Below are 72,089 nucleotides of genomic sequence, written 5' to 3' on the forward strand. Positions count from 1 at the left end.
AGGCTGTGGTCGGCGGAAAGGGAGCGTGGACTTCACTCCGTCACTGGACTCCAGATTGCATGCGGCCTCTGGATTTGTCAACAGAAGTACTCAGAGGGTGACGAGAACACTCTGTGGGCAAGACCCATCACTGTCCACACCTGCCGTCAACGTGGGGACACCAAGGTGCAGCTGGGGAGAGCTGCTGGTGGGAGAAGAACCTGGGTGGCGACTGCACATGAGCGACAGGGTCTAACAGAATCCAACCCCGGAAGGAGGGAGGCTGGGGGAGGGTGGCAGACAGAAGACAGGGCTGGAGGCAACGAAGAACCTGAGGCCTCTGAGGATAACAGGGGCTAAAGACAAGGACAGGGGCTAGAGATGAGGACGGAGGACAGGGGACTAGAGATGAGGACGGAGGACAGGGGGCTAGAGATGAGGACAGAGGACAGGGGGCTAGAGATGAGGACGGGGATGGCTGAAAGATCTCGCAGGGAGAGGCTGGGGCAGAGCAGTGGGCTGCCAGGTGCTGCTGCAGACACAGTGAGGGAAGCTGAGGGCTGGGTCAGGCTGTGGGAGTGGAGGGGAGACGGGAAGAGGCAGAAGCGGGTGGCCCCTGCACCTGAGGCAGCTGCCCTCAGGACTCATACCCTTGGGAGGTCCCTGAGGGTCCTCGACATGTGTGTGTGTTTGTATTAACAGCAGCACAAAACCAGCCTCTTCCATTATCATCACACAGTTTACAAAGACTACGAAATAAAAATAAAGATATGTCTCTGGGAGACGGGGTGAGATACTGCGGACGCTGAGAATGTGAGCATCGAGTCTGTCTCTGAGGTCAAAGCCACCGTTTGTGCTGCTGACTCAGGAATCGTGGGGTCCCTCATGATTGATACTAGAGGGAAAGATCCCTGAACTTCTCGGGTCACAGGAGAACTCTCACAACTTGCTGTCAACCAGACGGTCCTCCTTGTTGGAAGGAGTTAACACTCTGGTAATTTGGATCTTTAGAAAGTGAAATAATATCCCTAATAATGACGCCACCACCCAGCATCTATACGCACCTTTTTGCTTTGCAAGAACTTAAAGCACCTCTTGTGTACTTTTCTTCTATATCTAAAAGTGTGTATTAGGGAGTTTTGGGAAAATGCATTTTTGCTACTCCTACCCACAATACCCCCATTTCCATAGTAACAAACAGGAAAACGAGGAAATAGGGACCCCAAACCTTAAAGGAAGGTTTAGGTCACAGACCTAACCTTCCTGGCTCAGGTCACAGACACGTGGCGGGATGGGGTCCAACATGCTGCTGCCAGGGCTGGACATTAGTCGTAAAACACATGAGGTGTGGGAAGGTTGTGCTGTCTAGTAAAGTGGAAACATTGAGAACAGTAGGCAGGTGTCTGCGGGGCGGGAGAGGAAGGGGGCCATCGGGGAGGAGGCAGAAGGTGCAGATCCCGCCCGGCCCGCTGAGCACTCTGCCTGCCAGTAAGACGGGGCCTCCGTCCTCCCTGCCTGCCCCAGAGGACTGCGAGGTCAAACAAAACAATGAATATGAAAGCTCTATGTACTTTAAACAAACACGTGTCGTTAATCACCATATTGTAAACTATCACAAATATGGGACTATGCTGAAATCAATGCAGGAACAATGGCCTGCCTGGAAATGTCGTTTGTCCTCACTTTTTCCGAGATGTTCACATGGTCACGTACACACGCAGAGGAGAGCTGGCCATGCTGAACTCACTAAGCAGGGACTCACCAGTTATCACCTGGTCAAACGTAAACACAGCTAGAGACTCTTTCCAGTAAGATGGATCCAAATTGAATCGGAAGTTACGTTCTACATGAAACTTTTCCATTATTTCTGGTAGGATACTAAAGCAATGAATGTTTTGTAACTGCCATAGAAAGGTCAGTCAGTCAGATTTTCATGAAATAGATCTTCATGAATTGTCATCTAATGGAAATATTTCTGTTTTAGTATTTGGCCATAAGTAGAACAGAACAGAATAATTTGGGAAGTTATAAGGATGCAAGCGTTGGTTTGGTGTTCCACTCCTTCATTCTACAGTTCAGGCCTGAAGTCCAGAGAGCATAGCAGATGTTCACAGACCACGCCGTTATCTTATTCAATTTTACTTCATCAGAACATTCAGCTGCTCTGATGGAATGGGGCTGTGTGCGCCACACGACACAGTTTGCAGCAGCACAAGCGCCACGCTGTGAACCACAGCAACCGGGCTGCCTTTGCTCATCCTCAGCTCAGTGGACACCAGGCCACTCTTCTGTCTTTTGATCCATGCGGCAGTCCAGGCGCATGGTGGGTCGAGGGAGAAGTGCATTTAGAGTCATGTGTGGGGCACAGGCCTCGTCGACTTCTCTTCAGTGGGAAGTCTATTTGTGTGTCTTCTCCAGGAGAGGAAGGAGTCACCGTCAGGGCCCCTCTTAGCCCTTCCTCCCTCAATCTACTTAGTATGCCCAGAATATCCGGTTGGGTTTATATAGGTGCCCCCTCTTGTAAATCTTGTAACAGTGGAATTCTTCACTCTCTGATCAGGTTCAGGAGAAAATTTCCACCACCCAACACCCTGCTATTACAAATTCCCTCCAACCACGTCCCCGGGATGCTCCTGGACGCCCCTTCCTGCCCCTGAAGGGAGAGATTCTGGTCTTATCAGATGCAAAGCAGAGGATGAAGATTTTGTTAATTTTACTGTTACATAAAAACGACCATTATCCTTTTCTTAAAGTGCTCCTAAAATGGGAACACTCGTAAATAAAAGTTTATAAAATAAGGCATATTTTTATTAATGTTTCCACATCATCATGTTCTGTGATTCCATCTGACTCACCTCTTTCAGAATCCACTCAGTTAACGTTTATAGAGCACTCCTCAAACCCGAGGCCAGCAAGACAATTGGCCTGGGGGCTGCTGCATCTCCCCAGCACACGCATAGCAGCTGTGTTGACATCGGCAAATCACAAGGCATTGAAACGAAGCTCATCTTAGAAAGCCAAGCCCACACGTGGTACTTGTGGAGAGTGGGTTTTCCACACTTCCCACGGCCACGGAACATCGTTCTGAGCCTCACATCGGTGTCACAGGCCACCCCAGGACCTGCAGAGCCTCCCTGGGAGTGTCCTCTTCAGATCTACCGTCCCTGCCGACACGAGAGCCAACCCCGTTCCGAGGTGCGTCACAAGCAATGTCCTGTGGGTGACGAGGTGCTAACATTTGTGGGTGATTTATATTTGCATGAATTAAGCTGGATGTAATATTGTGCAAGAATGACGCTCACTCACTCTCACTCACACAGGTGCTTCCCAATCATCTTTCTAGACTGAGAGAGTCATGGTGTCTCAGCCAGATGTCTTGGGACAGGGTGTAGCCCATAACCTGCCCATCTGCACAGTAAATGTGCGAGCACCATCAGTCACCGTGCGGTGGCAGGGAAGCCATCTCCGCAGACAGTGAGGGAAGCTTCTGCCCAGCCACGGGGCACAGCTATCAACGTGGCCCAGAGACCAGCATCCCCGCTCGGTCCTTCCTCCTGAGGTCCATCAGTTTCCCCATCTTCATGTGGTAAATTCACATGCTGACGATGGGGTAACTATGTCATAATGGACACACAGATGATGCCCGTGGAAAAGATACGAATCCAAGCCATGCAACCATCCCTGTTAGTCTCACTTTGCTTCTGTGGGTCGGATGAGCTCAGCGTTGATTCACTCTAGCACAACAGCCCCTTCCAGTTGAAGAAAGACTATTTTGTTGCCAGAGAAATCTCCCAGCATAAGAAAACTAGAGATGTCTTCTCATTGTTAACAAATCCCAAAGTCATACCATGTTCGACGTGTATACAGGAATGAGTTACTGTTGTAGCCTTAGTTCCACGTGTATACAGGAAGCAGCGTAAGTTACTGTTGTAGCCTTAATGTGTCCGGCTTCCTGTGGGCTTTCAGGCTGCTCCTGGAGATACCTTTTCTCTCTTCTTCCCATGGGATTCCCAGAACCTGGCCACTCTCTTCAGTTGTCGCAGCTGCAGTCACACGGAGAGGAAAAGGCCAACCGTTGGTAGGTTCTGCAGCCACTTCTGCCTTGGTTTCCTCATCAGAAGAGAGACGGAAGTGAGATGCCTTGGACAGCCGACATTCTCCTCCGCTGTGCACCTGTGCCCGGCTGAGCCCCTGGCCCTCCTCCCTGACTTGTGGTCACTCACTCTGCAGAGCTGCTTGCACGCTCCCCCAGGCCGTCTGCGCGAGTGCAGCCCACCTGCCCTCTCGTGAGCCTCTCCAGGCTCCTGGGCTGGGTCACAATGCTTCTGTGAACCCTCAGCCCCGGCCACTCCGGCTCTGACGCTTTGTTCTTCTTCCACCTGGGAAACTCCTGTTTCTGCCTCAAGACCCTGCAAAGCCTGCCCTCTCTCAGGAGCTCTTTCTGCCAGCCCTGGATCCCCCGCAAGCCTGGACCGCCCTCCACCCCTGACACGCCGTGCAAGCCTCTGTGTCTGCGCTCATTGTCCTGTGTGGTCCCGGCAGCCGTCCTCACCTGGGCCTCATGGTCTTCGGAGAATCGGTCTTCATTTCCCGCTCTGTGCTTTGGGTACTCGCGCAGGGCCTGGAAGTCAGGAGTTCATAAACGCTTGTTGGATAAAGTACTGAGTAGAACGTCCTGGAGACTGACAAGAGTCACTGACCCACAGCTGTGACTCCCAACCAGCAAACCGCCAGGCTCTCGAGATCAGCAGCCCACAGTGTATGGAGGTGCTGGAGCATTGTTTTGATAAAACTGCCATACTCACGTGTATAAGACACAAAAGCCGAGACTTGGCTGCTCTGCGTCCTCCCCCGTCAGGGCTGCATGGGCCTCTGTGCAAATGCTGCAGCTCCATCCACAGCCGTGACACCCGCTGCTGCACAGGGGACCCTGGTGGTCCATCGACGGTGTCCTCAAACATCAGAGACATCAATAAAAGGATTAATTGCATTTTAATTATTTTTTAAAACCCTCATCATTTTCCCGAAGCTGGAAACGATGGCTCTGCCTGTCCCTTGGTTTACGGGCCTGCTGAGGAAGGCACCGACGTCCCTCCGAGAAGCGAGCTGTCTTTTATGCCTCGCAGCCTCGCAGAGGACAGGGAGCAGAACACCACCTCTAAGAACGTCCAGAGACCAGCCAGCCCCATCCACACCCGGACAAAGGTGGAAGCAGCCAGGTGGGCACACCGCCTTCCTCCCAGGCCCATCTGTTACACCGAAAGAACTGCCAGTCCGTCCAGAAGGCACCCGCGGGAGCCCGCGCAGGGAGGACAGAGCTTAAGGGCTGCGATGTCTTCAAAGTGCTGGGAACAAGCAGGCTGAGTGAGTGTACACACTGCCAAGGGAATCGGCTGCAGGCCGAAGTGCTGGGCACGTTGGTAAGGGGAGGTCTCTGTGAGAACACAGACACCGGAGGTCCTGAGTTGTGTCCTGACATCGCAGTTCACTGGACCTGCCTCTCGGATTCCAGTCTTTCCTCCTCTTCACAGCTCGGGGGTCCGTGCTGGGGGTCCCCCGGAGAGTGCATTTCTGGGGGCAATACCGAGGCCCTATGTGCAGTGGAGGCTGCAGCCGATGTCCCCAGGAATTTCCTCCAGGGTTTCTTCTAGGGTCCCCCTACCCCATCATCCCATCTCATAGACCCCTCTGGGCAATGTCCACGGGGGTTGCAGCCTCCACCAGCAGCTCGGGGCCACATAAACGTGACTGCACCTCCCGCTGGCACCAGACACCACCACTCACCACTGCTTGCTTGAAAATAACCCCAAAAGAACATAGATTCCAACACGGGTATTTCCATGAGAACAAAGGAAGCCTGAAAAATCCACGTAGAGTTACTTCGCGCCATGTGAAAACCAAACAATAAATGTGTGTCTCTGTGTGTGCAAGCACATGTGAGTGTGTGCCTGTGTGAGTGTGTGCAAGCACATGTGAGTATGTGCCTGTGTGAGTGTGTGCAAGCACATGTGAGTGTGTGCCTGTGTGAGTGTGTGCAAGCACATGTGAGTGTGTGCCTGTTTGTGAGTGCATACACGTGCATGTGAGTTGTAAGTCCACGTGTGTGCATGTGAGTGTGTATAAATGTGTGAGTGTATGTGTCTATAAGTGTGTGTAAGTGCATGCGTGCATGTATATGTGAGTGCATGAGTGTGTGTGAGTGCATGTGTATGTAACTCCGTGTGTGTGTGTACATGTGTGAGTGTGTCTATGAATGTGTGTAAGTGTATATGTGCATGTATGTGTGAGTGCATGAGCGTGTGTGAGTGCATGTGTGTGTAACTCCATGTGTGTATGTGTGTGTATGTGTGTGTACATGTGTGTGTCTATGAGTGTAAGTGTATATGTGCATGTATGTGTGAGTGCATGAGTGTGTGTGAGTGCATGTGTATGTAACTCCATGTGTCTGAGTGCATATGTGAGTGCATGAGTGTGTGTGTGTGCCTGTGAGTGCATGTGTGTGGGGGGAGTGTGTGAATGCATGTGTGTGCATATTACTGTGTAAGTGCGTGTGTGTGCATCTGTGTGTGTGTGTATGAGTGCGTGTGTGAGAGTCCATGTGTGGCAGTGCATGTGTGAGTGCATGAATGTGTGTGAGTGCATGTGTGACTGTGCTGCATATTTGTGGAGTGCATGTGTATGTGAGTGCGTGTGTGTGAATGTGTGTGAGTTCATGTGTGAATGTGCTCATGTGTGTGAAAGTGTGTGTGTCTGTGATTGTGGGAGTCATGTGTCTGTGTCTGCATGTGTCTGAGTGTGTAAGTTGAGTGCATGTGTTAGTATATGAATGCATGAGTGCATGAGAGTGAGTGTATGTGAGAGTGTGTGTGCATATGAGTGTGGTTGTAAGTGTATGTGTGAATGTGTGTGCAGGTGTGTGTGAGTGTGTGTGCGCCTCTGTGTAAGTGCTGGTGGTGGATGTGTGTGCATGGGTGTGTAGGGGTGCATGTGTGTCTGTGAGCACGTGTGTGTATGTGAGTGTGTGTGTGTATGAGCATGTGTGCTCATGAGTGTATGAGTGCATGTTTGGGAGTGTGTCTGCGCATGTGTGAGTGCATGTGCGAGTGTGATTTTTGTGAGAATGCATGTGTGTGCAAGTGTGTGAGTGTGTGTGTTTGCATGAGTGCATGGTTGTGTGTGCCTGTGTGTGAATGTGTGTGCTCGTGTTTGAGTGTGGGTCCATGTGTGTCCAAGAGTGCGAGTGTGTGTGTGCATATTATGTGAGTGTGAGTTGTGTTTTTTTCTTTTTTTTGAGACGGAGTCTTGCTCTGTTGCCCAGGCTGGAGTGCAGTGGGGCCATCTCAGCTCACTGCAAGCTCCGCCTCCGGGTTCAAACTATTCTCCTGCTTCAGCCTCCCGAGTAGCTGGGATTAGGGCACTCGCCACCACGCCCAGTTAAGTTTTTGTATTTTTAATAGAGACGGGGTTCACCAGGTTGGCCAGGCTAGTTGCGAACTCCTGACCTCAGGTGGTCCGCCCGCCTCAGCTTCCCAAAGTGCTGGGATTACAGGCGTAAAATGGTTGTTTTGTTTTTAAATCTCAGAACCCACAGTGTTTCCTCCCCATCGCAGGCCTGGCTACGTGGCGGCATTCCTGATTTCCTTCACGATTTCCCCTGCGGTGGGCAGGTGGGCCTGGTCTGCCCGGGGTTCTGCTCTGCTGGGAGCGGCCCCTCTGTCCCTGCGGCTTCGCCTCTGGGCCCCCGGCCGGGCTGGGCTCCGGGGGCCGCCGACTCCCAGGAGACCTTCCGAGGCTGCTTTGCCTTCTCTCCAGGCCCGGCTGCCTCACCAGGGACGGGACGAGCCCCGCAGAGCGGGACGCGGGGAACCCCGAAGGGAACCGGGAGGGCGGGAGAGACGCACGGCCCGAATCTCCCGCCGATCCCCGAGGGGCACGTTGGCCGCGGCCGGGACGGACGGAGCCTCCAGCCTGTCCCATGGCGCGGGCTTTGCGCAGATGCTCAGCGGGGGCCCCGGCCCGGCTCTCCTGAAACTCAGGAAGGGCCCCCAGCCCCGGGTTCGCGCCCCTGCGAGCCGTTCCCTCCCCGGCACCCCCAGTCCCGGCCCGAGCCCAGGCCGCCCGCACGCGGGGCACCTGCCTCCCGGTTCAGCTGGTTTCCCAGTGCCCGACCAGGGCGCCGCCCTCCCGAAACTGTTTGAAAGTCACCTTCGGGTCTTTCCAGACCCGCTGCGCCTGTTGCAGGTCAGAAGCGCACCCGTCCTGAAGCGCAGGCCTTAGGGAGGCTGCAGGGCGCCTGGGGCTGGGCAGGGGCTGGGCAGGGGCTGGGCAGGGGCTGGGAAGGACGTGGCGTGGCCTTGGCGGTGAGACCCACGAGTGGAATTTGCAAGGAGGGGGCTTGGGGTCCATGCTCTTGTCCACCCGGGAATTCTCGAACCCTGGCAGCACTTGGCCCGGGGCGGCCACGAGGACAGAGGGAAGCCAGGGAGCGTCTGCGGAGCCGGCTGGGTCCGAGGGAACCACACCCGGGTGTTTCAGGGCCTCAGTGGAGGAGGCTGCAGGGAGCCCCAAGTGAGGTTCAAGGTCGTGATTCCCAGGCACACGCTCCGCTGCACACCGGGACCCACGGACATTGCCCGTCCGCCCTCTTCCGCCTCTCATTGGAGTATGAGATCACAGCACACAGCACATAGCAATAATCAGCACCACACACCCACACACAGCACACACCCTCACACACCACACCACACAGCACACAGCACACACCACACAGCACAGCACACACAGCACACACCACAGCACACCACACACCACACAGCACACAGCACACACCACACACCACACACCCACACAGCACACACCACACAGCACATACCACACAGCACATACCAGCACACAGCACACACCACACACAGCACCACAGCACAGCACACAGCACACACCACACACCATTACACACCATACACACCACACACCACACACCACATACACCACACACCCACACACCACACAGTGATGCACACCACTACTGGACCACACACCACACACACCACACAGCACACCACACAGCACACCACACAGCACACACAGCACACCAGACAACACACACCACACAGCACACACCACACACCACTCCATACAGTCTACACACTAGCAAGCACCACTCCACACCATACACACCATCAGGCATGCACTACATATTGTGCACCCATACACCACACACCACACACCACAAACCACCCACACACCATACCACCCACACCACACACCACCCACACACCACCCACACACCCACACCACACACACCACACACCACCCACACACCACAGACCTCTCACACACCACTCATATGCCACCTACATACCACACAACACACCACACACCACAGACCATTCACACACCACACACCACACCACACCACACAGCACCCACATACCATATACCACACACCACACAACACACCACACACCACACACCACACACCACACATCACACACCACAACATACACCACACACCATGCCACACCATGCGACACACCATGCCACACATCACACAGCACATGCCACACACCACCCAATACACCACAATACTAATTACACCATGACACCACACCCACCATATGTATCACCCACACACCACACACCACACCACACATCACCCACACACCACATACCACACCACACATCACTCACACACCACACCATACACTACCCACACACACCACACCACACACACCACACACCACACCACACACCACACACCATGTCACACATCACACACACCACACAGCATTTTCTGGACTGGCAGTGACTCCAGCCTTTCCTGCAGGTTCCTCCCAGGAGCAGGCCCGGCCGAGGCTCTGAGCACGCGTGTCCTCACCACCGCCGAAACCAGACCCAGCACAAGCCGGTGCATGCGAGGGGATGTTGATTTCACGTTTCCTCTCTGAATCCATTAATATTTTATGAGGCCACACAGAGGGCTCTTGCACTAATGTTTCTCTCTCTTTCTAATCATGTGATGTGCTATAAAGCACGATCTATTGACCAGAGGGAAGGGAAACCAAAGTTTGTTTAGCTCGGAGGGGGAAGCCAAACACACATTTTGAAGATTATCAGACATCCCTGGTGCTGGTCCCCGAGGCGGAAGGGTCGCTCGGGTCATCTGACGTCTTGACAAACGGGTCTGCTCTCTTCAGGTTTCACAGCTGGAGGCAGGGGCACGTCCCAGCAAAGGGACACCATTCACAGAAATAGCACAACCATCCCAGCACGGGCACCCCCGCCTCCAGCCAGACCACAGGCCAGGTCCTTTTCCAGACCAGAGGCCAGCCCTGTTCTCAGAAGAGGGAAGGGTAAGCAGCCCCCAAAGCTGACCATGAATACTCGAAACACATCGTCCAGTCTCCTCTCTCTCCTCAGCCCCCAGGCTCCAGCCGCACCTCTGCAGTACCTGCTGGTCTCCCAGATTCCAAACTGTATGGTCCCCAAGGGCTGCTGTGACTCCCCCATCCGCCCTCACCACTCACCCACTCATGGGGGAGCCTGGGGACTGCCTGGGAGCTCCAGAGGCATTTGCACTGTGGGGGAGCCAGTTCCCACTTCAGAGTGACTACCACTGTTACGGGCACTGCCCCCTCTGTGTCAGGTGCATTACTGAAGAGTGAGGCCAGCCCCTAGTGTGGACAGTCCAGAGGGAGGGTAGAGTGAGCCCCGCCATGTGCACAGTCCAGATGGGGAGTAAGGCCAACTCCCCAGTGTAGAAAATCAAGATGATGAGTAAGTGGATTATCCAGTGTAGACAATCATGATAAGGAATAAGGTGTAGACAGTCGAGAAGAGTAGTAAGTAAACTAGGAAACTCCCAGTGTTGACTGATATGGGTAAGAAGATGAGTTCCCTGGTGTAGACAGATGAGATGGATATTAAGGTGAGCTCCCAGTGTAGACAGCTGGGATGGGGAGTAAGTGAGCTCCCAGTGTAGATGGTCTAGGAGGGCAATAAGGTGAGCTCCCAGTGTAGACAGTTGAAAGTATCTGCCTTTTTGAAAATCCTGATTCATCATTTTTATTTAAAATGAAGAAATGCAGTAGATTCCCTGCATTCATGAACAAGCATTTGTTGCTTCTGTGAGTCGCGAACAGTATCACACTTCTGAGGCGTGACATAACCATTTGCTGGTCCCATCTGAAGTGAGGCTGGTGTGTGAGAGAAAATATCCGAGCCACAGAATGGGTTGGCCAAGACCCCTGCAGCTCAGTTCTTCTTTCCTCCTTGTCGGACATACATTTTACAAGTGAATTTAGAAACTGCAGGGATGGTCACCGATAAGAGGACTTATTCCAAAATGTTAAGAATTAGAAAGCAAGGTTATATGGGAAACAAAACCCGTAATTGTAACAAGAGTGGCTCAGGTCTACGTAGGGTGAGAATGAATCTCAAATCTTTTCAAATGCCATGAGAAGCTGATCCTGATGTTCTTTTGAAGTTTTCAGCCGCAGCAAGCTGAGCTGAGGCTGGCACGCCTCTCCTGGGTCCTGCCGCGTGAAGAGGGGGAGTCCTCCAAGACTCCTGTGGACAGACAGCAGGGCTACCTTCCCAGCTAAAGCACGAACTCTGGCATTGGTCTCTTTGCATCCAACTTGAATAGACCACGTCAGCTTCTTCTCCCCCAGGTGACAGTTCCCCCAAGCAGAATACACATTACCAGAGTCCCTCCGCTAATTTGCACTCCTCTGTTGTGATAGGAAATGCTAGTTCCTTGGCCGACATTCCTATTCCCTGCTTTTTCCCTGATTTCCTTTAGAGTGACAATATGCCCAGCCTATCGCCTTTATTTCCAGCCTGTCTCTTACCTAGGAATTTTCAAAAATACGTAATTTGCAGTGATAGAGTGAAGTTTCCCAAAAATGAACTTGAATTTTGTGCCCCCTTTGCCTTTCTCTACATCTTTCTTCTTCTGACCTGAATGTGAAAACAATGGCTAGAAGTCAGCAACCATCCTGTGACCACAGGGCAACTTCAGAGAGAGAAAGCAAGGAGGCATTCAGGATGGTGGGACCAAGAGATAAAAGGAGCTTTGGATGTCGTGGACTTACCACATCAGCCTTGAACTGCTTGTCTCCAGACTTCTCATGAGAAAAAAAAAAAGTAATTTAAGTAGGCCATGATCATTTGGGGTCTCTACTACCCTATTACAGTCAAACACCATTTGTAAATGACACATTGTACTTTTTAATCTTAAGAAAACAATGGACATAAGCTTATATATTTTACCTTAATCATCATACAGCTGTAGCAACACCAGCCTGCAACACTCACTATCTAAGGGTGGCTTCGCTCTAATGAACTGATAGATACCAATGAGTGAATGTATCACTCCCGCTAATTAATCGTTGTGTTTTCAAATAGGGTCTTCTGGAGTGATTTTACCTACAGCAGTGAAATTCTGTCACTAGGCAGGCTAAGACAGATGCTGGGGTATACATGAGCATTTAGGTCTCATTAAGCCGTGGTGTATAGGCAGCACCTTAGCTTTCTGTGCGCTGGCCCAGCCTTTAACCAAAACAGCTTAAAGACTGGGCCCTTAGAGGCTGGGTAAAGGCCCAGTTCTACCAAAAACCGTATGCCCTGCCCTGATTGCACTAGACACGAAGATGCTACCTGAAGCAGGGTGACTCACAGAGAATACAGCCGAGCAAAGGCAGAAGTGCAGACGAGTAGGATACGACTGGAATTTGAGGAACTACGTTTCTCAAATTATCACTGTCTGTCCAAGAGTTTACCACCAATTAATAGAGTTCCCTTTTTTTAATTGTGATTAACAAACATCAGACCAGCTTAAACATCAGTTAGACAGTCTATGCACAACATGTACCTTTTCATCAGAAAGACGCTGCAGACACAGAAGGGCTGGAATCCATCAGGGTCAGCAATTGAGGAAGATGAATGGAAGAGCAGGGGAGTAATTTGCTGCCATCCATGAAAAATGCGCTGGCAGAGAGTCACGGGGACTTGCCAAGCCCACTTTTAGAGCGTTGTCCAACGCTAATTGTCACTCCAGATTTGATATTCACATTAACCACAACAAGTGTTTCCAGTTTGGAATCCCTAAGAACTCTTCAAATATCTGGCATCCATGTGTTAAACAAAAATTTTCTCCTAGCTGAATTTGTTTATAAGTTATGAGTGGGACGTTAACAAAGCTTTCTGTTGACCAGCACAGTGCTCATTAACCAGTAACAAAGGCTTAGCAGGCAGCGTATGATCTCAGGAGTCATTTAAAAATTAAAAGGGACAATAATGCTGATCTAAATGGTCAGTTTCCTTGCTCTCTGCAGAGACAGGTACTGTATCTGTTCTTAATTTGAAGAGTAGCCAGCTGGCTCCCCACTGAAATGTGATATTGTTATAAACAAACTAGCATCATAAAGCAATTGATCAAGGAAGGCCTCTGGAGTGAAGGGACTGCCTTTGAGTTATTCAGACAGATAAAGAGGGGCCAGGATTGCCCTTCGAAGCAAAGCAGGATGTAGAAAGCAGCTATGGTGGGGCTGTCAGGCAGCAACCGCCACGTCCAGCTGGTCACCTTGCACACAGCAGCAGGTGTATTTATTATATCAAGAATCCAGGTCCCCAGTGCACATTACAGGAACCACCTCTTTCCATTAAATGACAATATAATCAATTGTATGAATTGTGGCTGAAAAGAAACGTTACCTTGCAAAAGTGGATGGTCTGGCAGAAATCTTACCGCCATTCTAAGGAGATTTAGAAAAACCTGTGAAGTTAGAATAAGAGGAAGTAGAAATTCTATCAAGAAGCTTCTATTTTTCACCCCAGCCTGAAGGCAGGGATGATAACCACAGACGTATAGTTGCCCTTTAAGGGCTGACAAAACAAGTGTGATGTTTGACAGTAATAGCTGTTACATAATTCACTTCCTGCTTAAGTTTTTAATAGTACTTGGAAGATTAGAGTGAGCACAACGGTATGTGTGTGTGTGTGTACGTGTGCACGCACACACATGAATAATGGAGGAAAGAAAAAATTGGGTGAGCCTAATTTCTGATAGCAATCTCCACACAGCTGGATGTTTCTCAAATATTTTAAAGTGTTTTGATCAGTTAAAAAGATTTAAAGCATTATTTTCCTAGAAATTCTGACAAAATGATTCTACCAAATTAACTAGTTGTTCCAAATTACATATTATATCATTAATTGCCAATATAGGTAATATTTAAAAAGCAATCACATTAACAATCCTTTCATGTAAGAATCTTCCAATTCCAAAATTCTTTGGTAATATATCTTGCAAAATAATCTATATTCTCTCAACTTTCAAACTTCTGTCTATTGGGCTGTTCATCCAAATAAGTGTGAATTAATTAGATTCGTAATTCCATGTTAATTTTGCAATTAAAATGAAAAATATTACAATACCACCTTTTGTGTCATAATTTAAGCTTCAGGTGTGAGTTTATTGTTCCTCAAAATGGGCCAGGAGAGGAAAATAAAGGAGCTAGGACCAGGCACACAATTTTCCTGCCTTGGAGGGCACAGGTGCTGGAGAAAGTGGCCCAGGAGCAGTGGGAGATTGTTGAGGGCCACAGGTGAGCCGATGAGACGGGCACCTGAGGAAGCAGCCAGCAGTGTGTTGATTCCGCCCAGAGAGCACCAGGGAGATTCGGCTGGATAGAGCAGGGTCCACGGGGTGGTCTCCACAATTGGAATCCACACAGGTCCCAGTGCCTAGGCCTGGGAACCAGGACTCGGAGCTGTCGAGAGGTGAGCCTGAAGATGGCACGAAGAACACGGTCCACCCCTGAGTCCGTGAGGTCGGGACCCTGTGGAGGAGGCTGGGAAGGGTGGCAGGGGTTTCCCCAGGAACCAGTGCGGAAGCGCAAGTGTGGACATCCCCAGGACAGGACCCTCAGTGGTCAGGGGGCTGAGTCTCGTTCCCATCACGGCCCTCCCCAGCATGTGCAATGCCTAGGAGGGAGTGGCCGTGTCTTTGTGGGTGCTCAGCAGGTGCCTGGTGTGAAGATGACAGAGTGTGGAGTGGAGCAGAGTCAGAAAGGGACTCAAGGGAGGGGCGCGTGGCCTCGGCACATGGAGTCAGGCCCCAGGGCAGGAGACTGCATCAGCGCCCTCGGAGCCAAGGGCAGCCAGCACTCCTGGAGTGCCACTGGGTCTGTGATGAGATGCTAGGCGTCCACATAGTGCTAAGCCCCACGGAACTCAGGATCAGGCTAACAAGTACTGAGTCTTCCGAGGTACTTTTGTCCAATCACAAAATGGGTCGGGGTCTGAATCGAGTAGAACCAGACGGCAGAAGGTGCAGAAGTGCAGCTGAGAACATGGATGGAGGCTCATCCCACTGAGACCGGAAACGAGCTGGAGCCAGCAGGCTTTGTGGACTGCGGGTCTTCCTTTGAAATGCAATCCTATCCTCTTTCCTAAACCGTCCACATGGAGAGCATCAGATAAACAAGAGGTGTCTTCCCCGTAACAACTTGCCAATTAGATGTGAAACCCACAGCAACGTCAAGGATTTTCTGGCCCAATCCAGGAATCCTCCCTTTGGTTTCTAAAAACGAACTCCAAAATCATGTTCCCAGATCTGGGTAAGTCCGGGTAGAACCAGGGTGCCATGCCTCTAATGAGGGTCAAGCCCTTGCCTCCCCAGGACTGGCACCGAGGGGAGCACAGACTCCAGTTTCAGGAAGGCCCCTGTGTAAGTCCCGGGCCAGGCCTCGCCAGCCTCACTCCGCCCTGACCTCGGTCCTCAGCTCACAGGACACAAACCCCCTCACCCTGGCTGCCTGCTCCTCTGCCGGGTGGGACCCTCCTGTTTTTCTCCCTCTCATTATGGAAAGCTGACTCAGTTTACCCACAGAACACCTTTCCCACTTGTACAGGGAAAGTTTGATCACAAATAGGAATATTTTTAAAGTCGTATGATACATAAAGAGGGAAAAACTTCATCAAGAAGGAAACGTTGTAAGCAGAAGTCAACGTCGACCTCAGCTGAAACCACCGCTCCTTTCCGTGTCACAGCTGCGCAGTCGCCCGGCTTGTCGAATCCACGTTGGCGGCTTTGTTTTCACATCTGTCAGTTAAGGATCCAAACGAACGCGGTGGCACCGAACCTCCCGCTGGGTAGCTTTCCTGCTCTCCTTCCAGCACCTGATGTCTATGAATAATAACAGTGTGTTACGTAGAGTCCCAAATACCACATTTGCAACCGTAATTGATAGACCGTTGCATCTAATATTATCTGTGTAACATAAATGAAAAGTGTAGCCAATTTTTCAAATCGACAATCCAATATTTAGGGACCTGCAGGATGAATGAATTTAAATCCACATTCAAAATAAGGTAATCAGTCTCTCTAACTTGATGAATGATGCTATTGCCAAGTGATATCTTTCTGTCACGAGTTTTGGACCAATAGCCCAAAATGAAAATTATCCAATAACGTGAAAATTCAGCATTCTCTTGCACAAAGTTATTTGAGGTGTGACCATAAAATCTTTTGCTAAAAGATGCCAAGCCGAAGGCTCAACTTTGCTCCAGAGAACGAGCTCGTTCAGTGTTCGCCATGTCTTCTCGGCCAGCACTGCCCCCCGGCAAACAGCATCAGAGTCGAAACTGAGGAGGGATCAGCCCAGAAGATCAGGCACATTCCAGGTATCAGCTTCCGGTGGCTGATGAGCCAGGGCTCTTAAACCGCCAACCCTCCAAATGCCAGGGTTTCCGTCCTGCACCCCCAAGCCTCACCTGGTGGAGCGCCACAGGACCCCCTGTGTACCAGGCTGGGCAGCCTGGCTCCAAGCCCTCCTGCTGGTGTCCTCGAGGGCTCAGACCAAGGCCACGTGAGCACTCTTGGAAGCACCTGGGCTAAGCAGACCTTCCCACGGTCCTCATCACAGACCCGTGGTGGGAACGCAGGCCCAGACCTCAGCGCGTCAGGGGTGGGTGGCAAGACCACATGTCCACACTGCACCCAACGCTCAGCCTGCCAGGCTGGCCTGGGCACCATGTGGCTGATGGGCACCCACGGTGAGCATCATGATGTGCTCCACACTTGCTAGAAAGCTCTAGAAGCCTCTCCTCCTCAGTGTCACACCAAGCCTGCTCAGAGGTGCTGAGAAATCCAGGGAGTCCCTCCAGGGAGGACATGCCCCTCGCTGGTCAGAAATGAAAATTAACCAATTAAATGTGAAAATTCGGCATTTTGTCATACGTGTGTTTACCTATGTACATAAACACATGTGAAGATGGAGGGAAAGCAGGATTGCTATGGTAGCAAATGGATAAACAAAAATAAAACACACCACATTCTCCACATTTTCATAATATTTTTCAATTATGAGACTTTGCATTCACTTCTGAAACTTTTTAAGACAAAATTTAAAATGGAAAATGTCAATCCACTGTTAGTTCATTGTGTGGGTTTTTGGCTTCTCTGGCATGTCAGTGGCATAATATTAACATCACAGCAGCAGCTTGGGCTTGGAAGCCTCCTTCCTCTCACTTTTCTCCTGGGGCATGTGGGCTGGATCCCCTGTCAGGAGGCACTGAGGTCAGCAGGGCTGTGCAGCCGGGACGTCTGGGGCCACGGTGAGATCAAGGCTGCTCTGTGTCCTTCTGAGGGGCACGTGTCCAGCGTCCCTGTCCGTCTAAGCAAAGGGCACCTGTGCCATTGGTGGAATCCGTGACTGAAGGCCAAAGCACCTGCACCTGTGAAAACACCACAACGTGGACTTTTCCACGGCCCTGACCCTGGCACGAAACTAACTGTGTAGGGAGACAGTTGGAAACAACAAAGATGGTGCAGTTTGTACTCAAGGCGGGGGTCAGCAAACATCTCAGCTTGCAGAGCGGCACCGACTCAGAGCAGGGGCTCTGTGTTCCTTGGGGATATGAATGGACGGATGGACGGATGGACGCGTGGATGGACGGACAGACGGATGGATGGACAGATGAATGGAGAGACGCTCCACAGTTGAGGAAACGTGTAAGATGAGGTTCAGCATGGCCATGCGTTTCCCCACATTTTACCTCTACTCTGGGCTCTCCTGGACATCTTCCTTCACATAGAGGGTGTAAACTCATTAATGCCATCTCTGCTCCCTGTGTTTAGGACCTGGATGGTCTTTGCATGGCACCAAACCCTTTCCTGCTAAGCCAGGCCCACCCCAACACCCACCACCATCCAGCAGGACCCCCATCAGTCGCCAGCCCCAGACCCCAGCCCCACCTGCTCCTGCATCCCCTGTTTGCCCTCCTGGCCTTGGGAACTGGATCCAGCCCCAAATCCTTCATGCAACTCTTCAGGTCCTACGACGGACAACTACAAAGGCCTCACCCAGAAGGCATCACAGGGCAGCCTCGGGAGAGCTCAGCTGCGGACTCCGGCCCCTGCCCGCCACACTCTTTCCACATCTGCCTGCCTGTCCTGACACCTCCACTGGGGACTCCTTCTTAGGAGCTTTTCTCCATCCAAGCCAGTACCTTTCCACTTCCTCCCCCAGCTCCAGGTCTGCGAGGGGCAGGAACCCATTGTTCAGGCTTCTTGGCAGAGAAAGGACTTCGTCTGTGCCATGTCCCCAGACCCTCAGCCAGTGTGGGTCCATGAAGAAGAGGGGATTGAGCGCGATGACGATGTTTGATGGATTATAACATCGAATGGTTTTGACTGATTCTGATTCCCGATGAAGCGCGGCAAGTGCAAAAAAAGGAGAACGTGGAAGGATCGCAGATGATGGCTGAACCCTGACGAGAGGAGTTGGCATCGAAGTCTGCCTCCCTGCCCAGCATCACGAGCCAGGCTTGAGCCCCACAGGAGAGGTGTCAGAAGCCTGGGCATGGACTGAGAAACCACTAGGAATACATCACAATCAAAATGTGAACGGTACAATTAACAAATACATAGCCCACTCCTCCACAGACTGAGCCCTCCATGATTCCTCTGCTTAATCCCCTACAACCCCGGAGGTCATCAAGTTCTTTCAAACCCCGAGACAAGAAAAACACAGAGAGGGTGCATTAACTCGGCCTATGTCACAGAACTTCTGCAGCAGCACAGTCAGTATTTGAGTGCAGGATTCCAAACTTCACATCAGGAGCTCTCAGCCATCACATTGCTTCTACACCCTTTTATTTGTACCTGGGAAGCATGGATCTTGAGTCTTCTGATTCAGAATCGGGCATCATCTTTTTTACTGTGTCAGTTTAAATCCAGTGGCGGTGTCATTTGATTTATCACCAGACACCCCGCCTTCCAGGATTTCATCTCCTCCTGCCTACCCACTGCTCACACAGGGCAGACAGTGGCACACAGAGGGCACAGGCAGAAGGAGGCGAGCCAGCACAACCTCCCACCCACTCACATGAGAAGCATGGGCCCCACACTGTGCCAGGAGCACAGCTATAAATATCCACAGCCCAGAATACTCACACAACCATGATCACCACAGCCATGATCACCACAGCCATGAACACCACAGTCGTGATCACCACAGCCATGAACACCACAGCCATGAATACCACAGCCATGATCACCACAGCCATGAACACCACAGCCCAGATTACCACAGCCATGAACACCACAGCCATGAACACCACAGCCATGAACACCATGTTTTATGAACACCACAGCCCAGACACCACAGCCATGGAACACTACAGCCAGGACCACAGCCATGAGATCACCATACAGTCAGCGAACACCACAACCAAGGATCACCACCACAGCCATGAACACCACAGCCCAGAATACCACAGTCATGAACACCACAGCCCAGAATACCACAGCCGTGAACACCACAGCCGTGATCACCACAGCCACGAACACCACAATCCCAAAGACCACAGCCATGAACACCATAGCCCTGAAGCCTACAGCGGTGAAGACCCCCGTTCTGGAAATCCCAGTGGTGCCTGGAGGGGTGTGGAAGGAGCCCTGCTGCCCACAGAAAGAGGCCTGGCGCTGTGCTCCATGCTGATGTCCATGTGACTGCTCTTTGGCACCACGTCCCACTGTTCCTCATATCACCCGGGTGATAAAGAATATCCCGGAAGTTCTCCCTAGTAGATCAAAGCCAGGTCGGATGAGGTTTTTCTCTTGGGATTAGTACATTTTATCGGGTGGATGAAAACAGATTCCTAAATCGCCTGCGTTCAAGAAACGGCCTCGTCTCTGAAGCCCCAGCGGCTGAAGTGCTGCCTTTGTGGGTGACATGCCCCCTTAGTTACCACCTTTTGTCTCCTTCTGTATGATCCCGGGGTTTAGCCTGAAATTAGAGAAGGGGTGAGCCGATTGGTAAAAGGCAGAATGTGGGAAATTTGCATGAGCTTGTTCCAGAAATTCGCAGCCTGCACAAAAGAATCCCTCTCAGTCCGCGGCAAAGGTTCAAAGAAGCATTGAGAAGGAGGCGCAGTGCCCACGGAGGTGTGAGGGTCCAGTTTCCTCAGAGCCGGGAGAGGAAGCCGGGAAGGAGCTGCAGAGATGCAGACGGGAGATGGGGCTCTGACACCGCCCAGGGAAGCCGGCCAGCTGCACCCAACACGCATCTGCAGAGGCAGGGCCAGCCCTAAACCGGGCGATCTGGGCTGGGCCAGGGCTCAGAGGGCTTGGCGTGCATTGGGTCTGCGAGGGCAGCTGCCGCGTGTGCCCACACACACGTGGTCTTCTAGGAGCTGCCCTCGAGGGTGCTCTGTGAGACTCATCTCTCTATTCATGCCACTCCCCTCACACTGGTTGCTGCTGGAGCCTCACCTGCAACTGGGAGGGATGCAGTGGGCATCCATGACCTTTGCCAAGGCAGAGACGGCATTGGGAGCCCCTCACAGTCACGCTCCACACTGCAGGGCCGCAGAGGTCGGCACCCCAGGTCTGTGTGTTGCCAGAGTGCCCAGGAGGGATGGACACCCATTCTCAGCTCTGATGGCCTCCTCACACCCAGGCCCAGGAGCAGAGCCCAACTGCTTAATTTCTGTGCTTTTTATCTCACTGAAAATCACCATAGTGCATCCTCATATAATGAGTACAGTGGATAGTATTAATCAAATAACAATCATGGCTGATATTCGGTAACACAGGCTCATCATCTGTGAGAGCTTTCACAGCACCTCTCCGAAGTGAGTGTTTTTCTCTCACAGAGGAGAAACATGAAGACTAGAGAGTTAAGTCTGTTGCCCAAGGTCACACAGATAATTTGTATGAAAGACAAGATTCAAATCCAAGTTTTGCCTGAGTTCGAAGCCTGTGCTTTCGGGTTCCACGCTGGATTCCCCCTACCCACTTCTCCACCAAACGTGCCCAAAAGAAGCAGAACAGGCAAGATCTTTAGAGGTGCCCATGCATCGGGGAATACAGAGAGCGGTATCATTTTGCGTTTTCTGTATATGCCAATATACCTAACACCAGTCAGTATACTCTGAACAAGGGAGTTTCAAAGTGCACGTTAGGGGTGTGTGGTGGTGGTTATTGGAAACAGAATTTTCTTTCATAAGCATTTCTAGAAAAGTGACTTTTTTAGCCTTGAAAATCAGAAGTGTTGCAGCCGCATGACCTGACATGGTTGTTTTCTCATTTCCAGAGCCTGGGTCCACGTGATGCTAATGCTGTGGCTGGGGCTTAAGAACAGGAGTCTCACTGCGGTCTTGCCGGGCTCTTATTTAAAGGAAATATATGTGCACCAAAGAAGATGCTATGCTTTTGTTCTTTCATAAAAGTACCACCAAAATAGCCCAAAGCATGAGAATTTAGAACCCTATCTGCTTCACACGGCTGTTCATGAAAGTTTGAAAGTGGTACGTGTCTGTTTGGCAACCCCATTTCTTCATTTGAATGGGAAGGACTGGCTGTCACAATCACTAATTTCCTCTCCTTCCTTTTGTGACCCTCACAATAGACAGGAAGTCACTTTTACAGCTGATACTTAGGAGCTGGCCAGTTCACGGAGGACTTACAACTTCCTATTGTTTGTCGCTGAAGCACATTAGGAGACGTGGCATTGCTGGTGTTAAGATGAATTGTGGCTGTTTTCTCAAACACTCGGGGTCACCTGCCTTCTGCCAATGCCCTGGGCAGCCAAGCTAGACCCCGCTCCGGAAGCTGTTTGCTTGCCCGCAGGGAAAGACGGGTGTTTGCGGCCATGCCAAGTGAAATGGCCACTCTGTAGAAAAGAAGGCGTGTCCACTAGCTCAGTGAGGCTTTCACTCACCTCCCCGCAGGCCTGGAGAGGCTCTTCTCGGCCGGGTGGTCTGTTCTCCTCAGATCAGTGCCCACCACGATCGCTCCACACACTCCGGGACCCCGGCCCACAGTGAAGACAACCTCCCAGGAGACCTTTCATCCAAGCGCCACAGTCCCCATCATCATCAACCCAGGAAGGGGAGAAAGCAGGATTCCTGCGTCTGCCTGTTCTAACACTTTGGTTTTTCATTTTTCTCCTGCTTCTAAACATAGCTGATGGGTGCTCCTTTTTCACAGAGGGAGGCTTTCGTATGGCTGCCCTTCCTGAAGCTCATCACATTCCTGCCGATGGAGGTCCCAGAACATGCTCCCTCCCACTTACCCTTCAGAATGCACAGCCCTGAGGACGGGACTGCAGGGCCAGAGGGTGTGTGGGGGCACCTGTGTGCAGGTGTTTGCTGCCGGTGGGGAGCTGGGGCCACTGGAGGATGAGGGGATGGTGCTCGGAAGCTTCTTTTCAGTGCATTGGAAACAGGCAGTTGGAAGGTGACACCACCTTCCTGAGCTATGCAGATCTTTATTCATTTACTTGGTATTACGTATTCCAACTCACCCTGAAAAACCAATGAACAACAGGTAAAATGTCCACTTAGAATCCTACTGTCGAGTCCAGGGAACTTGTAGAAAGAGAATTCCTCAAGTTCTAATTCATAGGTGAGTAGGGAGTAACACAATACCGTGTTTTAGCTGCTTCTGCTAAAAATAAGTCTCTGAAAACCTCTTTCCTTAGAAATTCCCATCGAGGGAGGCTCTGAGAACACTTTCCACCCTCAAGACACTTAATTAACTCCACGGGCGTCCATGGGGACTGTTTGAACTGGAGGCATCTGAACCCAGGAAGGCAGCTCTGGGGCTGGGCACGGTCCTCCGGGAGCTCTGCCTTCCTCCTGGGACACACCATGATGGAGGCTTGAACATCAGGAGAAATTCTGCAAGAACAGCAGATCCCGGACTGTGCGCCCTTCATATTAGAGGATGACCAGTTGTTTCTGAGCAGCCCCTGCCTGGTTTGGGTTGGCCTGAATGCACCCTGGGGAGAGGGAATTGTAATACCAACTTTTGTCCACTTGAGGAATACTGATTGAACTCCAACAAAGTGCCCGGCACAAGACCAGCAGCCGAGGAGAAGGCTCTAAGCACAGCAGAAAAAAGTCCCTGCTTGCTGGGAGCTCGTGTGCTGGTGAAGGAAGACAGGCAGACACACAGGAGATGTGCACCCTGTTAGATGAGGAGCGTGAGGAGATGAGGACAGGCAGGCCAGGGGAAGAGGAAGCAGCAGAGTCGGCCTTGGGCAAGGTCAGAAATTTCACAAAGGTACCAAGGAAGGCAGTGGCCACTTTGGCCAAGGTTGTAGGAGACTTTCCCAGGTTGGACACTGAAAGTTCCAGTCCCAGGAAACCCCCCAGTCCCAGGCAAACTGTGGAGAGCAGGGCAGGTGTGTTTTGGGTGCTGCTGTGGGGGATGGGGCACCTGCCATGAGGACGTCCTAGAAGAGCGTTCTGAGCAGCTCTGCACAAACAAGCCCAGGGCGGCATGCTGTTTACTCACTCACTGATGCCATAAAACGTACCTGCCTGCGGTCGGGCGCTGTGGCTCACGCCTGTAATCCCAGCACTTTGGGAGGCTGAAGCGGGCGGATCACAAGGTCAGGAGATCGAAACCATCCTGGCTAACACAGTGAAACCCCGTCTGTACTAAAAATACAAAAAAAAAAAAATTAGCTGGGTGTGGTGGCGGGTGCCTGTATTCCCAGCTACTTGGGAGGCTGAGGCAGGAGAATCGCTTGAACCCAGGAAGTGAAGGTCGCAGTGAGCTAAGATCACGCCACTGCACTCCAGCCTGGGCAACAAGAGCAAGACTCCATCTCAAAAAAAAAAGAGAAGAAGAAAAAGAAGAAAAACCTAAGTAAGGTAAGAGGTCAAGAGAATTCCCCAGGAAAATAGGAAAATATCAAATGTGCCGAATTTTAAAGTCGTTTGTGCCTCAGCGTTGGTTCCTGCGACTGTGCCCATTAAGCTCAAACCATCTCCGCCTTTCTCTTTGAAACACCAGCACAAAGCACTTCAGCGGCCGCGGTGAGACCTGAGGCTGGGAGGGGGAAGTGGCACTGCCTCTGGTCACATCGCAGAGAGAAGTAAGGGGCTTGACGGGAAGGCCGGGGCACTGGGCCGCACCTGCCTTCTTCTGAAGATGTCCTGGGCTCATCCCGAGGATGACTCTCTCTCCTGGCTTTCACACTGCTACAAGTGGCACCTGCAATTCAACTTCCTGAAATGCCGGTGGTGGTGTTTGGTGACTCTCCCAAGGTTTTTTAAACGATCCATTAGAAAACTCACAGGATGAAGTGAAAGTAGCCAGGAGCCCGTGACAGGTGTCCATGTCACTCAGTACTGCACGTGGTGGCCCCGGGGACAAGGCCAACAGGAGACACTCCCGCCCCGGACACAGCTGGCACAGGAGACTGGAGCCACGCAGACGTCTTCCTCCCTCCTCCCTCGCTCCCACATGCAGGGGGCAGCCAGGCATCAGGGGACAGGCGGCCAGACCCCACTGACATGCGTGGCCTGTGAGCACCAGCACCCAGCCATGCCACCCCAGGCTTCCATGTGAGCACTGTCTGAGGGTCCTACGCAGCGCCCGCCCAGCCTCCTCCTGCACCGTCCCTGGGAGCCTCCGGGGCGGCCTCTGTCCTCGCGGCGTGTTCCGTAGCATGTGGTCCAGCTGGGGCCATGCGCATCCGAAATGTGTAACCAGAAGGCGGTCACCGCCTGATCACACAGCTTCCAGGCGCCAAACTGCCCACCAGAAGGTTGAAGAAGTCGCTGGCCAGTCCCCCTTCAATCCAGGCGTCTGGCCTGCAGCAGCACCTCAGGGCACCTTGAAGTGGAGGTTTCAAAGGTGACAGAACTTGTATACAGAATGATTAAAGAGTTTTCAAAACTCAATATCACAAAAGCAAGCAGCCCAGGTTTAAAAAAAAAAAATGGGCAAAATACTTCAATACTTTGCCCAAAAAGACATACAGATAGCAAGCACTCACATGACTGGTTATTCTTAAATTGCAAATTAACACCATCCAAGATATAGCTGCACACCTTGGAAATGGTCTACACTAAGACAGATCCTACCCAGTGTTGACGAAGTTATAGAAGAACCAGAACTTTTATATGTCACTAATGGGAAAGTAAAATAAAAACTGAGGTCTTGTCTGTCCCCCAGACTGGAGTGCAGCGGCACAATTTCAGCCGATTGCAACTTCCACCTCCCAGACTCAGGCAATCCTCCCACCTCAGTTTCCCAAGTAGCTGGGACCACAGGCATGCACCACCACACCTGGCTTATTTTATTGTATTGTATTGTATTTTAAGAGATGAGGTTTCACCACGTTGCCCAAAATGGTCTCCAACTCCTGAGCTCAAGCGGTCCACCCGCCTTGGCCTCCCAGAGTTCTGGGATTACAGGTGTGAGCCGCCGCATCCAGCTTGCAATCTCTTAAGAAGTTAAACATGTGAGCTATCGTATGATCCAACTTCTCAGTGCCTAGATATTTACCCAACAGAACTGCAAGCACGTGTCCATACAAACACTGGGCGCAGATGTTCATTTTAGCTGTATTTGTAACAGCCAAAATCCAGAAACAACCTAATATCCACGAACTAATGAATGATAGTCCAGCACATGTGCTCAGTGGAGCTCTTGCCCTGCAATGAAAGGAACAAACCATTGCCACGTGCTGCCGAGTGAGGGGCCACAGAGTCACTGTGCTGAGTGAAAGAACCAGGCCCACAGAAAAGCACTGACTTTCCACTTCCGTTCACAGACGAGAGACACAGACAGATGCAGAGTTGGAACGGGGGTTTTCTGGGGACAAGAGTGGAAGGAGGGTCAGGAAGGAACAGGGTAAAGTTTTAGAGGGAAGGAGATATCACCTTTTTCATGGCAGGGATGGCTTCACAGTTAGACACACGTGTCAACACTTATTACCAAATGACACATGTTAAATATGTGTAGCTTATTGAACGTGACTGTACCTCAATAATGCTGTTTTTAAAAGTAGCTTCAATGGTAGGAAAAAGACCTTCACACATTAAAGATGAGGCAACGTACTGCTCACAAATTCAGAGAGAGCCATTGTGTCATGAGGCGTGATGGAGTCCATGCTGTATGAATTGGCCGCCCCAGGACGCAGCTGTCCACGGCCTACCCCCAGGTCAGGAGCCATAAGGACAGAGTACGGTAGGACAGCAGTTCACTGCCTTGCACAGAGACATTTGGATGAATGCTGGCTCCCCCAGCACCTAGTCAACACTGACTGGTATCTTATTATTTTTTCCACGCCAAATGCTCTATCTGCATCTCCGGCGGTAGTAACACCTACTAAGGCCTTCGATAATTTATGAGAGAAACCATGTTGTTCTCTTTGGTTTCCCTCTCTGGGAAGAAGAACAAGGTTCAAATGACTAATCTGCATGGAACACAAAATAATGATAACAATCCTAATTAACAATTTATATTAATAGAGCCTTTTTTCTCAGTAGCTGAACACATGGAAAATGCCGGCTTCTTTTGCAGAGGAGACCAGGGTTGGTGGCGGAAAGAACGGAGGAGAGGGGAGGTGCCCCTGCAGCGGGAGGACAGGGTTGCACTGGAGCAGCAGAGGGGGAGGCAGTGCGGCCACGACAGACCCGCCCACCCCTGGCCCGTCCAGGGGACACTTTTTGACTTCGCAGAAACAAGACAACGTGTAGATCAGGAAGGTGGCCCATTTTTTCAGAAGTCTGGTGGCCTTGTGGAAGCATGGCCTAATCCCCCAGGGTCAACTTTAAAGTACCAGTGATTTTCATTTGTTGCCCAGCGTGGGGCTGTGTGGACAAAACACAGTGAAGGGGACGGCCACCTCTGCCTGTCTGCCCCGATGCAATGAGGGGGACGGTCACCACTGCCGATCCACTCCCCAACACAATGAGGGGGACGGTCACCACTGCCCCTCTGACCTCCGACACAATGAGGGGGACGGTCACCACTTCCCGTGCACCACCCGACGCAAGGAAGGGGATAGCCCCACTGCCCTTCCACTCCCCGGCACAACAAGGCCCCACAGGTGAGGCACAAATGGCTCTCGGCACATCCTGCCTTGGAAACCAAAGCAATCGCACCTCCATGGCCCACAGGCCGAGAGCAGCTCGTGGATGTGCAGAGCCAGCCCTGGAACCTGGTGGCTGAGCTGTCCTTGCCCTGGAGTGGCGAGGGCAGGGGCGTGAGTGCTTCATTCTCTAGTTGGTGCCGCCATGTGCCCCACTGGTCGAATGACAACCTGCAAGTCTTGACGTTCTAGCAGTTAGAAGAAGGAGCCACCTGTTTAGGGCCTGACCCGAGGGTGTTTGGAAAATGCAGCCAGCGCCGTAACTAGCTGTCTCCACACAGACGTCACCCCGTGAGAACCACGTCATCCCTGTACCCGGCTTCTCCAAGGGCTGTTGGCATGAGATTGGGTGGTGTGGACCACATCGTGTCTCAGGGGGCCCCGTAAGCTGTTCCGAAGGACATCCCGGGACACTGTCCTATAGACCTTCCCGAGAGATGTCTCCTTTCTCCCTCAGCTCCTGGCACATCTGCAGACCACCCATGGACTCTCCTCCACGGGACTGGCCCGCCAGGCACCCACCATCCCCCGACTTTCCCTGGGCACTCCCCACAGCCACCCCGGGGCATAGTCTTTGTCTGCCCTGTCACCAGATGCTGGCAGGTGTGGGCTGGACCACCAGCCCCTTGGGTGGAGGGCTGGATCCCGGGACTTCCGACGTGGACGCTGCGAGGCTGCAGCTGGCCAGGTGGTGGCACTGCTGCCCTGAGGCATCTGTGCCCACTTCCACACTGGCTCCTCGAAGGAGCCCACCAGTCGGCCCCGCGTCCCTGGATGTCTTCCTCCTGCCCTCACTGCTCCACCTGTGGTGTACAGCACCCACTGTCATCCTCAGGGCCTGGACATCACCCTCCTGCCCTCACCACTCCACCTGTAGTATGTGGCACCCACTGTCATCGTTAGGGCCTGGACGTCACCCTCCCGCCCTCACCACTCCACCTGTGGTGTGTGGCACCCACTGTCATCGTTAGGGCCTGGACATGAGCCCGCAGCCATGCCCCACAGGGCTTCCCAGCTGCAAAATGCACCGTGTGCCACTGAGGACTGTCAGAGAGGTTTCTGTTGCCAGTTGGCCTCTCCCCACTGCAAGAAAAAACCAGTGCCTACAATCCTTTCAGGGTCTCTGGGAAACTGTGATTTAAGACCATGTCAATGCAACTTATCTTCCTGGTTCTTGTGGAAATGAAGTTTTCAAACATGTAATTGTGCCAGGCTGTGGCCAGATTGCCAGGGAGTTCCATTTTCTCCAGCTCTAAAAAGCTGTATGTGACACTGTGTGCCAGTCTCCCACCAGCTTTCTCACTGTGAGCGACGCCCTTCTCTCCCTCCTGCTCTCCAAGAATGCCCATTGTGCCCACACTGGCTTCCAGTGGCCTAAAGCATGGCCTGTCCGTCCCACAGGCCCGGGAGTCCCACGGCCTGCACTGCTGTGAATAATGCAGCTTCTCTCCCATGGCCAGCTGAGAAGGTCCCGGTCTCTCCAGGCCACAGCGCGAGGGCTTTGCTTCTCATGGTTACCATCTGTCACATCACACGTCTAAGCAAGAAGTCATTGCCGTGTGATCGGTCAGCATTAGTTTTTTCAGCTAAAATAGACTGTGAGGCCCCTGAAGACAAGCCTGAGATGTCTCCTTCCTTCTGTCATCCGTCCTACTAGGGAATTAGTACCACCAACAATGAGGGCAGAAAGAAATAGAACCTTATCATAGAAGATATCGTGGGTGACGAGAAAAGGGAAGAGATGTCAACGTTCAAAAATACATTGAAGCCTCCTATAACCTGAGCCTTGTGCGTAACCCACATAATAGCAGGCAGTGTTGAGAAGGTTCACAAACCCTTCCCTTCCGTAGCATGCACAAAACCCACCAGCCAAAGTAGGAATGACGCGTGGCTGTGCGTGAAGCCCCATGATTATAGCAAGCGGCACAAAGACCCTCAAATTCCAGAGCAGAGCCGAGGTCCAGCACCCACCCCAGCAGACACGGATAGAGTCACAGGAAGGTGCAGAGCCGAAGTCCAGCACCCACCCCAGCAGACACGGATAGAGTCACAGGAAGGTGAAGAGCAGAGGTCCAGCACCTGCCCCAGCAGACACGGATAGAGTCACAGGAAGGTGCAGAGCCGAGGTCCAGCACCTGCCCCAGCAGACACGGATAGAGTCAGAGGAAGGTGCAGAGCAGAGGTCCGGCACCCACCCCAGCAGACATGGATAGAGTCAACTCCAGTATGGGTATGGCTGCCTAGTAGAATTGGTGACCAGATACAGGACCATGGCCATGAGCCACAGGACCTCCTTGTCCCTCCTCCAGTGAGGGAATGAGCCGAACACAAATTCTCTCAACCCACCCCACACTTTAGTTGGGTGGAGCAGGGAGAGGAGGGAGTCTGGGGATCCATGTTGAGGACAGCAGAAAAGGGTCTGACATACATTTACTTGTGATTATGAGACCAAAGAGCTTCAAAATCTATTTTTGATAAATTTTAAAACATTGCCTCAGGAAGTAAAAGACCAACATATGTGCCTCAGAGAGTTACTCTCTATAGCTGCCTTCATTTCTTCTTTTTTTTTAATTCACAAGGAATTGTGTAGATCCATTAAAAGTATTCAAACAGGCCAGGCATGGTGGCTCACACCTGTCATCCCAGCACTTTGGGAGGCCAAGGTAGGCAGATCACTTGAGGTCAGGAGTTTGAGACCAGCCTGACCAACATGGCGAAATGCTGTCTTCACTAAAGATACAAAAAACAGCTGGGCGTGGTGGTGCGCACCTGTTGTCCCAGCTACTCAGGAGGCTGAGCCAGGAGAATCACTTGAACCCGGGAGGTGGGGGTTGCAGTGAGCCAAGATGTCAGCACTGCACTCCAACCTGGGCAACAGAGCAAGACTCTGTCTCAAAAAATAAATAAATTAATTAATATTCAAACTAAAACCCACCATCATAAACTACTCCAATAAGAAAATAACAGAAGAATTCAAAACAGTTCCGTCATCTGCCTGCATTTGAACAGAGAAGAAGCTTGATTATCATTGATTTCCTTATATCTTTGTACCAGAAAGAGGTACAGATACCATACATTAAAGTTCAAGTAAAGGAACAATTGTTGGCCTGTTTGTTTGTGGAGGTGTCACGTGAATTGCATTTTTAAAATGCCATTGCAGTTGCGTCTTCTTCTCTTTCTTTTTCTTTTTCTGAGACCAGGTCTCACTCAGTCACCCAAGCTAAAGTGCAGTGGCAGGATCATAGCTTACCACAACCTTGAGCTTCTGAACTCAAGTGATCCTCTGGCCTCAGCCTTCCAAGCAACTGGAAGGAAGGATAGAAATGAAAGATGCTGTGCAGATGCTACTACACTCAGAGCTACCTGAGCTATAGAGGCCGTGAGATGTGATTCTCTCCACCTTGGAGAGCTCAGAGGGCTTATGTCCCCTGCACAAGGTCTCAGGCCAGTGACCCAGGTCGGATCCTCGCCCAGGCATTCTGCACATGAGTGTGATCGTGTGCTTAGCATCAGGACTGGACACGTTTAGGTGCTTGGATGGGAAGTAAAGCCTGAGGGAGACCTGCCACACGTGACAGGCCTGTAAAGCAGAAAAGAGAGGCAACATCCAGAATGTTCTGTGGGCTTCACGGGGTCAGACTAAGAACCTCCAAGTCATTCTGCAGCTAATGAGGAACCACAGGCCAATTCAGAGCCAGAGCAGCTGTGACCGGCCCTGTTCTTCAAGACAGAGCTGGCAGGCACATCAGGGGCACCACGTAGAGAAAGGGGCAGCCGGCAGTCAGGGAGAGCGTGGCCCTGATGGAGGCCCGGTGGGAAGTGCCCACCCCGCCTATGACCAGAGATTGAGAAAAATAAGAACTGGGAAAAACACATACCCAAACTTCTTTCTTTTCTTCTTATGTCTAGAATCTAGTCTGCAGTAACTTTAGGATTTTATGTTAAGGTGCTCAACGAAAAGTAGTTAACATCCCAAGATAATTTCACTAGGAAAGTCTGAGGATGCTGTTCTGCCCACCAAGCAAACTCCTAACCTCGGCTGGGCTGGGCAGACCCCTGCCTTGGTCAGTCTCTTTTTCAGATCATCACCAGGCAGGCTGTAGAGTGTTCAAAGTAAAGATGTTATTTTCCCCGAATTATTTAACATAAGATTTCTCAAAGTATAAGATATACAACTATCCCCTGATATTTTTTTTTCTTTTTGGTCTAGGAAATCCAATTTTCAATATGAGGTCAGGATTATAAACAAATCCTTCTGATGCTTCCTTCTCTTTGTTACCCCGCTCTCCGTTTCGTTGCTTACTTAGGAAGAAATGCAGAAGGAAAGATGACAAGAAAGAAACTGTCTGGAGTTCACTTCAAGAGACTCAGTGTCTTTATTTTTGAAAACTGTCAGAATCCAGGGAAGAAGCTGTGAAGTTGCCTGAATATGAACCGCAGTTTTGACCCCGGGCAACTTTTCAGAGGATAAGTACCTGGGAGGCTGAATAAAATGAGTAACAATTTTCGAAGGCTAAATAGAGAGGGATCTGTATGCCAACAACACAGACACAGGAAATTTCTGACGGATCCTGGACCGCCCTCTGGGAGTGAGGGGTACCCCGCACTCAGGTCCCCCATCCCCCTAAATGTCCACCCTCAGGGGACCTCCGCACACACTGGCCACTGCTTCTCTCCTGGACACAAAAGGCCGCTGTCCGGATGCCAGGAGGGTTGGGGGTGTCAGCAGCCTCAGAGGTGGACACAGCTTCAGGGGCAGCAGGACACTCAGGGAAGAAAGAAATATGTGAACTCTCATGGACTCTCTGCAATAGGAGAGTGCGGAGGTGACGGGCTCCCATAGCAGGGTGTGGCCCCCAGCCCCGCTCAGCTGCCTCCACCAGGGGTGTTCACTGGCCCCCATTCTCACACCCCAGCAGATCATCCCAGATGTACTCACATCCCAGCCGAACAGTGCTGTGTGCTCTTGAGAATAGCTGTCCTGCAACAGGATGGATACTGAACACTAGCATTGGAATCTTAGTTTATCAAAGTACTTCATTAAATTTGCCCCAAAATTCTAGAGTTTCAGCTCTAAATAAAATTAACAATTTTTATTTAAATATTTAATATCTGTTATCTGAATTGTACATTTTAATTTTAGTCATTTTTAAATATTTTATGAGACAAATAACTTTGAAGCATCGTTGAATTTTTTTTTATTTTTAACATTTATGTTTTCGATAAAAACTATATTAAAATTTCTTATACCGGCCGGGAGCAGTGGCTTACACCTGTGATCCCAGCACTTTGGGGGGCCGAAGCAGGTGGATCACAAGCTCAAGAGATCAAGACCATCCTGGACAACATGGTGAAACCCCATCTCTACTAAAAATACAAAAATTACCTGGACGTGGTGGCATGCAACTGTAGTCCCAGCTACTCAGGAGGCTGAGGCAGGAGAATGGCTTGAACCCAGGAGATGGAGATTGCAGTGAGCCGAGATTATGCCACTGCACTCCAGCCTGGTGACAGAGCGAGACTCTGTCCAAAAAAGAAAAAAAGAAAAGAAAAAAAATTCTTATGCCTTGGATACAATAATATTTTACTTGTCAGTCCTTTAAATCAGGTGTTGCAAAACATTTTTTCTAAAAGGCCGAGGCCTGGTGACCATGGCCTCTGCCACAGCCATTGACGCTGCAGAGTGGGGAGGAGGCAGCCATAGATGATACATCACAGAATGGGAATGGCCATTTTCCAATAAAACTTTATTTACAAAACAGGTATGTAGTCCAAGAGCGGCTGACCCTGAGTCCATCATTACTCAATAGAAGATAACTTATGTGACAACTTTGATTGTAATAAAATAAGTAATTTCATTGAAATAAAGGCCTAACAAATACATTTTACATATTAAATAGAAAATGATTAACGGATTGTCATATGTTTGTGTTATTATTGACCCAAAACTCACGGCCCTAGTAACGAAACTTCCAGATGTGCTCCACTGTGATCAACTTGAGCCGCTTTGAAACGTGCTGTTTCAGGCCTGTATTTTTACATTTATTTTTCTATTTCATCATCATGAAGGTCCACAGGTCAAGGCAGGAAAACAGGAGCATGAGACAAACCCGCAGCATTTAGCTGGGTCAGTATAGTGTTTGGCAGAAGCTGTGTGGGCTTCCATGTGCTCTGTGATCCCGCCCTCTGACTGTGAGGGCTGCGCCTGTACAAAGGTTCCAAATGCACTGTTTCCTGGGGCCACACTGAATAAATTAAAAGGAAGTCCACATGAGAAGTGAAACATTCTTCCCAGGGCACTGGACTTCTCTCTCTCTGGTTTGGGGGCCCCTGCCTCCTCCGGTACGATGTTTTTCCAAAACTAGATCAAGAAGACCCAGCACGGGATGAGCACTCTGCAAGGCTGTTTCCGGGTGCGTCTCACCGCATGAGGCTGTTTCCGGGTGCGTCTCACCGCATCACAGAAGGATGAGCACTCGGCGAGGCTGTTTCCGGTGTGCGTCTCACCGCATCACAGAAGGATGAGCACTAAGTGAGGCTGTTTCCGGGTGCGTCTCACCGCATCACAGAAGGATGAGCACTCGGCGAGGCTGTTTCCGGGTGTGTCTCACTGCATCACAGAGACCGCCAAACAGGTGTTACGGGGAGGGCATGTGACTAGGAAATGAAACGTAGTTTGCTTTTGACGAAGCCAAAGTCAGAAAATTAATTTTTCAATGTATATTTCCTCTCTTAAGTCAGTCTTTGCCAATGAAATGTTGAGATAACTAGTAAATTCTCCCTTAAAACATTTCCCCCTCATGATGTGTACAACTGGCTGAAAGTGGATTCAAGATGTTTAGACAAATGGGAAAAAGTATGTTTTTACCAGGATAATTCAAACCTCGACCTCGCCCACTCCCTGGTTATTCTTGAATTCACACATGCGCAGTATTTTCAGCACACTTTTGAATGAGAAAACCTGGAAATAGGAAAAGTGGCTTTTTAAGTAAATATTTAAATACTTTCGTTAATGCAGAAGAATCAGATAAACTAATTCAGGCTTCAAAATAGTTTTCCTGGAATTATTCAATTTAACTCCTTTATAAAGTTAAATCAAATAATTGATAAATGTACTTTTTTTTAAGTAGACACCTTCCATCAGAGCTTTTATGGGAACTCTACATATAACATTTTAGAAGGTGAATTTCTAGATTTATCCAAACCCAATTTAGATTTACAAAAATTACCCAAAAAAAAAGTTATTCTTTCCTTGGTGAAACCTTAAAGCTAGCATCCCAAAATAATTTTAAGAGCAGGAATTTTTTAAAAAACAATCTCTGTCTTAAATAATGTTTCCTACAAGCAAATCCTGAGAGGGGGATGTGGGAACACACGCTTTAGGAAAGAACTGAGAAGAAACCCCTTCGAGGACGGGGCGTGCAGGAGAGGAAGGGGGGGTCCTGGAGAACTGGGTCTCAGGACAAGTCCAGCCCAGAGCACAAAGCCAAAGTGCTTTTGCAGCTCGGACCCTGCTCTGAAGTGCCCTATGGTCAGTACTGGCCATTGTCTGGGCTGTGGGAAAAGAGGGCCTCCTTCTGCAGGGCAGGTGCCCTCGCTGGCCAAGGGCAGGCACCAGAGAGCAAAGGCAGCCAAGGGCTTCCTCAAGGATAAAACGCAGGCATCTGATGGAAGGAGAAATGAGAACTGGGTAGGAGACCGAGGCGGACATTGAACAGCGAAGTAGCAGGGTAGCAGCAGGGTCACGCACGGAGCATCCTAGGATTCTGAGAGGACACAGCTTGCGGAGGGGGAAGAGAAGGTGTTGAGTAGGTGAGCAAGGCTGGGACCTGATGGGGGGCACCCTTGGGCCTGGTGCAGGGTGGGAGGTGGCACAGCAGGACTCACACTCGGGGTGGAAGAGCTAAGCACTGAGCACATATGGAAGCCCCCCGACCCTCTCATAAGATGGGGATATCAGAAAAGACACACAGGAGAGGAAGAGGAGGGGCTGCTGTTAACTGTTTAAAGTCACTTACAATTATTCATCACACACTATGAATTGTTTCAAAAGTCAAAATTCAGTTCGATTCCAAGCCATAAGGAATAGGAAAATTGTTTACGTACAAGAGAATATTACCCGAGTCCAAACTGGAATTCAAAGTTGCCTTTTTGCAAAAACGATGAACAAGTTTCCCCCTAAAACATTAAACCTTCAGCATTTAGAAACGTGGGGTGGAGAGCAAGAGGGGGCCCATGGGGCTGCCATGGTTTGAACGTTTATGTCCCTCCAAAATCCATGTTGCAAGGGAATTCCCAAAGCAACACTGTTAAGAGGTGGGGTCCAGGAAGTGATGAGGCCCTGAAGTCTTGTGGCTGGAAGGAAGCAACTGGGCTTTTCCCTCCCTCCCATCCATCTCCCATCCTTCCCCTACCCCTACCCTATCTGCCCTCCCACCCCTCCCCCATCCACCCTCCCACCCCTCCCCCATTCCCCCTCCCATCCCCCTCCCCCCCACCCCCCCCCCTCTGCCCTCCCCATCCACCCTTCCATCTCTCCCCCCATCCACCCTCCCATACCACCCGCATACTCCCTCCCATCCCTCCCCAATCCACCCTTCCATCCATCCCACCACATGAGGACAGGTTCTCATCCCCTCAGCGGGGTCCAGCAAGAGGCACCATCTTGACGTAGAGACCAAGTTCTCACCAACACCAAGTCTGCCAGCACTTGGATCTTGGCTTCCCAGCCCCCAGAACTGTGAGAGATAAGTTGCTGTTCTTTATAAATGACCCAGTCTCTGGTGTTTTGTTGTAGCAGCACAAATAGGCAGACAGAGAGAGGAGGCACGAGCTGCTTCTCCCAGGCCCGGGGCTGGCATCCTCAATGGAGCTCTATGCTGTGGCCCGTTGGGGAAGGGTCATTTTCAGGGAATCCCTGGTGAGATTTGCATGGAGCTAGCTTTAATCAGATGAAAATGACCAGCTCTTTCCAAATTTCCTACAGCAAGGCCTACTCATGACACTCAGCTTCAGCCAGCTCTCCTGTCTCTTCAATGCCATGAGGCCACATAAGACCCCCAAATGCAAAGCAAGAGCGTGGTCTGATTCAGACTCAGACTCCCCCGAACATGTGGAGATACAGGAAGGAGATGGATTGGAGATGTGTTTCATGTGAAAAATCAAAGATTTAATTAAGCTCAAACGGAAAGGAGAAAATTCAAAGGGAAGCCAAAGCTCTTTCCCCCATTAAAGCCTAAGTCCTCGGCTGGGCACAGTGGCCTGTGCTCGCTGTAATCCCAACACGTCGGGAGGCCAAGATGGGAGGATAACTTGAGGACAGGAGTTTGAGATGACCCTGGGCAATGTAGCGAGACGCTATCTCTGCAAAAAATAAAAAACGTAACTGGACACAGTGGGGGGCACCTGTGATTCCGGTTACTTGGGAAGCTGAGGCAGGAGGATCTCTCAAGCCCAGGGGTTTGAGGCTGCAGTGAGCTGTGATCACACCACTGTACTCCATCCTGAGCAACAGAATAAGACCTTGTCTTGAAAAACAAAACAAAAACCTGACTCCTCTTAGGAAACGATACCCTTTCTACACTAGATTTTTTTTTTAACAATCTTGTAACCATTTGCTCTCATGATTTTTGCTCTGTGACTTTATTCCCAAATTATTCTGCAAAATCCTCTGTGATACTCAAATCATGAAACAACTACATAAAAACGATTTTCCCAAGGCATGATTTTTTATCAAAAGATTTGGAGCACGCAGAGTCCCTGACATTAAGCTGCTCCCAGCATTGAAGAGCCCTCCTGATCTCGAGCAATAAAAGCATTTTTGTTAAAGTTTTTTTGCACTTTGAATGTCTTGCCTTTTGTTGATTGAAGCCATATTTCTGGTGTCATTTTAATAGTTTCTGTGTGCATTTTCATTATCTATTAAACTTGTAGTTTGATTATAGGTATAATGAATAATTTTTCTGTCATTTACATTCTAAAAGAAGTGCATTCATGAAATAGCATGCAATCTGACTTCACCATAAATTCTCTTCTTCGACATTCATTTGGTCAGATTCACAAAGGCTTAATGTCAGATTATTATTTCTGGCATTCACTCATCAGCACCTCCCCAAAATGCCCTACCTTAAGATGTGATTCTCTGATACTCATACCAGAAATAATTATCATGACATCCGCTGGCTGATGGAGGCTTTTCATTTTGTTCTTCCGCAACACGTTTAGTCAAATGTGGGCACCAATTGCAAGATCACAGAAGCTGTATTTTTTGCTACAATGGGAGCATACACTCTCACTCAACAGTACTAAAGATTTAGTAGATGAAAAGGTGAGACTTACAAGGTCCACTTCAACATACAGGGCTGAGCTATACAGCTGCCCTTCCACGCACCCCCAAGATTTCAACCTATTGCGTGAGAGGTTCACTGTGGCCTAAAGTGAAGTTACATTAAATGACTGCATAAAATAAAGTATCTACCAAATACCTTTTCTTTCTGGATGAAATTCTTTATCTGCAAGGCCGGACTCAGCGTGCTCGGGGGAATGAGTAGGTCTACATGAACGGTGAGCCTCCAGAAACGCAGCTTCTCCATGGATTTTATCTTTTCCACTTCGTATTTGAATCTGAATGTACTGATGGGTGATCATTTGGAGGCAGAGTGCAAGATTCCACTCATTCTTCACTTCTCTCTCCTGAAATAATGGCCACCCACCCATGCACACGCGATATAAAATACAAAATAATAAATATCAGTAGTAAAGAAAAATATTAACTTTTCTTAAATACTAGCTTTTCTTGTATATTTTTCCTAAAAATGCAAACTTCTCTTTATAGCTTATGTAAAAGTCCCAGGAAATGTTAAGCAAAGTTTGAAGGGGAGGATCTTTTTTTCCTACCAAACACCGCCCCCTCCCCACCTCCATCCCTCCTTCCCCACCCACCGCACCCACCCACAGAAAGTGCCTTGGTCGCCTGGAGCCTGGGGCAGAGTTTAAAGGAGCGATGAAAGTTCCCTGTACCCAGAGGGAAAAAGAGCTCGCCTACACCCCAGGAAGGTTCAAAGATCCTCCCGAGGAAAATCAGCCTGGAATACTCACCCTGAAGGTTATGGGCAGGCGAGGAAGGCCCTGTCCTTCCAAACCCTGTGGCTGGAACGCTGGGGAGAGCTGTGTTCTCCTCTCAGAAGGCGGCGTGGTGCTGCCCACTGCTGTGGTCCGTTTATCAGCCCTGGAATTGGACATTAATTAGCACTTTATTTGCTGTTGTGCTCCTTTTTCTGCAAATATTTCCTCTGGGGCCACAGCAGCCATTTCCTGCCCTTTCATCTTTCCCCACTCGTAATTGAACCCTGGGCCTCCTCACCTGGGGATGCCGAATAGCCGGGCGGGGGAGGGAGCTTGAAGGGAGGCCCGTCTTCTCTCTGATCACAGCAAGAGTGAAACCTGCGCGAGGGGGCTCCTGGATAAAAGGAATAAAGTTGAGATGTGACAAACTGAATTCCGCACGCTGCATGTTTTTAAGCAGGGGAAGGTTAGGAGCTTGGCGTTTTCAGTTTGGGAGGCGTGCACACTGGCAGCTGTGCAGTGGCAGTAAATGGAAACAGTGAACAACACAAATGATGTGGCCACTGTGTCCCAGGCCCACTCCCCACGCCCCATCCACACTCAGGCAGCCTGGCCTCAGTTGTTTCCGAGAGGAGACTCAGGCTGAATGTGCTCAGGGTGTCCTGAGAGACGCCTCGGCTCTCGGGGTGGTGGCAGCTGGCTTTTTGGACCCAGGAAGTTGAACCCACAGTTACACTGGCCTCGAAATGAAGGAATAAATAGCTCATTAAGAAGCGCACAGAGTCACGGCAACCACGCAACTGTCAAACACAGTGGAAGCGGATCCACTCCACAGACGCACGCCCGTCACGTGGGCTTCCGGGCTTGCAGGAGGAGGGTCACAGATAAATGCTCTGTCCGTGGTCCATGAAGGCACGTGGTCCTGTGTCATACCGGGAGCTCTGAGGGTCCTCATGCATCCTCTGGAAAACAGAAAACAAAAGACAAAGGCACTGAGGTCATGGCGACCCGGTTTGATAGCACACCCTCAAGTTGTATCCAAGAGTGTTCACACAGGTAAACACCCCAATGTTCATTCCAGTTCACATAATTTATTAAACCAGCTATGAAAAATGCCAGCAGATGGAACCCCCTTGTCATTCTGAAGACGTCCAATTCAGGTATGAGGAGAGCACCAGAAATAGAACAGAATGTGTTTCTTGCTTCATCTCTCAAGCATTTCCCTCCCAAACACAAAACGTAGGGGGGATTCAGGGAGGCAACTCGGCCAATCATTTCGTTTAAACATGAAAGGTTGCAAGAGCCACTGCTCACCAGCGAGGAGAAAGTTCTCGTCAATCATATTAACCACTATTATTTTATTTCGGAGTCTCGCTAAGTTTCATAGTGAATACGAGTTTAGGCGGTGCCTCTTTATCTCCTTAGATCTGAAAATAGTTAGGAAACTCCAGTAAAGGTTCATTTTTCTTTTGCTCTTAGTCTTAGGAAATAAGCCATATGTAAGGCCATTCCCGTCTGAGGGTTCACGAATTTCCTCATCTAATACAGTTCTGCCGGGGGAAGGCTGAATAAATTATTATATCAATGTAAAAGTAGTAAACACTTTTGTGGTGCAGTTTGCGTGTTTGGCCCCTTCCACCACCCACTTGTGAGACGCTGACCCCCGCTCTCGGGAAAGCACCCCCACTTCTCTGTCAGCACAGCAAACTTCTCCGGAGAAGCCTGAGTGCACACGTGGAGCTGCTGCCCCCGGCTTCTCCGCGATGGGTCTGTTCGAGCCCCATCTGCTCCCTTAGGCTGGGTGCTGCAGCCCCCACCAGCCCCTGAGGTCCTGCTGTGGGTCACCTCTCAGGATGGATGCTGTCACACCAGAGTCCATGCCCCGTGCTACAGACAGAGCCGTGTTCCCCAAAGAGATGCATGGACGTCCTACCCACGGTGCCGGGGATGTGACTGTTTGGAAACAGGGCCATCAAATGCCATCAGTGAGTTAAGACGAGGCCACAGTGGAACGCCAGGTGAGTGGCGACTTCATGACATGAGGGAAACGTGGGCGCAGACACGGACACCACGGGAAGACGCGGAGGCAGGGCTAGACTGAGGCTCTCGCAAGCCCCGGAGCCGGAGGACCAGAGCTGGGGGAGGCAGGGAAGGGTCCTCCCTGGAGCCTCCAGAAGGAGAACGGTGAGGTTAAATGTCTGTGGTTTAGACCATCTGGTCCGCGGTGCTGGGCACAGCAGCCCCAGGCTCCTCATGCCCCGCCCCAGGCACTGGTGCTCCTCTTGGGCCTCCTCTGGGAGCTGTATCCGGGCAGGGTCTGTGCAAAGGTGCCACGGGACTACTCCCCGTCCATAGTCACATTGTCTCCAGCGACACATGCATTTGTGTCTGGATGTCTCTGTTCAGCCTCAGTCCCAGCTCCTCGCGAGGCTCGGGGGAGCCTCTGGTAGTTAATGCTACATCCAGCGCAGAAGAGCCTCTGCCAGGACGCAAGCACGTGGAGTGACACGCTGCGGCCCAGCTCTCCAGCTTCCTAGGAGCTCACGCAGCTAGCGCTCTCCAGCCCTCATGCACGTGGACCCTGGTGGGACAGGCCTTTCTGTGCCGCTGTTCCACCACCTAGGCTCAAACCACAGCCCCCACGCCCCTCCCAGGAATCCCCGCCATGGGGTCAGCTCCTGAGGGCCCCGTTTGTGTCTGTCCACCCCTCAGCAGAAAGTCAGGGCACACTGGTAAACAATTGCCAAACTGAACCACAGCCCTCAGAAGTAAGCAGATCAAAGTTGTATTACCTTTGATGAGGAAATGAGGTTTAAGATATCACATGGTTTACAGTTAAGACCCTGTAGGGAGGAGCTCTATTCTTACACAACTTTGTGTCCTGACTTTGTACATTCCCTGGGTGACAACCAGCAAGGGGGGCGTTAAGGAATGGTGCTGAGCACCAGCTCGCTCACCTCCCTCCCCTAAGAGCCTGGGAAAATGCACCATGAAAATTACCTGGAACCACAGAAGAGACTCGAGTTCCCTCCCATCAAAGAGCCTCCATTCTTTTTTTTTTTTTCTTTTTCTTTTATTTTTTTAAGATGCAATCTCGCTCTGTCACCCAAGCTGGAGTGCAGTGGCACGATCTCAGCTCACTGCAACCTCCGCCTCCAGGGTTCGAGCGATTCTCCTGCCTCAGCCTCCTGAGTAGCTGGGATTGTAGGTGCATGCCACCATGCCCAGCTAATTTTTGCATTTTTAGTAAAGACGGGGTTTCACCATGTTGGTCAGGCTAGTCTCAAACTTCTGACCTCGTGATCCGCCCGCCTCGGCCTCCCAAAGTGTTGGGATTACAGGTGTGAGCCACCACGCCCGGCCAAAGACCCTCCATTCTAAGACAAGCGACATTTACAGGGATTCACACAAACTGAGATGCTTCAGTGAAAACATAACTGCTCATGGTCCATGTCATTTTATGGCGTCGTTCTTCCCCCAAGTGGATGGAGTTTCTCCTATGGCAGAACCCTTACTTCCCGACACGCCTTCCTCTCTGAGAGCAGGAAGGAAAACCCATTGTTCACCTCCAGCCCTTTTCCATTTTCCTCATCTCAAGGTTTTGTGGGAGGTTGGAGTTTTTCTTTTTTCAGGATGGGGGACAAGGGGGTGCACCACTCAGACCAGGAAAACACGGAGACACCTGCCTGGGTTTGCAGAGCCATCTTACAAGACCTGAGTGTTCCCCAAAAATCAAAAGTCTGTGCCATTACAGGCTGTAAACTCACTGTGAGCAAACTCACTTCACCACCACATTCCACCCGCTGCTGCCCACCTCAGGGCCTTGATGCGGTGCTCCTGGTGACCAAGAACACAGATCTGGCCAGGTCAGCTCCCGTTAGAGGAGGCCAGGACGCCCTGGAGAACACTCTCTTGGGAATACAGGGAGGGAGCAAGGGCAGGGCCCCCGGCACGCCCCGATGGTGCCGAGAGTGTCCCACACTTTCCAGGAGATGTGCACCCACGACAACACGGTACAGAAGGCACCTCCTGGAGGCCCAGCCAAGCTCCGCTCCAAGAACTAGTTTGGCAAACTAGACCACTCACCCTCCTTCCAAAGAGGGAAGTAAGGAACCCAAGAAGGACCGTGATTTGCCTGGGCTCTTGGGGCGAAGGTGTGATTCAGCACAAGGCCCTTAGGAGCCCGTGGCCCCTGCTCTCCCACCCTTCCTCTGTTTGTTTCTACACTAACTTCTTTTTTCTTTCTCTACAGAATGCAAACAGTAGCAGATAGAAGGGCTTGGGATGCGGTGCCATGGAAGGGAAAGATGGGAATTTAAATCCAGGCCATCTGGAGCTGGTCCTGTTTCAGCCCCTGGTAAAGACGGATCACTTCCTTTCCTGAGCCTCCATTTATTTATCTTAAGTACAGACAGTGCTTGAGTCACAGATGTCCTGAACGTTCGAGCTCGAAGGAGCCTCGGCCATTGCGTGTCCCACCCGCCCACCGTTCACTCAGGAAGCCAAAGCCCAGAGGAGTGATGTCTCAAAGTTCACAGAACACGGCCTAGAATTCAGGGATGCAGAGCGCCTGCTTGGTAACTTATCCCCTGTGTGGTGATGCTTCTGATCCCACAGCAATGCTATGCTTCTCCAAGACAGATTCCAATCCCACCGCAATGCTGGGCTTCTCCAGGGCTGGAGCAGAGCACATGCTGAATGAGATGTATTTGGCATCTTTGTGACCTACCGGACTCCTCACGAGATGAGTGAAGCATATTGATCCACGCATCTGATGGAATTTTCGGCACTGCTCTGCTGTATCCTCACCTGTGTCTTCACCATGATGGAACCCTGGACCCACATCCTACCTTCTTCAGTAAGAGGAGCTGCCGCAGCAGGAGGCAGCCACACGAGCAACGGATTCGCTGAGCCCACCCCACACCCGCAGGACCCCTTCCCGGGGCGCAGCCTCTGCAGTCGGCTCCCAGTCTCCTGCGCACACTGTCTATTTAACCCCAAGAAAAGAGATAAGGAACATCGCAGTAAACAGAGGCCATCGCGGCAGCTCCTCTGCCCTCTGCTGAAAGTCCCCTGGCACCCAGCAGAGTTGCCAGGTCCACCTCTCCACCTTCCATTCCTTGGGTGTCCCTGGCAGGTTAGAGGTTAAAACAGACAGAGCAGCTGGGGTGGGCGGGGTTCCTTTGCTGATAGGAAAGTGCCACCAATACCATAGTCAGAGGCCCAGGGAAACACCCCCAAGGACGGGCTTGCCTGGGAGGGACCAAGTGGCCAAGGGCAGCACGCCCCAGCGGGAACGGTGGACCCCAACCGGGTTTGATTGGGGCTGGTGATTCCTCTACCCCTGGGGCAGCCACGCTGTGAAGAGAGGGGAGGCTGTGTCCACAGGGAGGTGCAGGTGCTCCTACTCGGAGGAGGAAACACGCTTCAGTGTGGGCCGCAGGGAACTTTGTTCAAAACAGTTCACAGCTTTCTTGTGTTTTTAATAATCTTTCAAATGTTTTAAGTCCAAGGTCTGGAGCTGTGGACAGCCTGTCGAATGTGCTTTGCACGCCCACCCAGTTGTGGAGAGACCCCCACGCCATCGACTGAGCCAGGCCAAGGCCTTTTGTTCTCTCTGCAGCGGGTTCACCAGGGGCACGGAGGCCTCGGGACCCTCCCTCAGGTCTGTGGTGACCTCTCAGGACCCTCCCCCCAGATCTGCAGTAACTTCCCAGGACCCAGCCCCCAGGGTCTGTAGTAACCTCGTAAGTCCTCCCCCAGGGTCTGCCATAACCTCTCGGGCGCCTCCCCCAGGTCTGCAGTGACCTCTCGGGACCCTCCCCTAGGTCTGCGGTGACCTCTTGGGACCCTCCCACAGGTCTGTGGTAACCTCAAGAAAGGCTTTCCTTGTGTGTCTTACCTCCGCTCCCCAGAGCTGCCACAACAAACCACAGTGTGTGCTGGAGCGAAAGCACCCAAGAGAAGCCAGGCTTCCAGCGCCCACACGGCACTGCCCGGTTCACTTTCAGGACAGCATCCGATAAATCATGAGATCTTCAGCTCTTACTGTACAATCATAGGCTTCGCGTTAGATGACCTTGCCCAACCGCAGGCTAACAGGAGCGTTCTGAGCATGTTTAAGGCAGGCTGGACTGAGCCATGATGCTCGGAAGATTCAGTGTATTAAATGCTTTTTTGACTTACTGATTTTTCAACCTACGGTGGGTTCCTCAGAACTTAATCCCATGGTAAGTCGAGGGGACTCTGCACCCAAACTGGGTGGCTTAAAACAACAGAAACAAATTCTCACACAGTTCTGAAACCCACAAGCCCCATATCAAGGTGTCGCGGGCCCTGCTCCCTCTGGGGCTCCAGGGAAGGATCCTTCCCGCCTCCTCCATCTTCCGCTGACCCCAGGCATTCCTTGGCTGCGGCTGCCTCTCCCGGTCCCTGGGTCTCTGTCCTCATCCTCACAGAGCCCTCCCTGTGCCTGCACCCGATCCTTTGCTTATGAGAACACTGGTCCTTAGATGCGGGACCCACCCTAAATCTAGGATGGTGTCTTGAAATTCTTAACTCATTAAATCCCCCAAAACCTTGTTTTCTAATCAAGTCATATTCTCAAGTTACAGGTAGATCTGAATTTGGAGGGGATACTGTTAAACCGTCACAGGACTTACGGAAGATTCTGCGTTCTGAATGCAGAGAGCTGCGCTCTGAGCTAATGTTCTTTCCCCCCACACCTAACTAGGAAGAGCATTTACCACTTGGTAATTATCTGCCGGTTTCCAGGAACAGTGCTAAGCCGTTAGGTCTGTCATCTCATTTAATCCTCATGATAACCCCAAAAGGAGCCATCATTGCCCCTTTCATAGAGCAGAAAACTGAGGTTTAGAAAAGTTAAGTTACGGGTAAGTGGCAGAACAGGAATTTTAACCGGGCCTTAACCTCTGCAGCGGACAGCCTCTCTTAGAATAGAAATGAAGGAGACCCCCTGAAGAAGACCTAAGGGCTGAAAAGACATCACCAGTCACAAGAGATCCAGCGCCTTCGGGGTCCCCAGGAGGATGTGTTCCCGTCTGCAGTGGGCTAGACCCTGGCAATGGCCGAGGAGGGCCCATGGAGCCCCAGCCTGTGAAACTACTTCCTGGCCTTGTGTTTGAGATGACGGCTGCCTGATATGGCTAATGAATTTTACAATCGAAAGCTAAAGTGAATTAGCTGTAGCAGATGTTTTTACTCTGGGAACTACCAGACCTTTCTGGCCATTCATTTATCCTTCAAGGGGATAAAACTTTCCCCCTCTATTATGTGTTGTCATTGGAGCATTGCACAACTTTATCAAACTTTTTATTCTGGAAACTGAATTAATTTTCTGCAAGGGGTTTTTTGTGTGGCTCTTTAATCACATTTACTGGGGAACATGTGTACGGAGGGCTGGAGAGCCGATTACGGCTTCCAGAAAGGCCACTTTCAAAAGGAGATTGCCCTCGCTCCCAAGGCCTCTATCTGAAGGTCCCCGGGTTTTGTGAAGAGGAAAAAATTAATTACTATTTTAATAACGAAGCCAGGCCTGCTGAAAATCCTCTTAGAGAGTAGCCGGGTGATGTAATGGCTTGCAGGGGGGATATTGAAAGCGCTGGCCACACAGCCTGCCCTGGCCTCCCTATTCAGTCCCTGTAAGATGATACGGGCTGCCGGGTCACACATTAGGGAATTAAAAATATAATAATAACACTTGTTTCTTGGGAAGGGGAAAAGTTGTGTTCCTGAGATAACGGGTTGGCAGAAATTCACTCTCAGGCCTCCATCTTTGCCGGACGCTGCAAGCAGAGGAACAGGAAATTGGGGCTCTTCTCTCTCCGCAGGTTGGCTCCACAAAGCCCCCAAATTCTGACGGCTGCCGACTGAGCACCCCCAGGACAGCAACGCACGAGCTCTCGGCAGTGCTGAGACCTGGGGGACTCGGGGGTGCAATGGGTGGCTCGTGGGCTCGCGTCTTTCCAGGACCCAGGAGGGAACTGGACTCGTATTCCCGTCTTTAATCCTCCACACACATCATCTTTCTGGCTTCTAAAGGAAAAACTTGAGCTTCAGGATTTTTCTTTCTTTTAATGTTTTCTTTTCTTTCTTTTTTTTTTTTTTTTTTTTTTTTTTTTAAGACAGAGTCTCACTCTGTCACCCAGGCCGGAATGCAGTGGCATAATGTTGGTTCACTGCAACCTCCGCCTCCCGGGTTCAAGCGATTCTCCCACCTCAGCCTCCCGAGTAGCTGGGACTACAGGCGCCCGCCACCTCGCCCGGCTAATTTTTGTATTTTTAGTAGAGACGGGGTTTTACCATGTTGGCCAGGAAGGTCGCCATCTCTTGACTTCGTGATCCGCCCACCTCAGCCTCCCAAAGTGCTGGGATTACAGGCGTGAGTGTTTTGTTTTATTTTTCCTGAAAAGTGAACATTTTGCACCAGAATTCTAACTTGGGACATTGTTATTGCAATTGTTAATTCTGCACTGTCTTCTTCACCAGGCGGTGGCCATGTCAGCAAAGTGAGGGCAGGATCTCAGCCAGCGAGTGCCGTGGAACTCGGATCCGTGTGAGCTCCTGCCACACTCTCACCGATACAGATACGAATGCTAATGCTCGGGAAGCAGGTGCAGAGACCGTAAGGCAGAGTCTGTCGGTCACGCGAGGCAGCCTGCCCCCAGCCTGCCTCTCTGTTCTTTACTCAAATTCTCCATCTTTTGCTTTTTTTCTCCTTGCTGCCTTTCTGCTCGTCTCTTCTCCCTGCCTTTTCCCCTCCTGCCTCCGTCTTCAGAAAGCATGTCCCTGGCACCATGTTCAGTCTGCACTCAGGTTGGAGGCAGCTAAACCCCGGACCCTGAGAAACACACAGGACCAGGTACAGGACACGTGGAAGGTGGTGCCCGGCCAAGGAGGGTTCTAATTTTAGATCCATTCTACCTAAGGAAGAAAGGAACTGCTAAAGATCACTGCTCTGTGTGTGTGTGTGTGTGTAAAACCTGTAAAGGAAATGTACATCTAATCAAAGAATCCGGAAAGAATCCCAGGGCTATAGTAAACGGCATATTGACGACTATTCCACGAAATCACATGAAAGCAAACTATATAAATAAATGAGTGGGCATCATCTTGAAATGTTTTACAGAAAGTCAGAAATGGAGGTGTTCACTGCAGAGACCTATGAGTAACCGAGAAGGGCACCTGACATGGCTGAGAAGTGCAGATACTGATGTCATAAACATGCCGATTACTTTAAAGCAACAAACAGATGTGCATGTGAAGCATCCATAGCACCCCAGGCGAGGGTGGACGTCAGTCTGCACGGCTGTGGCCTTGGTCTGAGGGCGACATGCACGGCTTTTCTGTTCTCCATCTCCGTCGGGAGCCCCAGTCGGCATCGGGATGCTCAGAGCTGTGGATGTGGCTGATTTGCACGCGGAACATGAGCACAGCGGCCTCGATTTCAGATGCAATCACCAGCAGCAAACACAGGAGCAGGGAATGAGATCATTAACGTGTGCAAAGCAGAGGGGACCTGGATGGAGCTGAGATGCCTCCAGTGCCAGCTTGCGAGCAGGAGGGGCTTCAGCTCCTCATTAGGGACAGGAGAGGGTGGGCTCTTAGTGGGAAAGTGTCAAGGCTGGCCGGCAGCTCTGACGATGGCCTCCTTACAAGCGAACAAAACAAACCGCCCTCCCAGGCCTGAATCTCCACTTGTAACTTCAAAAGGATCCTGGTCTCCTTCCTGACCCGCATGGGTTAGAGCAGGTGTCCCCAGCACCCGGACCATGGACCAAAGCTGGGCCACACAGCGGGAGGAGAGCCGTGGTCAGGTGAGTGAGCAAAGCTTCATCTGTATTTACAGCTGCTCCCCATCCCTCCATCACTGCCTCCTGTCAGATCAGGGACGGCATCGGATTCTAACAGGAGCGCAAGTCCTGCTGTGACCTGCACATGGGAGGGATCCAGGCTGCACCCTCCTCATGAGAATCTAATGCCTGATGATCTGTCACTGCCTCCCATCACCCCCAGATGGGACCGTCCAGGGGCAGGGAAGCGAGCTCAGGACTCCCACTGATTCTACATCATGATGAGTTGTAGAATTATTTTATTATATATTACAGTGTAATAATAACAGAAAGAAAGTGCACAATCAATGTAATGAGCTCGCATCATTCTCAAACCACCCCCAACCCCATCCATGGAAAAACCGACTTCCATAAAACCAGTCCCTGGTGCCAAAAATGTTGGGGGCTGCTGGGTTAGAGGCCACTCTCCCTCTTGGTGCGTGTCAGTGTGCACTTAGTTTTTGAGAAATTTCTGATGAATCTCTTAACCGCCCCAACGGATAATTCGACTAGATTTCACTGTACAAGATAGGCGTCTAAACACAAATATGCACACAAGACAAAGCTTAGAAGGAATCCTACCATTCCCTTGTTCTTTATCTGCCATTTTAAAACTACTGTTGCTGTGGTTCATGATTTTTTTAATTAAATAAAATTAAAAAGTGACGGTTTTGTATTTACAGGAATAAAATTTGGAGACTGGCCAACTGTCCTTGTGCGACATTGGGCTCTGGTTCCCGGAGCCCCTTCTCTGTATGAAGTCTTGCATGCTTTTTAAAGTAGAGGTCAGAGTGCATCCGCCCACTCCCTGCAGGCCTCACGCGGCCGTTTCACCTCCCTGGAGTGGTTGGCCTATTCCCAGAGAGCCGTTCACACAGGAAGCACCGTCTGCCCGGAGAACCCACACATGGGAAGCAAACCCCAAGGACACAGGCATCTGGCGTCCTCAGCCCCTTCCCTGCTCACGCTCCTGCCTCACTGCACCTTCTCCCGTCCTTTCCTGACACCCTACGTTCTGCAAAGTGAAAACTGTCAGAGCCTCATCCTTAAGGCAGGCTGCCTTGCGAAGGAAGCAGTGGAGGTGTTATGGGGTTGGGAGGGAAGGGGGTGGAAATGGATAGAGAGAGGATTTTTAATGCAGTGGTTTCTACCTTTGGGAAGGCAAAGCCATCCAAGCAACAAAATACCCTCTAATTCCCACCTATGGAACCAGCACATTGCTCCATTTCCCATGGCCATAAATGAAGCATGCGCACCCCACCCCAGGACACACTGCCCTCCGCATGCACCTGCTGCTCCTCACCTGGGGTGTAGGCATTGCATCCTTTCCCGAAGATGAGTTTCTGAAGATGGGCGCCAGAGCAGATGTCCTGGAGGAAAGGCCAGGCAGCAGCAGGAGTGAGGCTCATGTCACCATAGGGCATTCGGTGGACGCTGGGCCTGGACGCCCAGCCCAGCCAGCCAGGAGCACAGCCCCTGAAGAAGAAGAAGGGAGGGCAGCCGGCCTGCCTGCCTGGCAAACTCGGTCCCTGTCCAGGGGCTTGACGGGTCGCCAAGCTGTTCAGATTTTGGAAGCTCATTCATCTCTCGGTGAGGAATAGAATACACTCAATCCAGTGTGCTGGCAGCAGTTGCCCTGGGCTCCCCTCTCCAGAAGCCCCGAACCACCACAACAAGCCTTCGCAGAGATGGTGAGGCGGCCCCCACATCAGATGGACGGGGTCACAGACCGGGAGGGCAAGGCAGGCACAGTTTCCCCTCTGGTGGACAATGTGTCCATCGCTCCACACAATCAGAGCTCAAAGCCCGGCTCCGGGGCCTTCTGAGCAGGGTTTGCCCACCATGGCCACAGCCAAACCCACCTGCCACTGGCTTATGAGCTAAGAATGACTTTTACGTTTTTAAACACATGGAAATATGAAGGGAAGAAGAATATGTCACGATGTGGAAATCCCACCAGTTCAGAATCCAGCTGCACAGATGACCTCCTGTTGGCCACACCGCACGTGGCAGCTGTCTCTGCTGTGAGGCAGAGGTGAGCGGCTGTAGCCGAGGCCACACGACCGGCCATGGCCACATCTAAGTTCTTCAGCCCTTTACAGAAAGAGGGTGCTGACCCTCTGCAGGCCCACCACACTCTGAGACCCCAAATGCACTCAGACTTTGGAATGGACTACCCTGGATGTTTCTCACACCCACAGTTTGAAACCCCCAAAACTGAACTCTAAAGCAACACCTGCCGCAATTAACCGGGCAGGAAGCTGGGTAGGTAGCTCTTCTGGTTGGACGCACAACATTCTCTCCTCTCCTTCAACTCCTGCTCTTCCCTCAAAGCCAAGAGCCACTTGACTCTGGAATGGGAAGAAAATGTATCTGACTAACAAATGGGGAAGTTTTATTAGCTGTTTATAACCTGTATTTTTTTCTGAACTGCTAGAGTTAGCATAAAAGAGACATGTCACAGTGATGAGAGATCTCCCAGTCACGATTATGAATTCCGTGACAGCACATTTGCCTTGATATCAATATGTTTTTTCATGAATTGCAAAGAAAAGCAGGTGTATAAAAATAAAACTCGCATAAAATATAAATTATCATGGTGCAAGTTAATTCTATACCCTCGGGATACAATAGCTCACGCACGTTATATTTGCAAAAATGTTTGTGAGTTACTTTTTGAGACTTATTTATTTATTTCTCTTTATTTAACATGTTTCCTCACTGAGAGGACTCTGAGACAGACACCTTATTTCCATAACTGTCCCTGGGGGACAACAGTCATAAAAGGCATCTGTATTAACCTCCATATCCCAGGTAATAGAATGCAGAGTGTGTCATCCCGAATGTGCAGACACTGCAGGCAAGCCTTCTCCTTCGAGGGGCTGGTAAAGGAAAAATAGAAACAAACCCTCTTCCCTATCAGAGATGGCACCTCTGGTTCGCGCCTCTGCTCGTTACGGTGATTGATGTCTAAGAGGTGGGAGCGCCCACCTGCTATGGGCACTGTTTCTGTTGTTACATCAGAAACGTCCTAATTATTTTAATGGATCCATTTCTGTGTTTGAGATCATTTTCCATTTTGTCTCTATGGAAAACAGAAGAGTTGGTAAGCCCTTGGTGACCACATTCCCATTTGTTTTACTCTGCAGAGGACTGAAGACTCTTCAGGAACTTTCCAGGGAATCATCCCCCAATACAGGGGTAGCCACCAAACATGGTGCTGGCCAGAGCGTCTCAGCTGCCAGCACTCACCGGAGAGTCTGGTTAACAGGCGGCCTCCAGCTCGGCGGGTTTGGGTAGGCCTGAGCAGGTGGGGCAGGTCCCAGGTGACGGTGATGGGGAGGCTGGGTGGGCCTGAGCAGGTGGGGCAGGTCCCAGGTGACGGTGATGGGGAGGCTGGGTGGGCCTGAGCAGGTGGGGCAGGTCCTAGGTGACAGTGATGGGGAGGCTGTGCCCAGGGACCAGCAGGGACCCCAGCTGCTGACAGCTCTCCAGGTGTGGTCCCAAGATTCAGCTCACCCCTCCGCCCCACCACCCACCCCAGAGGCTCGAGGCCCTGACGCTGCTGCCCCTGAGCCCACCTCTCCTTCCTCGTCAGTGCCAAGATTCTGCTGAAACGCTGCCTTCTGGACTTCCCCAGCATCCACACCCAGAAGGAAGGGCTTGTTTCTCCCGATCTCAGCCCTGCCCCTTCCACACTGTGAATGACCCCTGTGTCCGCCATCATCTCCCTGCCACCCTGCCCCACCGGAGGAAGAGGCCGTCCGCCCAGCCCCACCGCCTCACCGAGGAGGGACCGGAGGAAGAGGCCGTGACTTAGACGTTATCTTCTGGTCTAGGGAGCTTCTCAGTGGACGTCCAGCTGAGTGAACGAACGTGGCTCCAGAAACGTCACAGAGGAAGCTGCCTCCACATTCCGCCTCCCACCTGGCAGCAAATTCTCACAAGTCTTACCTCCCACCTTTTGCAAAATATCCGCGCCAAGCCTGGATGATTTTTATAGCTGAGACCATAGCAAGAACTTGAGATCCTTACCAATCCGTCCTCCTCTCTCTGGACACAGAAAGGCTGTGTTAGATGGGTGCTGCGTGCCCGGTTTCTTGCCCAGGGCGGTGGAGGCAGAGTTCACACCTGTTACCCCGGGGCCGACTGTGACTGTGATGCACGACCTGCAGGCTGTTTTTGCTGGTCAGTCCCCTAAGGGGAAGGACCCAGGGCCCAGCATTAAAGATGGTGCCCCCATCCCCTGCCCCAGATCAGAGGTGCTAGGATCCTGGAGCCACTGCGTGTCAGGGAAGACCCAGAACTCCGAATCCCGCTGTGAAGAAAGAAGTTAGCCCAGAGAACTGAGTCACCGAGGTGTGGACAACGCCCAGGGCGGCCACTGGCAAGTTCTACCCCAGCCGAGTGAGATAAGCGCTTCGCACCACACTCCTGATCTTAGAAAACACTTCACATGTTTTCCAAAAACCTGACTTACGTCCTCCCTCCGCTTCTATTTTCGGACAGAGAGACAGTGAAGGTGCTCTGTCACCTCCTTCTAAGCAAACCTGCCATCCAGTTTCATCTCCAAAAAGGACAGAATCTGTATTTTTTTACCAAAGAGGCACAGTTATAAGATAATATGACTGATCTTTTCATTAATTGAATTTTCTCTGAATATTATGCCTTGGGTACTTGGCACAGAAATAAGAATACTTGGGAACCCTCGTCTGAATGTCTGGAGCTCAGGTTTTCTGACCTGTCAGCAGCATCGACCACACCCACCCTGTGCTGTGTGGGATTATTGTATTGGAATAGATTCCTTAGCAACAAAATATTTTTGTGGATCCTGTAGCATCTCGCTGTGCTTTGATGCTTGATAAATATTTAATCGCCCATACAATATCAGTTCTGCTAGGATATACTGTTCATTAGTCTTTTTATTGAGAGTGCATTTCTTAATTATATTGATCACTCATATCATGTGAACGATAATTGGTTCTTTCTTCTGACCATATATTTTTAATGAAGTGCTTTTGACCTCTTTGTAACGGCAAAGTATGTCTTCTAGATAAAGTGTATCACTTACAGCGCGATGCCTGCCTCCCGTCCTTTGAATATTGTAGATCCAGACTTGCAGTTTGAGGGATTATTCATTTGTGTATCTATCCGGTTTATGTTTCGAACATGTCCCTTTCTGACAGCCGTCTGCCTTCAGACCTCTTCCGGTGGCTGTTGGGTGACCACACCCATGTGCACAAGTGTGGACACCTGCGCAAACCACGCCAACTTTCCATGGTCCATCACGGAAAGGCTGATGTGGAAACGGGAAACTGCTTTTTCTCTTTTCCAGATGTCTAAATGAGACTGATATCCCATCTGAATACATGACCTTTTCCCAGATGACAGGCCCTGGGGACACCAGAAATAATGCAGAGGCGACAGTGACTCGTCCTGTCTCCGGCGGAACACACCGAAGGCACTGGCCTCACCGCATCTCCCAGAGTTACCAGGATGAGGATGCTGCAGACTTCACACAGAACCAGCGCAGCGTGCCACGTCAGCACCACGGGCGGGGGTTTGGGAATTGCAGGCCAAGTTGGAGAATCATTCTTTTCAAGACAACAGCAAAAATAAGAGAAATGGAAAGTTACCACTTGACGGGCACTGTGCGGAATGCTTTGTGCAAATCATCCCACTTAACCTGCACCATGATATAAGCTAGAAATGTGAATAAAGAGAATACTTGTTCTCAGCACCAGGTAGGGCCTGGGAGCCCCTCAGGCAGGGAAGGCTCCATCCTCTTAGGAAAACAAACCAGCAAAAAAACAGCAGGTTTGAGACTCTGCCCCTGCTACAAAGACTGCCAATGGCATTCAGGTGGCAAATCAAACTCACTCACTCAGGTGGGCCTGAGAAGGAAGACCACCGACGCCATGACTCCTGTGGCAACGCAGCCACGAAACAGCGATTTAATTTGGTCTTCAGAAGGACTGTATGAACAGCGATTTCGTCTATGCAGCACACTTACAAAACAAAACTTAGACGGCAGGGAAGGATGTGCATGTGAGGAGTGCCCTTTGAGACCCTGATCATCACCACCCAGTGTGTCTTATGTGACTGCAGAGCACGATCTTAGAAGCAGGGGGATGAAGCAGGGCTGTCAGCGGGCAGTTATGACTGGTGGAGAGAAACTGCTTCTTAAGCACTGTGTGGGCTGGGACAGCATTTGCTCAGAGCCCACTCCCGTAGGCCGGCACAGAGTAGGAGCCTCCTACCAGAGTGTGAAACAAAACAAATCCAAACATCAGTGAAGGCAGACAGGGATGAGGCAGCCATCTCTGTTTAAAACAGAGCTATCCAGATGCCACTTTAGACTTTTTTATCTGAGGCACATCAAAGCAAGGAGCTCATTTCTTTCTCCAGTAAACATTATCTGTTGCTTACTAACTGCAAGGCGCAGAGCTCTGCCTTAGAGGTGGGGTGGACAGAAAATTCAGACCCAGCTCCTCTCCCCTCTGCTCATGATCCTGTGTTTGGCTACCTTAGGATTCTGCTTTTTTTTCACCTAGGTAAACATGGAGAAAATGTCTTTTCTCATTTTTAAATGCTGGAGAGAACTAAAAGAAGGACCTCAAAAATACGAGTGCAAATATTCCCTGAAAAAGTGTGAATACTCACACAGATGCAATTTTAAGTATCTGGATTCTCTACCGGCTATGTTACATACTATTCATGGGAAAATAAAACAAAAAATACTTAGGAGTGGAAATATGGTCTAACTTTTCCATCATGATTGATTAAACATTAGAGAGAGGAAAGTGTATCTTTACTGGTATACAGATTGCACCACTAAAACTGTAACATCTGACTAAGAGGAATTAGGTTAATCACTTGGACTATTTTTAAGATAATAAGAATTGACTATATGATTTTTAAAAAGTATTTGTCTGAACAACGCAAATCAAGGAAGTAAGTTTCACCTCATCCCCTGCTCTGCCCGTTGGCTCCAGCTCTGAACACCCTCACACACAAGGGACATTACGAGGCGTCCTTATTTGGAATAAGTTGTTCTGAACTTACCATTTTATTATCCTTTTTAATTTTTATTTAGCTTTTAAAATAATAACCCACATATTTCAAAGTTCAAAAGGCAGGAGAATGTACCCAGTGAAGTTCCCTCACACCTGCCCACTGGCCTTCTTCTTCCCCTCCCAGAGGCACCCAGTGGTAACAGCGGCTTGTGCACATCTGGAAACTCTCTAGGACTAAACCTACACAGGTGTGCTGGGTCCTCGTTTCGTTTTCGGCTGGTTTTAGGTCATGGTAGCCGCATTGCTCTGAACCTTTCTGTTTTTGTTGTTTGTTCATTTTACTAGGGAGCATTTAAGGCATCATCACATGGCAATTATAAAGACCCTTCTCATTTTGGTAAAGATGTGCATTGTTCCTTGTATAGATCCCTAAATAAATAAATAAGAATGAGAGACCACTGTGTGGTACCAAAGGGTATTTATGGGGTTTCCTATGGAAAGGCATTAACTTCTTTCCTACCTGTTGTTTTTATAAAAAATAAAAATTAAAAAAAAAGGCACTTTGCTTACAAGTAACTATGCCTACAGGATAAATTTCTTAAGGCACCATTACTGTGCCAAACAGTGCATGTGTAATTTTTATACTTCTTGCCAAGGGACCTCCTTAGAGGTTTTACCAAGTGACACTCCCATCAACTGTTTCTAAGTTGTCTCTTCAGCAGCGTGCTACCAAGCGTTTAGACCTTTGCCCATCCCGTGAGTACAAAGTGATAGCTCTGTGTAGCTTTCATGTGACTTTCTCTTACTAAGAATGAAACTGAGTATCTTTTCATGTGTCTGAGAGCCATTCGTATTTTTAAGACAGTTTATGTCTTATGCCCTTTATTCCATTACATTGTAGATCTTTTCTTCTTGATTTGTAAGAGCTCTTTATATATTAAGGAAATTAGCTGTTTTCCTATTATGTGAGTTATAAATATTTTTGCCAGTTTGTTATTTGTCTTTTGGCTAAGAAAAGAAGAAAAGTTATATAGCTGATTTTACCAATTAGTTTCTAAAGTTTTATGTCATAATTTAAGATCTTTCTATATCTAAGAATATTTTTTAATATCCCCTATAGTTTCTTCTAGTACTTTCATGGTCCATTTTTCACACTTAATTTTTTTGTCCATCTGGAATTTATTCTGGTATAAAGTGTGAACTATGGATCCATATTGTTTTCTAGTTCCACACTTAATTGGCCCCCAAATTGGCCCAGTCAATCTCAGTGTTATATGTATTATATTTAACCGTATGAGAAGCAGATATCATCACCCCCGTGCACATGGAGAACTGTGTCTGAGAGGAACTAAAACTCATTCCAGGCCAGGTATCGTGGCTCATGCCTGTAATTCCAACATTTTGGGAGACCAAGGTGGATCACTTGAGCCCAGGAGCCTGGCAACATAGCGAGACCGTATCTCTACAAAAAAATAAAAAATTAGTGGTGTGTGCCTGTGGTCCCATCTACTCAGGAGGCTGAGGATGGCTTGAGCCCAGGAAGTTGAGGCTGCAGTGAGCCAAGGTTGCACCACTGCACTCCAGAAAAAAAAGAATCATTCCAAATCCAGAGAGCCAGGACCTGACTCACTGAATCTGAGCCATGCTTTTTGCTTCACTGGTCGCCCCCGTCCTATGTAGGTTTAACTTCCTCACCACAAGAGGCTTTAACATATGCATGCAGTATTTAAATGCATATCCAAAAGGACAGATCAAGAAATCAATGGTAGATAGATAGATGATAGACAGATATATATATATATATAGAGAGAGAGAGAGAGAGAGAGATAGATAGATAGATAGATAGATAGTAGATAGATAGGTAGATAGATGATAGATAGAAAGATAGATAGATAGATAGATAGATGATAGATAGACGATAGACAGACAGATAGATAGATAGATAGATAGATAGAGATAATAGATAGATGGATAGATGATAGATGATAGATAGACAGATAGGCAGACAGACAAGGGTGATGAATCAGTTGATAAGTAGACAGAGGAAAGGGGTCTGGAAAGAAACATGCAGCAAATAGCTCCATTTGAACCAAGAGTGGGAAGTAGGCACCGTCCGGAGCTAGGCACCAACCCCTGAGCTTCCTCAGGACCCATACCGAGCATGTCCACACCCCAGCGCGTCCCAGCATGGAGCCCACGGGGAGATCCCCCATACGGAGCCTCCAGGGAGCCTTCAGTGACACTGGGCGACCGGACCAGCAAGCATTGCCCACAACCAACAGTCCGCAACAGTCACTGTGGACACTTAAGAACAAGGCTGCTGATCCCCGCCCTGGGTCTCCTGAATTAACACAGGGATGAAGCTGGGAACACGCATTGTTAACATGTTTCTCGTATATTCCTATGATCCAAACAACAGAGAACCTCTGAGCTAAGGGCTACAAAATAAACCTGGAATATTTCCTTTCCGCAAGAACCTTTAAGGAGAATGTGAGGCTTAGTTTTTCTTTCAGGGATATCTCAAACTTCCCTGGATTGAATTTTCTTTTTTTTTTTTTTTAATTTATTTATTATTATTATACTTTAAGTTGTAGGGTACATGTGCATAACATGCAGGTTTGTTACATATGTATACTTGTGCCATGTTGGTCTGCTGCACCCATCAACTCGTCATTTACATCAGGTATAAAGCCTAATTTCCTTCTTTATAAAAATAAATGACTTGGGCTAACTTCTCTCTACAGTCCCTCCTCACCTTACAGATAACTGCCACCATTAAAGTATGTGACCATACGATGTAGCCATTCCTGTTTAAAGAAGTTGGCTAAGGTATCCCAAAAGTTGACCAACACTTTGTACCATCCGTCCAGTGCCCATTTTGGAATTTTTGAAATTGGTAAGTTACTCTAAATCAGAATCTTAAATGAAGATAATTACTAGAGTGTCCTGGCAGTTGGATGAACACTGGTACAAATTATCTAAAGTTTATAACAAGCATCTTTCTCATTTGAGCTTTTTTTTTTTTTTTCAAAATTACAGCTCCATGAAACAATCAGAGTACTCTTTGAAATTTCTCAAGATCTTACTAAAAAGTTCTACAGGTCCTCAGCTGTGGTGGATGTGGAGCAGCACCTTAGAGTAACATCCTAAGGAAGACGGCTGAAGCCACTAACCCTAAGCACCTGCGTCCTGCAGGGCCACTGCTCTGGGCGCCATGCTCTGTGAGACACCGTGGGGTAAGTTTGGAGTCCTGACCATCACCCCAGACACATCCTGCTTAAATCACAAGCAGCATGGACTCCCCCGAGTGGTGCTGGCTGCCACTGGTACCCTGCAGAGGGCCCCACACGGGCGTCACACCCAGGAGGCATCGGTGCCTGATTCTTGAGTTTAAATAATCAGGATTCTTAAGTCATTCCATAGGTATTTACTGAGGACCTACCATGCAGCAGTCATTTTTTGCTGAAATCTGGGGACACAATAATTGTCAGGAAATAGCCCTTTCCGGCCAGGCATGGTAGCTCACGCCTGTAATCCCAGCACTTTGGGAGGCTGGGGAGGGTGGATCACCTGAGGTTGGGAGTTCGAGACCAGTCTGATCAACATGGAGAAACCCCATCCCTACTAAAAATAAAAAATTAGCTGGGCATGGAGGCACATGCCTGTAATCCCAGCTACTAGCAAGGCTGAGGCAAGAGAATTGCTTGAACTCAAGAGGTGGAGGTTGCAGTGAGCTGAGATCACGCCATTGCACTCTGGCCTGGGCAACAAGAGCAAAACTCTGTCTCAAAAAAAAAAATTAGCCCTTTCCCTGAAAGAAAATGCAGTCTTGTGGGTGAGATCAGCACAAACTTAATCAGGGCAGTTATGGAAGCGTTGTGGGGAGAGGAGGTGCCAGCCCCGCAAATAGTATGAGAATCATCGTTTTCAAAGGAAAAGCTTCATAAAAACCATAACCTGCTTTTAACTATGTGAATGTTGATAGTGAAAAACTGGCACAGAATAGTAAATATATATACATGATTTTTCTTATCCCTAAGCTCACTGAAATCTGCAGTGTCTCTGTGCCCTGCCATGGCTTATGCACATCGAGCTATTAACAGATTATAGGAAACAGCTGAAAAACTGACCCTAATCTTATGACAGCCCACACAGCACTGGAAAAATCAGAACGTGGCTGATGGACTAAGTTTGATTTGTTTCACTGGGTTTTTGATAGTCCATTGTGTTTTGATATTCCAGATACCCTAAATCATCTCCCTCAAGTTCAATGTCCCACAAATCTCTAGGGGAGGAGCAAACACCAGTCTCTTTGCTAAAACATTGCAAGAGTCACCTTTGCTCCAGTTCCCAACGTGTTGCTCATCTCCATCTGAGACCAGCTCAGCCTGGACTCATTGTCCGTATCACAGTCAGCATTTGGTCAAAGCCATCCAATAGGTCTCTAGGAAGTTCCAAACTTTTCCACATTTTCCTGTCTTCTTCTGGGCCCTCCAAACTGTTCCAGCCGCTGCCTGTTACCCAGTTCCAAAGACGCTTCCACGTTTTTGGGTATCTTTACAGCAGCACCCCACACTACTGGTACGGATTTATTGTATTAGTCTGTTCTCAAGCTGCTAATAAAAACATACCCATGACTGGGTAATTTATAAAGGAAAGAGGTTTAATGAACTCACAGTTCCACGTGGCTGGGGAGGCCTCACAGTCATGGTGGAAGGCGAAAGCCACATCTTAGATGGCAGCAGGCAAGAGAGAAAATGAGAGCCAAGCAAAAGGGGTTCCCCTTATAAAACCAGCAGATCTCGTGAGACTTATTCCCGATCACGAGAACAGTGTGGGAAAACCGCCCCCATCATTCAATTACCTCCCACCGGGTCCCTTCCACGGGAGGGGAATTATGGGAGCTACAATTCAAGATGAGATTTAGGTGAGGACACAGCCAAACCATATCATGCTGTTCGCTGAAGAAAGCCAAAGTTAAGCATGGCGCAAAGCTCTGAGTTAGTCATTTGGGATCGTACTCGGGAGGAAAGCCATCTTACCAACAAAGCGTCCAACACGAGGTGACTCCAGACTCGAGCCTTCAGCACTGCTGGGCTAAATCCGACACTGTCTTTCACTTTGGATTGTCAGGAGAAGATACAAGAACAGGTCATTATTTGTGGAAACAGCAGAAAAAAAAATAATTACAACTTAATTTTCTTAAATTATTCTGTCTCTGAAGAAAGTCAGATACCAAAGATAAATTGTGTCTGATCCCAAAGAACCTGATCTAACAGTGAGTGTGAGTGACCGTCATCAGTGAGCAGCTTGCTCTAGTCACAGATGGGTTTTAATTTCAAATGCCAGAATTTTGGTGGGTGCAATGCTACCTTGTCTCGCTGGAGGATTGGAACCAAATTCCTTCCAGCTTCCGGGAAGGTGGTGAGTTTTAAAGTACTCTTCCCGGAGCTCTGCCATGGACAGGGGCTCTGGCCACTCTTCTAAGGCAGCTGCTGGTGCCAAACATGCCCAGCCACCCGGCGAGCACCACAGGCATCTCAGGAGCCCAGCCCTGTCCGGCCTCATCCTGCCGCCATCTCCACAAAGCTCAGCCTCACAGTCGTCCCCTACACGCCCTGAAACCTGCCCTCTGCAGGCTGTGTTTACGCCCCATTCCGATCACGCGCTTTCAGATCAGGCAGGTTTGGGTGAAAAAAACCCAAGTTACGTGGATTTGGGCAAAGTATTTAACTTCAAGTTTCCGTTTTCCCATCTGAAAGATGAAGATACTATGATCTGTCTTAATTGGGTCACCAAGATGAAATGATCTGTGAACATTCCTGGTCATTCTCCCACATGAAGCCCTCAGCAGTGACGTCGGAGGTGGTGGTGGTGAGCGCAGTGCTCCCCCTGCCTGCCCCGGCCTCGGCCGTTTCATTTTCCAGGTCCTCTTTCCTCTCTTCTGTCTGGTGAGCCACTGAACCCCGTCAACACCGCCTGGGTCTGCGTCTGGGCCTTCACCCCTCAACTCTGAGTCTGACGGTAGCATCAGCGTCTAGCCTGAGCCCACCCCTGTCCACCAGACACATCGACACCAACGTCTTCGATAGGCCAGATTGGTTTCTTCCCATTTTAAAACTTTTTAACATCCCATCTCAGCCTACCTGACCAGCCCTAAATATCAGCTCCTTCAAAGCCCTCCCTGCCCCTCCAGGTATTGGAGATTCCCTTCTGCCCCCAACACGACTTTGACCATGAAGCCAGTGCTGTGGTTCTCTTGTTCTTCCAGTTCCATTTGTTCCAGCCTCTCCTCACCCGTCAGACCCTGAGCTCTGAGGACAGGGGCCCTTCTGACCCTCACACATCGCGGGCTCCTCTGAGGTCAAGTTGCTAAACTCAGGTATCTGCAGACACCGTGGTAATCACTCTTAAGCTAGTAAACTGCGCTGCTGGGAAAGTCTTCGACGTAGCTTTTCTTGCTGAAATTTAAGTAACATTTTTCCTGTTCTATTGTAGAGAGATAGCTACAAAACTGACTACCATTAAATCATGACTTAGCTTCTTTGGCTTTCTCTTCTCTGGAGTGGATAATCCCGATTATTTTATTTCCATCAACCAGCCCACCCATGGGTCGTGACTTTATCTTGCAGATGTTGTCGTTATCCCAGCTACCTGGCCGGCCACAAGCAGGGTCAAAAGCGTCACAATTCTGACAACTGCTACACAGGTAACGATGACTTTGCCATCCAAATGCCAGCTTATTTAGTCCGAGCTGCACTGCCCTTTTTGGAGGGGTTTGAGGGTGATACTTGCCTCATACTGAATTCCTTTGAAAACTTTATTACGTCCACTCTGGCCAGTTGGATCTCCCTGTCCAGAGTCTGTTCTGACCACCTGGCACACAGCCGCTGCCTGGGGAGTGAACATTTGTTAGGTGAATGGTGATGCTACAGTCAGCACCCCAGGAGCCCCACCACGGGGTCCTGACTGGCACTGGCATGAACGGGTTTTCATTCTCTTCAGGAATGAGCGCAGGTGGCCGCATGTCCCCCACTGCCTGCCTCCCCTCCCCAGCAAGAGCCAACCACAGCCCAGAAAGCACCGTTTCTCAAACCCAAGCTCTGTCACCCTCACCTCTGAACTCCCAGCTGTGAGACTAAAACACGAAACAAAACAACACCAACTTGTCTCTATAGAAAGTTCAGGCTGGCCACGGAGGCTCACACCTGTAATCCTAGTATTTTGGGAGGCCGAGGCAGGCGGACCACCTGAGGTTGGGAGTTTGAGACCAGCCTGGCAACATGGCAAAACCCCGTCTTTACTAAAAATACAAAAATTAGCCGGCATGGTGGTGTGTGCCTGTAATCCCTGCTACTTGGGACGCTGAGGCAGGAGAATCGCTTGAAACCTAAAGGCGGAGGTTGCAGTGAGCTGAGATCACACCACTGCACTCCAGCCTGGGTGAAAGAGCAAAACTCCGTCTCAGAAAAAGTCCAGTGATTTTGATCACGCACTTTAAAAAGATGGCAAAGGGAACACAAGTAAACATTTTAAACCTAACTCAGTCTGAAGAAAATGATGGCCTTTGTTTTGGTTTCAAATTCAGTCCATCCTCCCCAGAACACTTTTCTGTATGGGCCTATGTTCAGCCCTGTGTTTCCATCTCGACTGTCTCCTGTCAACGGTGACCTTTCCCGCCCTTGGCCTTCTCTCCTGGAATTTGCATAAATGTCTCCTTGGTTTATGAGGCCCTCTCAACATGGCACCATCACCCGTGGAGCCCTCTCAATGTGGCACCGTCATCTGTGGGGTCCTCTCAGCGTTGCACCATCATCCGTGAGACCCATTCAACGTGGTACCGTCATCTGTGGGGCCCTCTCAATGTGGCACCATCTTCCGTGGGGTCCTCTCAACATTGCACCATCATCCATGAGGCCCATTCAACGTGGCACCGTCATCTGTGGGGTCCTCTCAACGTTGCACCGTCATCCGTGAGACCCATTCAACGTGGCACCATCACCTGTGGAGCCCTCTCAACGTGGCACCATCATCTGTGGGGTCCTCTCAACATTGCACCATCATCCATGAGGCCCATTCAACGTGGCACCATCATCCATGAGGCCCTCTCAATGTGGCACCATCATCCGTGGGGTCCTGTGTGGCACGAGGTTGGCAACATCCCACGAGATTTTTGTTTTTGATGAAAATTAGAGTTTTGTGTTGTTGCTCTTTTTAATTCAGTCACCAGGGTGCTATTTTTTCATTAAGGAACTTTCACTTTGGGAAAACAAGAAGCCTTCCAAACTCTAAGAAGATGGGACATGGATGAAATGAAGAAGCAGAGGCAGGAGAACTTAAGGATGTTCAATGGAAAACCACGAGTACAACGAAAAAGGGAAAAACAAAAACCATAAAAAGAACAAAGCCAGAATTCTTGTGATGTGTGCAGAGATGTGCCGAAGGCGAAATACATCCAAGGACGATGTCTCTCTGATCATGACACTGAAATGGGAATCCACGCGGCCACCGCGTCCCTCCGCGTCCCACTGCCCATCTCTGTTCTTCCTGAGGGACACTGCAGGAAAACACAGTCCATGTCCAGGTGCCTGATCACTCCCCATTCCCACTCATCCCAGGCTCTTGCTCCCCATTCCCACTCATCTCAGGTTCTTGCTCCCCGTTCCCACTCATGTCGGGTGCTCGTGCCATGCCGTCGTGGGCATCAGCCTCTGCTTGCTCCCTGTTTCCACTCATCCCGGGCACTCACTCCCCATTCCCACTCATCCCAGGTGTTCGTGCTGTCATGGGCATTGGCCTCTGCTCGCTCCCCATTCCCACTCATCCCAGGCACTCATGCCATCGTGGGCACTGGCCTCTGCTGTGGATCTCGTCCAGGCCCCTGAAGGTGCCACTGTCTGAAGCCATGTTCCTCTGCTGGCACCGGTGCCCAGGAAACGACCAAGGCGCTCCAATAAATGTCAGCTCCGGCATGAACATTTCAATTAATGAAACAGAAGCAAAGAGAGAGAGTCTCACTCCCAGCTCTGTAGGAAATTAATGTGGAAGCATTTATTTTCTCCTGCAGTCAGAGAGGCATTCCAAGAGACTCAGATACCTACCGAGAGTGAATAATCCACACATGTGAACATGTATGTGAGCCGCCCCGAGAGCGGATAATCCTCATGTGTTAACACATATGCCAGCCACCCGGAGAGTGAATGATCCACATGTGTTAACATGTATGTGAGCCACCCGGAGAACAGATAATCCTCATGTGTTAACATGTATGTCAGCCACCTGGAGAGTGAATAATCCACACATGTGAACATGTATGTGAGCCACCCAGAGAGCAGATAATCCTCATGTGTTAACATGTATGCCAGCCACCCAGAGAATGAATAATCCACATGTGTTAACATGTGTGTGAGCCACCCAGAGAGTGAATAATCCTCATGTGTTAACATGCATGTGAGCCAGCCAGGGAGCAGATAATCCACATGTTAACATGTATGTGAGCCACCCAGAGAGTGAATATGTTAACATGTATGTGAGCCACCCAGAGAGTAAATAATCCACACGTGTTAACATGTATGTGAGCCACCTGGAGAGTGAGTAATCTGCATGTGTTAACATGTATGTGAACCGCCCAGGGAGCAGAGAATCCACTTGTGTTAACATGTATGTGAGCCTCCTGGACAGTAACGGAATTCAGACTTCTGTGCTCTGCCCTCTGATTCTGTGGTGAGGGATCCATGAAATTGGGCTTATTTACATTTATTTATTTATTTATTTAGAGACAGGGTCTTGCTCTGTTGCCCAGGCTGGAGTGCAGTGGCATGAACACAGCTCACGGCAGCCTCCACCTCCTGGCCTCAAGTGATCCTCCTGCCTCAGCCTCCCAAAGCACTGGAATTACAAAAGTGAGCCACCACACCTGGCCAGAGAAACTGCATTTAAACAAATGTCGTTGGTGATCTGGATGCAGCTGGTGCTCGAAGCCCACTCTGAGAAGCCCGCAGCAGACCCTAAGCCCTGCCAGGACCACCTTTGCTTTCCCCACGACTCCAACCCCAGGATCAACCATGGCACCTTTGGTCTTAGACAACACGCACACTTTAAAAGAATGAGTGGGTGGGAGCAAAGGATGAAGGAATGAATGAAAGTTTAAGAAAGGCGATGATATGCGTAAGGACGGGTGCAGGGATCTCACTTTTAAGATGCACCTGCAATTCCCACTGCCAGGCATTATGCTAAATCCTTCCTCACAGCAGCAGTGAGGGGTAGTGATTCCAACTGTCTCTTTAGAGATGAGAGAGAGGCTCAAGGAAGTGAAAACCTTGCCCACCATTCACAGAAGTAGCTAGAGTCCGAGGAATGAAGTGGGGACCAGGTCTCTGTTACACCAACACCAAGGCAGGCTCTTTCTGCAAAAGAAAAGATCCCAGGAGTTAATGAGCTGAAACCTAAATGGGCCATTATCTTGAAGTCTAATGTAGAAAATATTCTCAATCAAGTTTGCCAGTTGGCCTGGATAGATAATACATGCAGACTGTATTTGGGGGGTTTGGTCTAAGGTTTTCTTAGAGTCTTCTACAAATACTCTAGGTCCACAGCATTTGATTCCGATGGAAGGAAAAAGAGATAATCTGTGAATAACGCTTTTGGTTTTGTGAAGACAGAACAGAGTGGCAAATGAAAATGAGATTAAGAAAGAGAAGAGTAGCATTCTGCAACAGCGTCTAGTGCCATTTTGGCATTGCATACTTGAGTTTCCAGCATTAAATTGCATCCCCTTAGAAGAATAGTTTAAGCTGCAGTCAAGGCACCAGATTAATGGAGCTTGAACAACTTCAAATACCACCGAACAAGTTCTGACTATTTCTTATAAAGTTTCTTCTCTGCAGGCTGGGTAAACAGCACACTGTCTCTTTAACTGATTTATTTTATTTCTTTTCTTTTCTTTTTTTTTTTTTTTTTAGTTTAAAGATTACATTTAATATCTATTTCCCAGCAGTGTACAAACTGACATCATCTACTCATAAAAGCGGAATGCTTTGCTTTTTTAAGCTTCAAGCTGAATAACAAATTGCCACAGATGACAGCATAAAAGAATAACAGAATGGAATCAAAAGAAAATTCATTGTCAACAGAAACCCCCTGCTGAGGAATTTCAATTTCATATATCTAATTATCCCTGTCAGTTGGAGGAACTGACAAAAAGCATTCTTTGTTCTCTCCTTCTGCCTCCCGCATCTCACTCTCAATTAATTCCGGCATACAAATATGACTAATTGTCTTTGCAGTGCTCAAGAGCGTTGTATATAAATGTTCACGAACTGAAAATGATTTGGAGGGTATTCATGCACCGATTTATGATATTTGAACACAATAGACATGCATAATTCAGGTGACCATGTTAGCACCCTCCCAAGCCCGCATTACAGAGATTAGGCAAGATTCCCTTTCACGTCCTTTTTTCATATCTGCTTTGTGACAATAACTCACTTTGCACCTATTAAAAGAGGGAGCATTAGATGTCTGCGGCGGCTCATCGAAATTACCATGAACAAGATCATCAGCATTTAAATAACATGTGGGCAGTGAAGAGAAGGGGCTGGGGGGGCGCATAAAAATATCAGGGACTTTTTAAAAGCACAACAAGATCTCTCAGAAGGTTAAAGTTTGAGCTTTGATTTCGGGTTGTTGGTGTTTGGGAGATTTGCTTTGTTTTGTTTGTTTGTTCTGGGTTTTCTTTCTTTTCTTTTTTCTCTTTTTCTTTCTTTATTTTTTTTTTTATTTTATTTTTTTGGCCACTCAGGCTTGATCAATGTTGACAAAATGCATTTCAATTAATATAACTAATGATCTCCTTGTCTTCTTGTCATCAAAATAAGTAAAGATTTGTCTCAATTTAACTTTAGCAACTTGTCTTTACACTGTTTGTAGCTGCATCTAAACAAAATGTAAATGGGATTCAACACACAATTAAGAGGAAATAACATTTAAAAGGACAAAGGCTTTTGCCACTAGAAAATAAGCATTTATAAAACTCACATTTTCTCTATATTTTAACAAAATGATTTTTACAATTATAAAGTTAGCTCTATAATTATAAAACTCTATTTTTATAACTATAAAGTATAACTCCAACCCAGAAAATGAAAGTCAGAGTTCTTCCCAAATTATGGCATCCAAATGGTTTGTTAAAATAAATTTATACTACTACCGAATTTATTTAACTGTTAATTGAATGCTTAATTGAACGCTTGACCTAAACATATATTTCACTATCAACTGTGCTTTTCTGTTGCAAAAAAAAATTTAAAAATGAAGCATGCGTTGGTCATACCCGGGCAGCCCCTTTAAAGTTTAGAGAATGGAATCTATTCACTAACAAGTAGACATTTTTTGGAGTCTAATCATATTGTCAAGGTTACTAATAAAAGGCCAATATGACATTCTAAAGGGCTTAGTATAAATTACCAAAAAAAGTGCTTTTGAGCAGTGAAAGAGATTTTTTTGTAAATTGTGTCTCCTGAATATTTTTAGTGTGGGAACTTGAAGAAGCTCGCTTCCGGGGTTATTTTCACAGAGAAAGCACAACTCAGGGTGCCTGCTCTCTGCAAGACGCACGCCAGCGGCTGCTCACCTGCCGGAGATAGCTCGGTGACCGCCCAGGGGACCGCCCAGGGACCGCTCTTCCGATGGCACCTGCCAGGCCGCAGGGCGCTCCCCGGCCCTCACCCCTCCTGGGCCCCTGCCGAAGGCCCACGTTGGCCCCAGGGCTCTGGCCCGTCGTCTTCTCTTTGTGTCCGTTGCGTGTTCACAGGAGCACTCAGGCAGCCTTCAGCATCCAGGGAAAGAGGACACAATTAACTCGTTAGAAAGTCCGTGGTGGCCGTGAAATGTGGCTTTGGTCACCGAGGCTTCCTGCGCTCGCCCGCTGCTTACACTGCAGAGGCGGGACAGAGGCATGGTGGCTACGTGTGGTGTGTTTGTGAGGTGGGGGTGTATAGTGTGTGCAGTGTGTGTGTTGGAGGTGTGTAGTGTGTGTGCATGTTGGGTGTGTGTGGTGTGTGTGTGTTGGGGTGTGTGTGTGTGTTGGGTGTGTGTTGTGTGTGTGGAGGTGTGCAGTATATGTTGGGTGTGTGTGATGTCTGTGTGTTGGAGGTGTGGTGTGTGTGATGTGTGTGCATGTTGGGTGTGTGTGATGTGTGTGTGTGTTGGGGTGTGTGTTGTGTGTTGGGGGTGTGTTTTGTGTGTTGGAGGTGTGCAGTGTATGTTGGGTATGTGTGATGTGTGTGTGTTGGTGGTGTGGTGTGTGTGTGGTGTGTGTTGGAGTGTGTAGTGTGTGTATGTTGGGTGTGTGTGATGTGTGTGTTGGGGGTGTGCTGAGTGTGTGGTGTGTGTGTGTCGTGTGTTGGGGAGGTGTGCTGTGTGGTGTGTGTGGTGTGTGGGGGTGTGTGTATTGGGTGTGTGTGTGCAGTGTGTGTATGTGGTATGTGTTGGGGGTGTGGTGTGTGTGTGTGTATGTGTTTGCAGTGTGTTTGGTGTGTGTTGGGGATGTGGTGTGTGTGTGTGTGGTGTGTCTATGGTGTGTGTGTTGGAGAGGTGTGCTGTGTGGTGTGTGTGGGTGTGTGTTGGGTGTGTGGTGTATAGTGTGTGGTGTATGTGTGCTTAGTAGCCACAGAAGATCTGCAGGGCTGGCAGGCTACTTCCTCCAGTTCACCACTGAATCCAAAAAGTCCATCCCCACGAAGAAGAAATAGGTCCCGAATCTAATGGTGAAACCCTGGGCTGAGGGTTGCTCCAGGCAGATCCAGGCAGAAGCTGGGGCCTGCTGCCTGAATGCACACCGGTTTTTGTGTGACGTTTGATACAGTGTTCTCATGGTGGCCTCAAGCGAAGAGAGACATCTCCAACCTTCCGAGATAGCAAACGTCATCATTAACGCCTTGGTCAAGTTGACTCGTTTTCAACATAATGACAAAAATTCATCAACTGCAGGAAAACGTTCTGATATTCCTTATAAACTACCAAAACCAAACAGTCAAACAATAGCATAAATTAAAGTTCAATCAAGAGAAAATAGGTTTGTTTGTTCTCAAAAGATATTTAAAGTTACCAGACTTAGTGGGAAGTTTGAGAAAAGAGAACGAACATCTAACAAAGCATCACAGAAGGGTTTTCCAGGAGAGACCGAGCTCAGGGGCAAGCTTGCACAGGGGGAGCTGAGCATCTGTAGGATTCTGAGCCCATCGCATTCTGCCCTGAGCACGTCGCCATCTGCCACCTCCACACCTGAGCCTGCTGTCTGCACAGTGTCCACATGTCTGTGAATAGCCAGCCACGTGAGCTGGGCCACGAAGGACTCGGGGGCTCTTTCAGTCCTGTGGGCGAGGAACCAAAGCTCTGGCAAGGCCAGAAAACGCAGAAGGCAGCAGGAGGGTGGCCATGAAGAGTGGGCGGGAGGGACCTCCCGGTGGCACCGAGGCAGAGCAGAACAAGGGAGGCAGGCGGGCAGCCAGTACTGCAGAGCCCGGGCCTCCTGGAGGGAAAGGGGGGATTTCCAAGCCTGAGAAACGAGAGGAGGCACAGAAGAAAGGCAGGGGGTGATGGGGACAGGATCTTCCTCGGCTTTTACAAGACGCAGGTCCCCTCGGGCCACAGGGACCCGGGATTGCTGGGAGACTGCAGCCGACACCAGCACCTGGCGTGGCCTCAGGAGCCCGGCAGGGCTGTGGGTGAAGTGAGCTGTTGAGGTCCGTCAGGAATTCTATCTCCATTCACATTCTCTGTTCATAAAATTTCATCTACTGATATACAGAATTTTCTAACTTCTATTTTGCCAGCTCCAGAGTTGCAGGGAAGGGGAAGCTTGTGAGGCCGCCTGTGGTCTGCACCTAATTGCCTGGACAAAGCAGAACGCTATGTGTGCGGGCGGAAGTGGTTTCTAAAGACTGCAAGCACTTTCAACTCTGAGCACCTAGAAGGAAGGCAGACTCTTTCAGGCAGAGGCTACGGAGGCTACGGCACAAGGGTTGACTGACTATAAAATGCAGGCACATGGCTGGTTTTACCACATCCAAAAATACAATGATGATGCTGATCAGGTTGTGCCACAAATGACTGAACCTGGGCCCAGCAATTGAATTTGAGTAGAAACTTCAATTACTGGAAATTTCCTATTCTCCTTGGTCCAACGACAAGGCTTGGTGAAGATGACACCAGTGTATCCCCAGAAAAACTCTCAAGGATTTACAGAATCGTGGACTGTTTTCTTCTAAGGGGACAGAGGAGCTGGCTCTTGGGGTTCAGCTGTTTCTTTACAGCCCAGAGAGGTGAGGGATCTGCCCAGGGGCACCCAGCCAGCGGCCGACTACAGCTGTATCTCACGGTTCTTGACTTTTAGTACAAGCCCCACAGTGGCATTCTGCCCCATGGTAGGCTGGTGGGGGCTTTACATCAAACTGCACCTGTTTTCGAAGCCGGCAAACTCTCCACAGGCTTTGCACCACGACGTTTCCTCGCTTTCTCTGCCAAGGTTTTACACAGGTGAGGTTGTGGTGGAACAAGGGTTGCGGGACACCGAGGCACACGTTGTGCTATGGCTGAGGCAAATCCTGGCAACACAACCCGAAGCCAGAGAGAGCCCAGGCTGGTGCTGGAGAGGCACATCGCTTGAGGTCAGGAGTTCAAGACCAGCCTGGCCAACACAGTGAAACCTCATCTCTACTAAAGATTAAAAAAGTAGCTAGGCATGGTGACACTCACTTGTAACCCCAGCTACTCAGGAGGCTGAGGCAGGAGAATTGCTTGAATCCAGGAGGCAGAGGTTGCAGTGAGCCGAGATCCCACCACTGCACTCCAGCCTGGGTGACAGAGCGAGACTCCGTCTCAAAAAAAAAAACACTCTATGAATTGTATCATACATATAAAACTTTTGAGACTGACTGTTTCTACCCAGGACAAGCCCTCTGGGATCCATCCAAGTTGCAGCATGGATCAGTAGTCTTTGCCTTTTTATTCCTGACTAGTATCCTGCAGTATGGCTGGATCAGGGTTTAACCATTCACTTGTTGAATGACATTTGAGTTGTTTGCAGTTTTTGCTATTAGAGATGAAGCTGCTAGGAACACTCATGTCCAGGTTTTTATGTGACTATAATTTTTTTTTCTCTAGGATAAATGCCTAAGAGTACGATTGCTGGGTCCTATGATAAACACATGTTTAGTTTTGTAAGAAACTGGCGTTCTTTTCCTTTCAGCCTGCCTATGTCATTGTATCTGAGGTGCGTTTCCTATAGACAGACTCTTGTTGAATCATGTTGTTTTCTTCCTTTTAATCTCCTCTTCCAGCCTCTGACTTCTAATTGTTCTGTTTAGACCATTTACATTTAAAGTAAGTATTAATCTGTAAGGACTTATAACAGCCGTTTTATCTGTTTTTGGTTTGCTTCTCTGTTTTTGCATTTCTTGCTTTCCTGTGGGCTACGTGAACGATTTTCAGGAGTTCACCTTGATTTATTTGTAGTGTTTTTAGTATACCACTTTGCATCACTTTGCTCTTTGCTGCTCGGTAGTACAATATATGTACATAACTTATCGCAGCCTACTGGTATTAATATTTTACCACTTTGAGTGAAGTATTATAGCCTGACTTCTATTTGCCCCTTTCAATAGAATTGTATTTTCCTATATGCACTGATGTCACATCACTTAGGGTTATCATTTTTGTTTCAACAATCAAGTATGCTTTAAGAAACTCATGAGGCTAATATGATGTTTACC

Source organism: Papio anubis, chromosome 19, assembly GCF_008728515.1.
Source record: "Papio anubis isolate 15944 chromosome 19, Panubis1.0, whole genome shotgun sequence".
NCBI lineage: Eukaryota > Metazoa > Chordata > Mammalia > Primates > Cercopithecidae > Papio > Papio anubis.